Source organism: Anomaloglossus baeobatrachus, chromosome 7 (assembly GCF_048569485.1).
Source record: "Anomaloglossus baeobatrachus isolate aAnoBae1 chromosome 7, aAnoBae1.hap1, whole genome shotgun sequence".
In the NCBI taxonomy this organism is placed as follows: domain Eukaryota; kingdom Metazoa; phylum Chordata; class Amphibia; order Anura; family Aromobatidae; genus Anomaloglossus; species Anomaloglossus baeobatrachus.
The window spans coordinates 304,532,900-304,604,988 of NC_134359.1; the positions used below are offsets into that span (position 1 = coordinate 304,532,900).

Below are 72,089 nucleotides of genomic sequence, written 5' to 3' on the forward strand. Positions count from 1 at the left end.
TGGCTGGTGTTCCTATGTGTGGGATGTGTGGTGTTAATTCCCAAGGAGGAGGCGATTCCTGTACCCTTGGTGGGGGGTACAGTCATCTGTGACTACCTGCTTTTGCCAGGGCATCACAGAAGCAGAGACTTCGCATACTGCACTTCACCTATTGTACCATCCATCACCCATTCCCTGTAGACTGTGAGCCCTCGCGGGCAGGGTCCTCTCTCCTCCTATACCAGTCTGTCTTGTACTGTTATTGATTGTTGTACGTATACCCTCTTTCACTTGTAAAGCGCCATGGAATAAATGGCGCTATAATAATAAATAATAATAATAATAATACTGCGCTCCAAAAGCAACACATGTGAACGTTTCTGTAAGGGAGGGAAGCAGCGTAATACAAAAATGAGTGGCAGAACTAGAGGAGCTCAGGGATTTCTACAAGGTATTTAGCTTAATTATTTGAGTCATCTTAAGGCTAAAGTTCAGGTAATACTTAGGGTTGAGATAAGGGCTGATGGTACGGGCAGGGTTAGGTATTAGGCTTAGCATGAGGGGTCGGTTGGTGAAGCGTTCATGTGTGTTTATCTGGGAGAGAGGAGAGAGTTGATGCCAAGATTTCTCCCTTGAAAATAAAACTTGAGCAGGTGTTTGACTCAACGTGTCTCAAAGCCATTACAAGCTTCTTCTTCAGGAAAGAACCACAGTGTAAAGAAGCTGGGAATGGGATTGAAACGCGTTGAATAAACACCACTTCTCTCCACTGGTGTCCTGGATCTTCCTTGGAAAGTCTTCAGCAGCAGCGCGGAGGGAACACGTCTTCTGTCCTTTTTTCTGTTGGGTGTCAGAGGATTGGCCGATTGTATTTGTCTATTTATCATCTAACCTGTGGGCCTGCAGAGTTAAAGTAAAAGTCAGTGCAAGGACATTTCTGAGTCTACTCTCCGTTCTAGTAAAGCAGCAGTCTAATGGTTAATATGAGGATCGCTCTCAGGTTTGTCCTTATTTACACCTGCAGTGACCTAAGATCTAAAGTAAAATCGTATAATCCAGTAAATAGTAACTGATATCTGAGGTGGGGCACTTTATTACGTCCATAATACCAACACCTATAACAAATTTCACTTTCATTTTTCTGACTGCAAAAACACCAGCCAACATTCCACATCTTCACTCCACCCTTGGACATTGAAGAAGTCGAGACTCCGAGCTTCTCCCGGTGAGCACCATGAAGACCATTCCTGAAATGACCAACTTCATCAATAACTTCAATATTAAGGACTGTAACAATAAGGGCTTCTCCCGAGTCCTCCTCCAGATCTTTGGGTATTTGGGTCATGGGAAATCGTCCTTCATCAACACCTGTAAGTACGTCCTGGATGACACCGAGTTCAAGATCTACGCTGACGTGAAGAGCAATGATGGTGGTAACACCACGGAGAGGATCACCTACGAGCTCACCGACACCCTCACTCTGGTGGACAACCGGGGCTGCTCCGTCTTGAACGAGTATGAGACCGGGGAAATATTTGCGCAATTAGGTAAATATATGTATTCAAGATTCGTATCTATCGATCTTTCTATCTTTTAGATATCTGTCATTACGCCGATCTGTCTTATCTAAATTATCAGTCTAAAAACAAGTATATTTTGTTCCCCACATCTCACAGACATAAAATTATATCAGAATATTAACAACCAGATATTATTACTCAAGATAATTTTTGGAAACTTTAAAAGAATTTTCCTGTCCCCATGAATTGTCTCCGGATAAGTATAGATTGTAGGATCGGTGGGGTCTGGCCCCGGGACCTTAGATCATGATGACCTGTCTCCTACCCTCCACTGGTTATTCCTTAGCTGATAACTTAAGGAAAGAAGGAGTTTTGGCCCTGAAGATCCGATGATCGCGGGCTTTAGGGGTACTTTGCACGTTGCGACATCGCTGCTGCGATATCGTCGGGGTCAAATGGAAAGTGACGCACATCCGGCGCCGGTAACGACGTCCCAAGGTGTAAAGCCTAGATGCGCCGATAAACGATCGCAAAAGCGTCGTAAATCGGCGATCTGTGTAGCGTCAGTCATTTCCATAATGTCGGGACGACCGCTGTTACGATGTTGTTCCTCGTTCCTGTGGCAGCACACATCGCTGTGTGTGAAGCCGCAGGAGCGAGGAACATCTCCTTACCTGCCTCCACCGGCAATGCGGAAGGAAGGAGGTGGGCGGGATGTTTACGTTCCGCTCATCTCCGCCCCTCCGCTTCTATTGGCCATTTGCCGTGTGACGTCGCTATGACGCCGCACGACCCGCCCCCTTAGTAAGGAGGCGGGTCGCCGGCCAGGGCGACGTTGCAGGGCAGGTAAGTGCGTGTGAAGCTGCCGTAGCGATAATGTTCGCTACGGCAGCTATCACAACATATCGCACCTGCGACGGGGGCGGGGACTATCGCGCTCGGCATCGCTAGCATCGGCTAGCGATGTCGCAGCGTGCAAAGTACCCCTTAGTGTTACTCACAGATAATCCTCCTCAGTGTCATATATTTATAATGGAACAGGAGGGAACATGTGCGACCGTCCACTCCATCCATCTCCTCCTTGTTGTGGTCCTGACTCCAGAACCAGAAAAGAACCTTTGGATTTCTAGGGCTGGAGACGACATTGATCTAACAATTATAATTTATGCACTGGAATAACATAATCATGTTTCTAACTTGCTGCATTTCTGCAATGAGAATGATGTTCTCTATCTCCATAATGTATTGCTACATCCCAACCAGGAGGGGGATCAGACAAGTCCTCCACTGCCCTTCTGTTTTTTTTCCATTTATCTTTTATTTTCCAGGTAACCTACTACCACTCAATAAAGCAGTGGCATGGAGTAAAGGCATCGGACTGGTGGACAGAATCGTGGAGGCCGAGCGCTACATACAGTCATCAGATTTCATTTATCCTATATTTGTCTATAGGTAAGTGGATGCATTGTACATCCCTAGACTTTGAATAGAAACACATACACAAGACTGTACAGCTGTGAGAAAATAATACAGAAAAAATACAGAAAAAGCACTCCGTATTAGAGATGAGAGTAAAAGAAAGTCTGGTATGGGATCGGACTTGAACCGAAACATTGAGCATGGCTGCTGAACCCCAAACATTGGTCTGTAAAATGTAAATCAGTTTTGATACCCAGCTTCGATAAAGCCCAACAGCTGGGGGCTGGTATTCTTAGGCTAGGGAGACCCTTGCTTATTGAGCCCTCCCAGCCTAAAAATAGCAGCCTGCAGCCACCCAAGATTGTTGAAACCATTAGATGTGACAACCCTGGAACTTTACCAGGCTTTTCCCGATTGTTCTGGTGTGGTGACAATCAGGGTAATAAGGAATTAATGTCAGCTGCCACTAAAGGCCACTTTACACACTCAGATAAATCTTTTGCAGATCTGTGGTTGCAGTGAAATCATGGACATATTGTTCCATTTGTACACAGCCACAAACCTGGCACTGATTGTCCACAATTTCACTGCAACCACAGATCTGCCGTAGATTTATCTGTGTGTGTAAAGTGGCCTTAAGCCCTAGATTAGTAATGGGGAGGGTCTATGAGACCCTCCTATTACTAATCTGTAAGTGAAAGTAAATAAACACAAACACTGAATAAAATCCTTTATCTAATATATAAAGCTGAGTGTATGTATGTACAGTATGTGTGTATGCCCGCTAAAGGAATTTGCACTGTCGCATGTACAATCATGAAATTTTGCACAGACACTCCATTTGACTCAGGAAACGTCATAGATTATGTTTTGAGGGGAAATTTTAACCCCATGCTTTACAGTTATTTGCCAAAAAAAACTCCTTAGAATAAAGTCAATGAAGCTGGAAGCCACAGTGCAGCCAGAACTTCAGAAGAATGTGCAGCCATGCCCTTAAATAGAATGTTGGCGTGTCAAAATGCAGCCAGGGAAAGAGACAAACAGACAGAGACAGTGAAAGAAACAGACATAGACAGATAGACAAAGACAAAGAGACAGACAGAAAAAGAGAGACAGAGAAAAACAGGGAAAGAAATAGAGAGACAGACAGGGAAAGAGATAGAGAGACAGACAGGGAAAGAGATCGAGAGACCAACAGGGAAAGAGATAGAGAGACAGACAGGGAAAGAGATAGAGAGACAGACAGAGAGACAGACAGGGAAAGAGATAGAGAGACAGACAGGGAAAGAGAGACAGAGACAAACAAGGAAAGAAATAGAGAGTCAGACAGGGAAAGAGATAGAGAGACAGACAGGGAAAGAGATAGAGAGACAGACAGGGAAAGAGATAGAGAGACAGACAGGGAAAGAGATAGAGAGACAGACAGGGAGACAGACAGATAAAGAGATACAGAGACAGACAGAGAGACAGACAGGGAAAGAGATAGAGAGACAGACAGGGAAAGAGATAGAGAGACAGACAGGGAAATAGAGAGACAAATAGGGAAAGAGATAGAGAGACAGACAGGGAAAGAGAGACAGAGACAGACAGGGAAAAAGATAGAGAGACAGACAGAGAGACAGACAGGGGAAGAGATAGACAGACAGGGAAAGAGATAGAGAGACAGATAGGGAAAGAGATAGAGAGACAGACAGGGAAAGAGATAGAGAGACAGACAGGGAAAGAGAGACAGAGACAGACAGGGTAAGAGATAGAGAGACAGACAGGGAAAGAGATAGAGAGACAGACAGGGAAAGAGAGACAGAGACAGAAAGGGAAAGAGATAGAGAGACAGACAGGGAAAGAGATAGAGAAACAGACAGGGAAAGAGATAGACAGACAGGGAAAGAAAGACAGAGACAGACAAGGAAAGAGAGACAGAGAAAGACAGGGAAAGAGAGACAGAGACCGACAGGGAAAGAGATAGAGAGACAGAAAGACAGATGAAGAAATAGAGAGAGAGGCAGACAGACACACAGAGACTGGAAAGAGATAGAGAGACAGACAGGGAAAGAGATAGAGAGACAGACAGAGAGACAGACAGGGAAAGAGATAGAGAGACAGACAGGGAAAGAGAGACAGAGACAAACAAGGAAAGAAATAGAGAGTCAGACAGGGAAAGAGATAGAGAGACAGACAGGGAAAGAGATAGAGAGACAGACAGGGAAAGAGATAGAGAGACAGACAGGGAAAGAGATAGAGAGACAGACAGGGAGACAGACAGATAAAGAGATACAGAGACAGACAGAGAGACAGACAGGGAAAGAGATAGAGAGACAGACAGGGAAAGAGATAGAGAGACAGACAGGGAAATAGAGAGACAAATAGGGAAAGAGATAGAGAGACAGACAGGGAAAGAGAGACAGAGACAGACAGGGAAAAAGATAGAGAGACAGACAGAGAGACAGACAGGGGAAGAGATAGACAGACAGGGAAAGAGATAGAGAGACAGATAGGGAAAGAGATAGAGAGACAGACAGGGAAAGAGATAGAGAGACAGACAGGGAAAGAGAGACAGAGACAGACAGGGTAAGAGATAGAGAGACAGACAGGGAAAGAGATAGAGAGACAGACAGGGAAAGAGAGACAGAGACAGAAAGGGAAAGAGATAGAGAGACAGACAGGGAAAGAGATAGAGAAACAGACAGGGAAAGAGATAGACAGACAGGGAAAGAAAGACAGAGACAGACAGGGAAAGAGAGACAGAGAAAGACAGGGAAAGAGAGACAGAGACCGACAGGGAAAGAGATAGAGAGACAGAAAGACAGATGAAGAAATAGAGAGAGAGGCAGACAGACACACAGAGACTGGAAAGAGATAGAGAGACAGACAGGGAAAGAGAGACAGAGATAAACAGGGAAAGAAATAGAGAGACAGACAGGGAAAGAGATAGAGAGACATACAGGGAAAGAGATAGAGAGACCAACAGGGAAAGAGATAGAGAGACAGACAGGGAGGCAGACAGGGAAAGAGAGAGACAGACAGAGAAACAGACAGGGAAAGAGATAGAGAGACAGACAGGGAAAGAGATAGAGAGACAGACAGGGAAAGAGATAGAGAGACAGACAGGGAAATAGAGAGACAAACAGGGAAAGAGATAGAGAGACAGACAGGGAAAGAGAGACAGAGACAGACAGGGAAAGAGAGACAGAGACAGACAGGGAAAGAGATAGAAAGACAGACAGGAAAAGAGATAGAGAGACAGACAGAGAGACAGACAGGGAAAGAGATAGAGAGACAGACAGGGAAAGAGATAGAGAGACAGACAGGGAAAGAGATAGAGAGACATACAGGGAAAGAGGTAGAGAGACAGACAGGGAAAGAGAGACAGAGACAGACAGGGAAAGAGATAGAGAGACAGGCAGGGAAAGAGATAGAGAGACAGACAGGGAAAGAGATAGAGAGACATACAGGGAAAGAGATAGAGAGACAGACAGGGAAAGAGATAGAGAGACAGACAGGGAAAGAGAGACAGAGACAGAAAGGGAAAGAAATAGAGAGACTGACAGGGAAAGAGATAGAGAGACAGACAGGGAAAGAGAGACAGAGACAGACAGGGAAAGAGAGACAGAGACAGACAGGGAAAGAGATAGAAAGACAGACAGGGAAAGAGATAGAGAGACAGACAGAGAGACAGACAGGGAAAGAGATAGAGAGACAGACAGGGAAAGAGATAGAGAGACAGACAGGGAAAGAGATAGAGAGACAGACAGGGAAAGCGATAGAGAGACATACAGGGAAAGAGATAGAGAGACAGACAGGGAAAGAGGTAGAGAGACAGACAGGGAAAGAGAGACAGAGACAGACAGGGAAAGAGATAGAGAGACAGACAGGGAAAGAGATAGAGAGACAGACAGGGAAAGAGAGACAGAGACAGAAAGGGAAAGAGATAGAGAGACAGACAGGGAAAGAGATAGAGAGACAGACAGGGAAAGAGAGACAGAGACATACAGGGAAAGAGACAGAGACAAACAGGGAAAGAAATAGAGAGACAGACAGGGAAAGAGATAGAGAGACAGAAAGAGAGACAGACAGAGAGACAGACAGGGAAAGAGATAGAGAGACAGACAGAGAGACAGACAGGGAAAGAGATAGAGAGACAGACAGGGAAAGAGATAGAGAGACAGACAGGGAAAGAGATAGAGAGACAGACAGGGAAAGAGAGACAAAGACAGAAAGGGAAAGAGATAGAGAAACCGACAGGGAAAGAGATAGACAGACAGGGAAAGAGAGACAGAGACAGACAGGGAAAGAGACAGAGACAAACAGGGAAAGAAATAGAGAGACAGACAGGGAAAGAGATAGAGAGACAGACAGGGGAAGAGATAGAGAGACAGACAGGGAAAGAGATAGAGAGACAGAAAGAGAGACAGACAGAGAACGAGATAGAGAGACAGACAGGGAAAGAGATAGAGAGACAGACAGGGAAAGAGATAGAGAGACAGACAGGGAAAGAGATAGAGAGACAGACAGGGAAAGAGATAGAGAGACAGACAGGGAAATAGAGAGACAAACAGGGAAAGAGATAGAGAGACAGACAGGGAAAGAGAGACAGAGACAGACAGGGAAAGAGATAGAAAGACAGACAGGGAAAGAGATAGAAAGACAGACAGGGAAAGAGATAGAGAGACAGACAGAGAGACAGACAGGGAAAGAGATAGAGAGACAGACAGATAAAGAGATAGAGAGACAGACAGGGAAAGAGATAGAGAGACATACAGGGAAAGAGATAGAGAGACAGACAGGGAAAGAGAGAGAGAGACATACAGGGAAAGAGATAGAGAGACAGACAGGGAAAGAGATAGATAGACAGGGAAAGAGAGACAGACAGACAGGGAAAGAGAGACAGACAGACAGATGAAGAAATAAAGAGAGAGGCAGACAGACACACAGAGACTGGGAGAGAAACAGAGAGACAGTTACTATCTCGGGCAACACTGGGTGCTACAGCTAGTTTGAAATAAAAGACAAAACCCCACTCTCTTTCACCAATTTATTAACCCCAACAATACCCCTGAAGGTCCGAGGTAAACCACATGAGGTCCCACAACAATCCTGGCTCTGCTACATCTGAACTGAAAGCGAGCAGCCATAGAACAACTGTAACTTCAGGTAGTGAATGAGCAGCAATCAGCGGTAACATTACTCATATTATTTGCAGTCACAGCTGGAGGTTCCCATGGACCTCCACCTGTGACCGCAGGTAACATAACTTCAGGGGACCTCAATGAACTTAGTAACCTCACCTCAGGTGACACCACTGAGTTCACAGACCTACATATCCTGGCAGAAAACTGTTTTTTTGCCAAGAGATGTAGATTTGGTACTGAAATTTCTACAGCATATTCCTGCACCCAAACTACACCACCTGGCAAAAAAAAAAAAAAGCATCAAAACTCTGCATCGCTGGTATCTCCAGTATTATATGAAAAAGACAGGGTGGACAGCAGTATGAGCAGCCTCTTATTACCTCAGCCTCAGCACCCTGGTATCTCTAATATTATATCAGATAGACAGGGTGGACAGCAGTGTGAACAGCCTCTTCTTACCTCAGGACTCCTTGTATTGGGTTTTTAACCTCCTCACTCCTTCTGACTGCTTATCCTTTTAAGGTTATTTCTTTGGTCATTTGACTTAACCACCACCATTATGGTAAATATCTCTGGTTATATGCTATGTTTTTCATACACTGTTTGTGCAATATTGTACTCATTACATTACCCTGCATGGATTTTACATCCAGTCAGCTCCCTTGTGATATTGTATAGAGATTGTGGGAGAGGATCCCCTATTTATTGTAAAGGGGAATTGTGTTTTGTGTTTTAATGGTTTTATATTTGCACTGTGTTTAATAAAATATGTATCACTTTGGATATACAGGAGTAGCACATCTTTTTCATTAGAGTTCCGGTGCTTGTATCTGTACTTCTTTGTACTTTGTGGTGCCTGTCTAATTTTGTTAATCAGTCTCTTCTTACCTCAGCACTCCTGGTATCTCCTGTATTACATCAGGTAGACAGGAGGACAGCAGTGTGAGCAGTCTCGTCTTACCTCAGCACTGCAAATATCTGGAGTAAACAGGGTGGACAGCAGTGTGAGCAGCCTCTTCTTACATCAGCACTCCTGATATCTCCTGTATTACATCAGGTAGAAGGGTGGACAGCAGTGTGAGCAGCCTCTTCTTACATCAACACTCCTGATATCTCCTGTTTTACATCAGGTAGAAGGGTGGACAGCAGTGTGAGCAGCCTCTTCTTACCTCAGCACTCCTAGTATCTCCTGTATTACATCAGGTATACAGGGTGCACAGCAGTGTGAGCAGCCCCTTCTAACCTCAGCACTCCTGGTATTGCCTGTATTAGATCAGGTAGACAGGAGGACAGCAGTGTGAGCAGTCTCGTCTTACCTCAGCATTCCAAATATCTGGAGTAAACAGGGTGGAGAGCAGTGTGAGCAGCCTCTTCTTACATCAGCACTCCTGATATCTCCTGTATTACATCAGGTAGAAGGGTGGACAGCAGTGTGAGCAGCCTCTTCTTACCTCAGCACTCCTAGTATCTCCTGTATTACATCAGGTTGACAGGGTGCACAGCAGTGTGAGCAGCCCCTTCTAACCTCAGCACTCCTGGTATTGCCTGTATTAGATCAGGTAGACAGGAAAACAGCAGTGTGAGCAGCCTCTTCTTACCTCAGCACTCCTGGTATTGCCTGTATTAGATCAGATAGACAGGGTGGACAGCAGTGTGAGCAGTCTCTTCTTACTTCAGAACTCCTGGTCAAAGGCTGAGGACAGGTCTAGAAGGTGAAGTATGGAGAAGTGGCTGTTAGCTTTGGCAGTAAGTCATTTGTGATTTTAGTCAGGGCAGTTTCAGTGGAATGATGTGGATGGAAGCCGGACTGTAGGTTGTCAAAGAGAGAGTTAGAGGAGAGGTGGGAGGGAAGTTCAGCATGGACGTGCTGTTCCAGGAGTTTTGAGGCGAATGGGAGTAGCGATATGGGCCGATAGCTGGTAGTAGAGGTTGAATCGAGGGAAGGTTTCTTTAGGATAGGTGTGACTGTTGCATGTTTAAAGGCAGAGGGGAAGGTACCAGAGGTTAAGGATAGGTTGAAGAGATGGGATAAGGCTGGAATAAGGATAGTGGTGAGGTTGGGGAGGAGGTGGGATGGGGTCATGTGCGCAGGTGGTGAGGTGCGCTTTTGAGAGAAGATGTGCGAGCTCTCCTTCGGTGATGGTGGGGAGGAAGTTTATGGGGGAGGAGCAGTGGTCTGTTATATGAGGGGGTTGTGATGATTGAGCAGAGAAGACTTGTCTGGTTTGGTCGATCTTTTCTTTGAAATATGTGGCAAATTCTTCTGCAGAGATGAGGGAGGTTGGAGGGGGCAGCGGTGGGCGAAGGAGGGAGGTGAAAGTATTGAATAGCTGTTTGGGGTTGTGTGTTAAAGAGGATATGAGGTTTCTGAAGTATTCCTGTTTAGCGGAGGTGAGGGCCGAGCGAAATGTGTGAATTGCATTTTTGAATGTGGTGAAGTCTTCCTGGGAGTGCGTTTTCTACCAGCGCCGCTCTGCAGCCCTAGACACTTGCCGAACTTTTTTAGAGAGGCTGTTGTGCCAGGGTTGTCTATTGATTCATCTCACTCTGCCGTGCACAAGGGGAGCAACTGAATCAATAGCTGATGTGAGAGTGGCATTGTAGAAAATGGTGGCACTGTCTGTGTCACGGAGTGAAGATATCGAGGACAGAGGTAGGATAGAGTCAGAGAGGGTATCTCCAGTATTAGATCAGATATGATGGACAGCAGTGTGAGCAGCCTCTTCTTACCTCAGCACTCCTGGTATCTCCTCTATTACATCAGATAGTCATGGTGGACTGCAGTGTGAGCAGCCTCTTCTTACCTCAGCACTCCTGGTATTGCCTGTATTAGGTCAGATAGGCAGGAGGACAGCAGTGTGAGCAGTCTCTTCTTATCTCAGCACTCCAGGTATCTGGAGTAAACAGGGTGGACAGCAGTGTGAGCAGTCTCTTCTTACCTCAGAACTACAGGTATCTGGAGTAAACAGGGTGGACAGCAGTGTGAGCAGTCTCTTCTTACCTCAGAACTCCAGGTATCTGGAGTAAACAGGGTGGATAGCAGTGTGAGCAGTCTCTTCTTACCTCAGCACTCCAGGTATCTGGAGTAAACAGAGTGGACAGCAGTGTGAGCAGCATCTTCTTACCTCAGCACTCCAGGTATCTGGAGTAAACAGGGTGGACAGCAGTGAGAGCAGTCTCTTCTTACCTCAGTACTCCAGGTATCTGGAGTAAACAGGGTGGACAGCAGTGTGAGCAGTCTCTTCTTACCTCAGCACTCCAGGTATTGCCTGTATTAGGTCAGATAGGCAGGAGGACAGCAGTGTGAGCAGCCTTTTCTTACCTCAGCACTCCTGGCATCACCAGTATTGGATCAGGTAGACAGGAGGACAGCAGTGTGAGCAGTCTCTTCTTACCTCAGCACTCCAGGTATCTGGAGTAAACAGGGTGGACAGCAGTGTGAGCAGTCTCTTCTTACCTCAGAACTCCAGGTATCTGGAGTAAACAGGGTGGACAGCAGTGTGAGCAGTCTCTTCTTACCTCAGCACTCTAGGTATCTGGAGTAAACAGGGTGGACAGCAGTGTGAGCAGTCTCTTCTTACCTCAGAACTCCAGGTATCTGGAGTAATCAGGGTGGACAGCAGTGTGAGCAGTCTCTTCTTACCTCAGCACTCCAGGTATCTGGAGTAAACAGGGTGGACAGCAGTGTGAGCAGTCTCTTCTTACCTCAGAACTCCAGGTATCTGGAGTAAACAGGGTGGACAGCAGTGTGAGCAGTCTCTTCTTACCTCAGCACTCCAGGTATCTGGAGTAAACAGAGTGGACAGCAGTGTGAGCAGTATCTTCTTACCTCAGCACTCCAGGTATCTGGAGTAAACAGGGTGGACAGCAGTGAGAGCAGTCTCTTCTTACCTCAGTACTCCAGGTATCTGGAGTAAACAGGGTGGACAGCAGTGTGAGCAGTCTCTTCTTACCTCAGCACTCCAGGTATTGCCTGTATTAGGTCAGATAGGCAGGAGGACAGCAGTGTGAGCAGCCTTTTCTTACCTCAGCACTCCTGGTATCGCCAGTATTGCATCAGGTAGACAGGAGGACAGCAGTGTGAGCAGTCTCTTCTTACCTCAGCACTCCAGGTATCTGGAGTAAACAGGGTGGACAGCAGTGTGAGTAGTCTCTTCTTACCTCAGCACTCCAGGTATTGCCTGTATTAGGTCAGATAGGCAGGAGGACAGCAGTGTGAGCAGTCTCTTCTTACCTCAGCACTCCTGGTATTGCCTGTATTAGGTCAGATAGGCAGGGTGGACAGCAGTGTGAGCAGTCTCTTCTTACCTCAGCACTCCTGGTATTGCCTGTATTAGGTCAGATAGGCAGGGTGGACAGCAGTGTGAGCAGTCTCTTCTTACCACAGCACTCCAGGTATTGCCTGTATTAGGTCAGATAGGCAGGAGGACAGCAGTGTGAGCAGTCTCTTCTTACCTCAGCACTCCTGGTATTGCCTGTATTAGGTCAGATAGGCAGGGTGGACAGCAGTGTGAGCAGTCTCTTCTTACCTCAGCACTCCTGGTATTGCCTGTATTAGGTCAGATAGGCAGGGTGGACAGCAGTGTGAGCAGTCTCTTCTTACCACAGCACTCCTGGTATCGCCTGTATTTGATCAGATAGACAGTATTAGATGAAAATAAATACCCAGGGAACTCATCCCTTTTGATGTGAATGGTCACATGCATTGTTATTATTAACAGTGTAGGATTCCATGACAGATTTTTGTCAGATTTTGTTTATTTTTGTAAAAATAAACAATTTAATGAGTGTGATATTTTTTTTGATGCAAATTCTATTATTATTATTTTTTTATTCCCTCAGAAACCTGTTTAGGTTAATGATAATTAGTGTAAGGAAAGATTCTGTTGGATTTTTATATTTGTAATAATAACTTTAAAAAATGTCACATTTCCAGTGTGAAAAAAGGACTCACTTCTGAAGAAGTGCCCGAAATAAAGGCCCTCCTAGACACTGCCAGGAACCTCACAGGTAACCATAGATCTGGACGGCCAGCTGTTTATGGGGTTTCTTCTTTATCTGCAGAATATTCTGATTTTCCAACAATCTTATTTAGAATAAAGCGAGGCAGCCGGTCAGGGCTAAGGGGTACTTTGCACGCTGCGACATTGCTAGCCGATGCTGCGATGCCGAGCGCGATAGTCCCCGCCCCCGTCGCGCATGCGATATCTGGTGATAGCTGCCGTAGCGAACATTATCGCTACGGCAGCGTCACACGCACTTACCTGCCCTGCGACGTCGCTCTGGCCGGCGAACCGCCTCCTTATTAAGGGGGCGGGTCGTGCGGCGTCACAGCGATTTCACATGGCAGGCGTCAAATAGAAGCGGAGGGGCGGAGATGAGCGGGACGTAACATCCCGCCCACCTCCTTCCTTCCGCATAGCAGGTGGAGGCAGGTCGGAGATGTTCCTCGCTCCTGCGGCTTCACACACAGCGATGTGCGCTGCCGCAGGAACGAGGAACAACATCGTAACAGTGGTCGATCTGACATTATGGAAATGACCGACGCTACACAGATCGACGATTTAGGACGCTTTTGCGGTCATTTATCGGCGCATCTAGGCTTTACACTTTGCAACGTCGTTACCGGCGCCGGATGTGCGTCACTTTCCATTTGACCCCGACGATAGCGCAGGTGCGATGTCGCAACGTGCAAAGTACCCCTAAGTCTTGGATCTTCCTGTTTCCTTCTTGTGATACTTTCTGAAACATTTCTCTAATGTTATATATATATATTTCCGGTGTAACATTGTATAAACTCCTACATTTCCTCTTCTAGATCTTTCATTTTTGCTCCACCATGAATTCTGCAGGATGTCTTAAGGCCCGTCACACGCAACGACATATTAACGATATATCGCCGGGGTCACGGATTCCGTGACGCACATCCGGCATCGTTAGCGACGTCGTTGCGTGTGACACCAACGAGCGGCCGTTAACGATGGAAAAACTCACCAAAAATACTCACACGTCGTTCATTTTCAAAAGATCGTTGATTATTGAGGACGTAGGTTGTTGGTCGTTCCCAAGGCAGCACACATCGCTACGTGTGACACCGCGGGAACGACAAACTACATCGTACCTGCGGCTGCCGGCAATGTGGAAGGAAGGAGGTGTGCGGGATGTTACGGCCGCTCATCTCCGCCCCTCTGCTTCTATTGGGTGGCTGCTTAGTGACGCCGCTGTGATGCTGCACGATCCGCCCCCTTAGAAAGGAGGCGGTTTGCCGGCCACAGCGACGTCGCTGGTCAGGTAAGTCCATGTGACGGCTCCGAACGATATTGTGCGCCAGGGGTAGTGATTTGCCCGTGACGCACAAACGACGGGGGCCGGTACGCTTGCTAGCGAGATCACTGCGTGTAACGGGGCCTTTAGTCCTGATTTCATACTCAGGAGAACCTCCCTTCTTTTGCAGGAATATGCCCTTTGGTCCTTCTCACCCATAAGACCAACCCTAATCTGAGAGCCGTGCGGGCCAGGTTTGAGGACATGGATGTGGAGAGGATCTTCGCTCTGGAAAACTTCACCCCTGAAGATCACTTGAAGACCAGAGGAAAACATGAAGATGTTCTGAAGCTCTACATCGAAGTCATTAGAGACATTGAATTCCGAATGGAAAGAATGTCTTCTCCTGAGGATGAAAGAGAGAAGAGGAAACAATTTGTCCTTAATTTTGTGTATGAAAGAGAATTGAGAAAGAAAGGAGAGGATGTGGAGAAAAAGCTCCGAGAGGAAGCAAGGCGCAAAGAGGCGGAGAAACCGCAAAAAGAGTCAGGAAATAAATGTCTTTTCCAGTAAATAAGATGAGGACACAAGTTTCTACTGCACGTTTTTTAGTCCGCCCATTATATCATATCCTATTGTTTTGTGTTTACAGCTACCATGCAGAATTATGCATCTCTTTGGTAACAGACTACAAACAAATCTTGTGTAGTCTGAGTCTGAGACCTTAGATCAGGGATAGGGAACCTCCAGCCCACGGGCCATATATGTCCTTTTACCTGTCCCCAAGCAAATTCACAGGGACCGCAGTACTCAGGCCATCTGCCACATTTTGCCAGCTGCTGGCCCTTTAATTGATCTTTACACTGTGAGCACATACATGCAGCATTCACTACTGAATATGGTGGCACGTGCAATGAACAATTACACCCTGATTCTGGCCCGGGCGTACTTTGTGGATGAAGTCTGCCTTTCAGTCCCAGGAACAAAGACAATAGCAGCAGCCACAGCAACTACCATGATGTATAAGCCCCTGTGTCTCTTGTGATGTATATGCTACAGCCTCAGTGTCTCCTATGTGATCTATATACAGTAGCACCAGCATCTCCTATATGATGTATATACAGCAGTCTTAGTGTCTCCTATGTGATGTATATACAGTAGTCTTAGGGTCTCCTATGTGATGTATATGCAGCAGTTTTAGTGTCTCCTATGTGATACATAGACAGCAGTCTCAGTGTCTCCTATGTGATATATACAGCAGTCTCAGTGTCTCCTATGTGATCTATATACAGTAGCACCAGCATCTCCTATGTGATGTATATACAGCAGTCTTAGTGTCTCCTATGTGATGTATACAGCAGTCTTAGTGTCTCCTATGTGATGTATACAGCAGTCTCAGTGTCTCCTATGTGATGTATATACAGCAGTCTTAGGGTCTCCTATGTGATGTATACAGCAGTGTCAGTGTCTCCTATGTGATATATATACAGTAGTCTCAGTGCCTCCTATGTGTTGTATACAGCAGTCTCAGTGTCTTCTATGTAATGTATACTGCAGTCTCAGTGTCTCCTATGTGATGTATATACAGCAGTCTTAGTGTCTCCTATGTGATGTATACAGCAGTGTCAGTGTCTCCTATGTGATATATATACAGTAGTCTCAGTGCCTCCTATGTGTTGTATACAGCAGTCTTAGTGTCTTCTATGTAATGTATACTGCAGACCTCTCTTTGTTGAGTTGTTCACAACATATTGCTTTGAGTTCTTTCAAAAATTAATCTTAAAGTGTTAACTGCGCTTCACACCAATGAAAATGTGGAATAGCAGATTCGACTAGTATCATCAATATCACCTAACATCATGCGTCACCAAAGAGAACCAGATAAAATGTAGCCGGGGAAATGCCAAGTTGATCATTTTGTATGGCAACAAATTAAGTTATAAATATCCAAATGCCCCCGACAGAAAAAAAGGTCCCTCCCCCTCCCCCGCCTGCCATAGCCAAACATGGCTTATGTGTAGTGATGGAAAGTATTCTGCAAGAAAATAAGCATAAAATCTAAAAGTCTATGCAGGATGGTGCGGACTGTTACCATGGCAACGCATAAGTCTGAATAAGAGCTGTATACACAAAACAGTTGGATATTTTTTTATTGACACAGTTTACAAATCCTGCAGTGGTGTAATGTGCCTGAAGTGTGGCGCGGATATACACGCCACCATGACGCGCGCCGTCTCCGGAGGACTCTTATACAGCAATCTGCGAATAATCGAATTCTGACAATCACTCAACTTTACTAGAGAAACAGTGTTATATGCCGCGGTCTCCGCTTATTAAACATTGCCGCCGCCGTTGGCCTGTGTCTTTTATGATTATCCATTTTTATCTCATTTTACCTGCATATTTTCTGAATCCCAATAGATGTCTATGGTAGCAGTATCCCCCATCGTGCGCGGTTACGCAGCGTATTTAGTCGCACTGGCTGTGAGTTTCATGAAGCTTCTCCTCCTCTTCCTCCTCCTCCACATCACACAGGTCATTCCTCAGATGTGCCGCCCCAATTACACTTGTTTATAGCCGCGTCACAAATCTCCAACCGGCAAACCGGCTGTGGAGGACCACACATGAGCTGAGCACACATTGCATCCCATGGCCATCACAGGTCCGCTCCAAAGATTCCCAGACTGCGGAGGAGGAAAACAGAGAGGGGGGAGCCAGCACTGCCTGAGAATGCCATGCAAAAAAAAAATATATTTTTTAGTGTAAATTCACCATTATTCGAACTGTACTATAACGCAAATTGAGAGTTTTAGCAAATGGTATAATTTGAGCCACCCCTGCCAATGTCAATACAAATCTCTATAGGGGGGTCCTACTCTATATTTATATTTTCAATGTGCCATACGGCTAACTAATTAAATTAAAAGCAGAACCGTATTTGCTTTTAATTTAATTAGTTAGCCGTATGGCACATTGAAAATATAAACATAGAGTAGGACCCCCCTATAGAGATTTGCCTTGACATTGGCAGGGGTGGCTCAAATTATTGATCAATCATTTGCTAAAAGTCTCAATTTGCATTATAGTACAGTTGGAATAATTGTGAATTTACACTAAAATAATTTTTTTTGCATGCCATTCTCAGGCAGTGCTGGCTCCCCCCCTCTCTGTTGCGGAGGAGGAAAGTATCTGCACCGATGCCCCAAATCTTCATCAGTTGGATCCTAGCTCGGACGAAGTAGGGTCCCAGCAGGATCTCTATCCTCATTAAGTGACGGTAACCACTGGGGGTGGAGGTGATGATGATGAGACTCAGATACCTGAGGTGCCCACGTACTGTTTGTGATGTCAGGTTAGGAAGAGGAGGAGGGGTACAACATAGAGCCTCACGATGAAGTTGTAGATCCCACTTGGTATGAACCCAGAGGCATGCAGCTTAGTAGCTCAGCAGATGAGGAGGAGGAAGAGGAGGATATTACGGTGGTGATTCCCGCACAAACACGTGATGCAACCATGAGAAGCCCTGCATCCTCAGCCACAACTCTGGCTGTGGCCAACAATACGCATTGGTCTGTAGTTCGCAGGAAGGGTTGTGTAGCCTGGGCCTTTTTTGAGACCGCAAAGGATGACCCAACTTCCATTATCTGTCAGCGGTGTAAACAACTCAGTAGAGGCAAAAATTCAAATAATTTGACTACTACGGCACATGTGCAACCAACATGCATTACTGCTAAAATGCAAACTACTAGGCCTACCCAACCACCGGCCACCAAATCAGCATCGTCTGCTGCTTCTACAGACAGTGGTCTGGGACCGGAGGAGTCGGAGACCCGCTCGCAGGGTTTTGGAGAAAGGTGCCAGGCTTAGTTTTGGAGAACGGTCGGCACCGGACTACCTAGTAACCGAATCGGGACCAAACACGGCGGGGTACAGGACCCTAGATCAGCGAGTTGCTTCACACAATCTGATAATTAACCTGCACAGGATAGTATCTTCATGAACTTTCCCCAAGAACTCAGAGATCGAAGGCAGCAACACAACGAGGGGGATAGGGCTTTCCAGCTTATGCTGCATACCGAAATCCCAAGTGTCAGGCATCGAGAGCACAGCTCCTCTATTTAACTATAGGGAGCGGGACCCGAAAGCTTCAGGCCGAGGGGTCACTCAGAGCTTCTAAAACACAGTACATGGAGGAAGGCCCGGATTACTACAGGAACACTAAAGGGGACGGATCCCAGACGTGCTCCCCTCAACTACACCAACACAACCTGAGTGAGTACATTGTCCTCCCCTGTGTCCGGCCTGCACCACGCTCCCCAATCCGCCACCATCCAGAGTCCCGAGGCCTCCCTTACCCATGGAGGGACTGACACCTGGCTGTCCCACTCCATCTCCCCCAGGTACTCCCATCGGCAGCGGTGGTACTGCCCTTACCGCGAGCCACGGGTGGCGACACAGACTCTTATTCCCTGTAAATACCCCCTTTTACATTTGAGTGGCCGCAGGACCCCGGGTCCGGAGACCCTCGAGCCACAGCAGCAATCCCGGATCCAAGCAGTTCGGCTGCTGTAGGGGCGGCACACATAGAAGTATTATTTCTTCACTATGTAGTGGTCGTGGTGTGGCGGTATTATCTCTGCCTTGTATGGAGGTATTATTGGTGATGATGGTCTTTGTATAGTTTGTTTTGTTACATAGAAGTATTATTTCTTCACTATGTAATGGTCGTGGTGTGGCGGTATTATCTCTGCCTTGTATGGAGGTATTATTGGTGATAATGGTCTTTGTATAGTTTGTTTTGTTACATAGAAGGATTATTTCTTCACTACGTAGTGGTCGTGGTGTGGCGGTATTATCTCTGCCTTGTATGGAGGTATTATTGGTGATAATGGTCTTTGTATAGTTTGTTTTGTTACATAGAAGTATTATTTCTTCACTATGTAATGGTCGTGGTGTGGCGGTATTATCTCTGCCTTGTATGGAGGTATTATTGGTGATAATGGTCTTTGTATAGTTTGTTTTGTTACATAGAAGGATTATTTCTTCACTATGTAGGAGTCTTGGTATTGCGGCATTACTTCTGCCTTGTATGGAGGTATTATTGGTGATAATGGTCTTTGTATAGTTTGTTTTGTTACATAGAAGGATTATTTCTTCACTATGTAGGAGTCTTGGTATTGCGGCATTACTTCTGCCTTGTATGGAGGTATTATTGGTGATAATGGTCTTTGTATAGTTTGTTTTGTTACATAGAAGTATTATTTCTTCACTATGTAGTGGTCGTGGTGTGGTGGTATTATTTCTGCCTTGTATGGGGGTATTATTGGTGATAATGGTCTTTGTATAGTTTGTTTTGTTACATAGAAGGATTATTTCTTCACTATGTAGGAGTCTTGGTATTGCGGCATTATTTCTTTGCATACTTTGAGGATATTTCTAGACCTGATATTGCAGCAGTTATCCTGTACAGCGTGCATATGGTTGGATGTGTGTAGAGTTTTATTTTTGGTGGGGGGAGGACATGTTCCTTGGGGTTTGGGCTCCTGATCGTTATCACCCCAACTCTGCCCCTGTTCCTAGTAATAAGATATTCGTAGACACACACACAAAGAGGCGGTGTAATGGTTAATATGGAGGATGTTCTCCTGTCCGTCCGGCTTTATATCTGCAGTGATGTAAGATACATCAGTAATGTAATATAGACCAGGAGATGGTGAGTACAAGACCTACGCTGACGTGAAGAGCAATGATGGTGGTAACACCACGGAGAGGATCACCTACGAGCTCACCGACACCCTCACTCTGGTGGACAACCGGGGCTGCTCCGTCATGAACGAGTATGAGACCGGGGAAATATTTGCACAATTAGGTATATATATGTATTCAAGATTTCTATCTCCAGACTGCCCTTTACGCTGATCTCTTCATTCTGTCCCCAACATACTATATACAATATATATGGTATATACATCGTATGAGCCTCCATAGCTGCCCACACAGTAGGATAGTGACCATATTCTCATATGTACAGTATGATGCCCCCACAGCCCACATATACAGTATGATGCCCCCACAGCCCCCCTATACAATATGATGCCCCCAAAGCCCCATATACAGTATGATGCCCCGACAGCCCCCATACACAGTATGATGCCCCCACAGCCCCCATGTACAGTCTGATGCCCCCACAGGCCCCATATACAGTCTGATAGCCCCACAGCCTCCATACACAATATGATGCCCCCACAGCCCCCCATACACAGTATGATTCCCCCACAGACCCCATATATATAGTATGATGCGCCCATAGCCTCCCACACAGTAAGATATTGACCAAAGCCTCTTATATACAGTACGATGCCCCCAAAGCCATACATAATTTGATGCCACCATGCACAGTATAATTCCTCTGTAGCCCCCCACTCAGTAGGATAGTGACCATAGCCTCTTATAGACTGGAAAATTGGCTTGTAAGCGAGGTGTTAGTAATTGGGTTTGAGAAAACCTCCGGATATGGTATAGACAGGGCCGCCATCAGGGCATGACAACCATGACTGGTGTATTAGGCTGGGTGAAGAGGGGGCTCAATATGGCCTGGGGTAATTACTTTGCTTTATTAAGCCTTGGGATCAGCCGAACCCCCCTCTTCACCGAGCTCCAGTCACATTTGCAGCAGAGGGGGGCGGTTCTGTTGGTTCAACACTATACATAACTAATTTGCATGTGAAAGGGGGGGCACATGAAAATTAGCCATTTACTGGACTGGAGGCAGGGTCAGTGGGGCAGAGCAGGGCACCGCCGCATCATCCCGCAGCCTAGCGTGCAGCAGTGTAATGAGGTCATCACTCTGTGACCTTATCACACTGTTGTAGTAACAGAGCCACGGAGGTGTCGACAAGGACAGGTGAGTGCTCAGTGAGCTGAATACAGGAGCCAGGGCTGGGGACGGTGGGGGCCTGCCTATTCCAGCCCCTGCCTTGCTTCAGCTGGATGTCCATTGAAGGACGCACATCCAGCTGAACTGCCCCAATACATGGGAGCTGGGGAGGGTGAGTAAAATATTTTTATTTTTTTTTTGGTGGCAGACAAATATGCCAGGAGGGGACCAGGAAAGGGATATACTGTACATACCAGGAGGAGGACATATAGACCAGGAAGGGGTCAGAAACCAGGTTGGGACATATATACCAGAATGTGCCCGGGAGGGGTATATATGTATATATACCCATCCTGGTATCTTTGTCCCATCCTGGGGTCCTCTTGGCATATATATCTATATCTATATATATATATATGCATATATATATATATATATATGCCAAGAGGACCCCAGGATGGGACAAAGATATATATATATATATATATATATATATCTTTGTACCATCCTGCAGTCCTCTTGGCATATATATCTATATCTATATATATATGCATATATATATATATATATATATATATATATATATATATATATATATATATATATAGATAGATATATATGCCAAGAGGACCCCAGGATGGGACAAAGGTATATATATATATATATATATATATCTATATCTTTGTCCCATCCTGGGGTCCTCTTGGCATATATATCTATATCTATATATATATATATATATATATATATATACTAGAAGGTGGCCGGATTCTACGCATCGGGTATTCTAGAATTTACGTATTGTGTAGTTCATGTATGATTTTTGTTATATATATATATATATATATATATATATATATATATATATATATAGATGTTGTTGTGTGTAGTTACCAAGTGTTTGTGTAGGGCGCTGTACATGTTCTGAGTGTCGCGGGGGGTGAGAGCGGTGTTGTATGTGTGTTGCGTTGTTTGTGGAGCGCTGTGTGTCTGTAGCGTTGTGTGTGTGTGTGTGTTGTGCGGTTTGTGTGTGTGGTGTGTTTTGGGGGGAGGTATGTTTTGAGCAATGTGTGTGTTGTGCAGTATGTGCGTATATTTGTGTGTGCAGCGTTGTCTGTGTGTGTGGGTGTTTGTGTAGGGCGTTGTTTGTGATTCCTAGTGTGTGTGTGTTGTGCAGTGCGCGTGTGTGTGTGTGTTGGGGGGAGGTGTGCACCTCCCATCGTGCTCCATCCCCCATGCTGCGCACCCCCCATCGTGCTGCATCCCCCATGCTGCGCACTCCCAAACGTGCTCCATCCGTCATGCTGCGCACTCCCAAACGTGGTCCATCCGCCATGCTGCGCACTCCCAAACGTGCTCCATCCGCCATACTGCGCACTCCCCATCGTGCTGCATCCCCCATGCTGCGCACTCCCAAACGTGCTCCATCCGCCATGCTGCGCACTCCCCATCGTGCTCTATCCGCCATGCTGCACACTCCCAAACGTGCTCCATCCGCCATGCTGCGCACTCCCAAACGTGCTCCATCCGCCATGCTGCGCACCCCCTATTATGCTCCATCCGCCATGCTGCGCACTCCCAAACGTGCTCCACCCGCCATGCTGCGCACTCCCAAACGTGCTCCATCCGCCATGCTGCGCACTCCCAAACGTGCTCCATCCGCCATGCTGCGCACTCCCAAACGTGGTCCATCCGCCATGCTGCGCACTCCCAAACGTGCTCCATCCGCCATGCTGCGCACTCCCAAACGTGCTCCATCCGCCATACTGCGCACTCCCAAACGTGCTCCATCCGCCATGCTGCGCACTCCTAAACGTGCTCCACCCGCCATGCTGCGCACTCCCAAACGTGCTCCATCCGCCATGCTGCGCACTCCCAAACGTGCTCCATCCGCCATGCTGCGCACTCCCAAACGTGGTCCATCCGCCATGCTGCGCACTCCCAAACGTGCTCCATCCGCCATGCTGCGCACTCCCAAACGTGCTCCATCCGCCATACTGCGCACTCCCAAACGTGCTCCATCCGCCATACTGCGCACTCCCCATCGTGCACCATCCGGCATGCTGCGCACTCCCAAACGTGCTCCATCCGCCATGCTGCGCACTCCCAAACGTGCTCCATCCGCCATGCTGCACACTCCCAAACGTGCTCCATCCGCCATGCTGCGCACTCCCAAACGTGCGCCATGCTGCGCACTCCCAAACGTGCTCCATCCGCCATGCTGCGCACTCCCAAACGTGCTCCATCCGCCATGCTGCGCACTCCCAAACGTGCTCCATCCGCCATGCTGCGCACTCCCAAACGTGGTCCATCCGCCATGCTGCGCACTCCCAAACGTGGTCCATCCGCCATGCTGCGCACTCCCAAACGTGCTCCATCCGCCATGCTGCGCACTCCCAAACGTGCTCCATCCGCCATACTGCGCACTCCCCATCGTGCACCATCCGGCATGCTGCGCACTCCCAAACGTGCTCCATCCGCCATGCTGCGCACTCCCAAACGTGCTCCATCCGCCATGCTGCGCACTCCCAAACGTGCTCCATCCGCCATGCTGCGCACTCCCAAACGTGCTCCATCCGCCATGCTGCGCACTCCCAAACGTGCTCCATCCGCCATGCTGCGCACTCCCAAACGTGCTCCATCCGCCATGCTGCGCACTCCCAAACGTGCTCCATCCGCCATACTGCGCACTCCCAAACGTGCTCCATCCGCCATACTGCGCACTCCCCATCGTGCTCCATCCGCTTGGGAGTGCGCAGCATGCCGGATGGTGCACGATGGGGAGTGCGCAGTATGGCGGATGGAGCACGTTTGGGAGTGCGCAGTATGGCGGATGGAGCACGTTTGGGAGTGCGCAGCATGGCGGATGGACCACGTTTGGGAGTGCGCAGCATGGCGGATGGACCACGTTTGGGAGTGCGCAGCATGGCGGATGGACCACGTTTGGGAGTGCGCAGCATGGCGGATGGAGCACGTTTGGGAGTGCGCAGCATGGCGGATGGAGCACGTTTGGGAGTGCGCAGCATGGCGGATGGAGCATGATGGGGGGTGCGCAGCATGGCGGATGGAGCACGTTTGGGAGTGCGCAGCATGGCGGATGGAGCACTTTTGGGAGTGTGCAGCATGATGGATAGAGCACGATGGGGAGTGCGCAGCATGGCGGATGAAGCACGTTTGGGAGTGCGCAGCATGGGGGATGGAGCACGTTTGGGAGTGTGCAGCATGGCGGATAGAGCACGATGGGGAGTGCGCAGTATGGCGGATGGAGCACGTTTGGGAGTGTGCAGCATGGCGGATAGAGCACGATGGGGAGTGCGCAGCATGGCGGATAGAGCACTATGGGGAGTGCGCAGCATGGCGGATGGAGCACGTTTGGGAGTGTGCAGCATGGCGGATGGAGCACGTTTGGGAGTGTGCAGCATGGCGGATAGAGCACGATGGGGAGTGCGCAGCATGGCGGATGGAGCACGTTTGGGAGTGCGCAGCATGGGGGATGCAGCACGATGGGGAGTGCGCAGTATGGCGGATGGAGCACGTTTGCTCAGCCTCTCTCCTTCCAGCCTCCCTCAGCATCAGCCTCCCCCTCCCAGCCTTCCCCAAGATCAGCCTCTCTGCTCCCAGCCTCCTCCAGCACGCCGTGCTCCTCTGCCGACACTCACCCACACCCGATCGCATCCACTCACCCACACAACCGATCGCATCCACTCACCCACACAACCGATCGCATCCACTCACCCACACAACCGATCGCATCCACTCACACACACACCCGATCGCATCCACTCACCCACACAACCGATCGCATCCACTCACACACACAACCGATCGCATCCACTCACACACACACCCGATCGCATCCACTCACACACACCCGATCGCATCCACTCACACACACCCGATCGCATCCACTCACACACACACCCGATCGCATACACTCACACACACAGACACTGACGATATCGCACATACGCGCTTATACTCACAACATCCGGGGATATCACATGCTTCTGGCCATGTGATCCTCCGGCAGGTCCTGGAAGATCACAACAGCACAATATCGCCGCCGAGAAGCAAGCGATATCCCAGGATGTTGTGAGTATGTGGATGCGATGTGATGTGTGAGGTATGTGTGAGTGTGATCTGATTTGTGTGTGTGTGTGTGTGTGTGTGCTGTTATGTTATGTATTTTCCGCAGCTGCAGGACCTTGATGTGTGGATGCGATGTGATGTGTGTGTGAGGTGTGTGTGAGAGTGAGTGTGAGCAGGTGTACACTGGTAACTATGATACACATCGGGTAACTAAGGGACCTTAGTTACCCGATGTGTATAATGGTTACCAGCTTTCACGGCCTCCGTGAAGATCCCAGCATCGCAAGGTTATGTCTGGCGCTGCTGGGATCCTGACGGAGCCGGTGTAGAAGCAAGCGATATCCCAGCATGTTGTGATGTGTGAGGTGTGTGTGAGAGTGAGTGTGATCTGATGTGTGTGTACTCACCTGGGAATCGGAGCCCCGTGTCAGTTGGGCGGCCAGAGCGAGCGTGGATTGCGTGAGGGGGGCGGGGCCTGCAGAGAGCCGGGGCGAGAGGCCAATCCGTGTGGGGGGGCGGGGCCATGGCGAGCCCAGCGGCCAATCAGCTTTGTGTCACCGTAAGGACACAATTTCGGAGCATGACAGACAGACAGATAGACAGACAGACAGACAGACAGACAGAATAAGGCAATTATATATATAGATATAGATATAGATATAGATATATATGCCAAGAGGACCCCAGGATGGGACAAAGATACCAGGATGGGGACAAGTAAACCAGAGTGGGGACATATATACCAGGAGTGGCCCAGGTAGGGGACATATATACTAGGAAAAGGGACAAATAAACAAGGATGACGACATACATACCAGGATGGGCCCAGGAGGGGGACATATATACTAGGAAGGGCCCAGGATGGGAACATATATACCAGGAAGGGGTCAGAAACCAGGAAGGAGATATATATACCAGAATGAGCCCAGAGAGGGGGATATATATATACCAAGATGGGGACAAATAAACCAGGATGTGGACAAATAAACTCACTCTCTGGCTCATGTAAGGTCATTTGTCACCATATGAAATGGAGCCGGATATTAGTTTTAATTATGTGATAATGAACAGAAGGCAACTTGTTTGTGGATGTCAGTAAACCTGACTTAAGTTCATTGGCAGCAGATCTACGGCTGATCTCTACTGATGACCGGACCAAATCCCCACACTGATCCTCAGCAAAATTCTGACATTTCTTTGTACTTTCCACTTCTGATGTTTCTTTTTTGTTCAAATTCCTTTTCTCTTTTTTTTCCAGGTAATTTATTGCCATTAAATGAACAAGTGTCATGGAGTAAAGGCATCGGACTGGTGGACAGGATCGTGGAGGCCGAGCGCTACGTGCAGTCATCAGATTTCATTTACCCCATATTTATCTATAGGTAAGAGATGGCTGGACGCTGAATATGTGTGGGTGGCGGGGGCCGCAGTCGTGGGCAGAGGCGAGCCCCTCTTCTTGGCTGCACTCCCACCACCTCCACAATGCAACCAGGAACACCACAACCCCGCTTCTTTAGGGTTAAGGGTCGCACATCCACTGCAGGCACGAAGCTCGAACGTTACAGGCATGATACAGTTTGGTTTCATGTCAGGTTTTCCTGTACGCTGCTCCCTCCTGCACATCTCTCCAGCTACTATAGGACTGTCTTCCTCTCCTGGTAACATCACGGTGGCAGACAACGAATTTATAGAGTCCAACATGGATGTAGCCGCGTCCCCTCCCACTGGGTTGTGATTCACCACCGGACGGAGTTCCTTCACCACTGTCTCTGTGAGGACCCGTTCCCCCAGGTCTATGTCACCTCACGCCTGGACTGGTCCTATTGCAATGAGTCACTTCCCAGAAATCCCACTAGAGCCAACGACCACAAGTTCACAGATGGTCCATGCCTTTCACTGCATCCAACTACTGAAGAGCTACAGGTTCTTCTCTCACTATACCTCCCTCAGATACAGGTTCTTCTCTCACTATACCTCCCTCAGGTACAGGTTCTTCTCTCACTATACCTCCCTCAGGTACAGATTCTTCTCTCACTATAACTCCCTCAAGTACAGATTCTTCTCTCACTATAGCTCCCTCAGGTACAGGTTCTTCTCTCACTATACCTCCCTCAGATACAGGTTCTTCTCTCACTATACCTCCCTCAGATACAGGTTCTTCTCTCACTATACCTCCCTCAGGTACAGGTTCTTCTCTCACTATACCTGCCTCAGGTACAGGTTCTTCCCTCACTATACCTCCCTCAGGTACAGGTTCTTCTCTCACTATACCTCCCTCAGGTACAGCATCTTCTCTCACTATACCTCCCTTAGGTACAGGTTCTTCTCTCACTTTACCTCCCTCAGGTACAGCATCTTCTCTCACTATTCCTCCCTCAGGTACAGGTTCTTCTCTCACTATTCCTCCCTCAGGTACAGGTTCTTCTCTCACTATACCTCCCTCAGGTACAGGTTCTTCCCTCACTATACCTCCCTCAGGTACAGGTTCTTCTCTCACTATACCTCCCTCAGGTACAGGTTCTTCTCTCACTATACCTCCCTCAGGTACAGGTTCTTCTCTAGCTATACCTCCCTCAGGTGCAGGTTCTTCTCTCACTATACCTCCCTCAGGTACAGCGTCTTCTCTCACTATACCTCCCTCAGGTGCAGATTCTTCTCTCACTATAACTCCCTCAAGTACAGATTCCTCTCTCAGTATACCTCCCTCAGGTGCAGATTCTTCTCTCACTATAACTCCCTCAAGTACAGATTCTTCTCTCACTATACCTCCCTCAGTACAGATTCTTCTCTCACTATACCTCCCTCAGGTGCAGGTTCTTCTCTCACTATACCTCCCTCAGGTACAGGTTCGTCTCTCACTATACCTCCCTCAGGTGCAGATTCTTCTATCACTATACCTCCCTCAGATACAGGTTCTTCTCTCACTATACCTACCTCAGGTACAGGTTCTTCTCTCACTATACCTCCCTCAGGTGCAGATTCTTCTCTCACTATACCTTCCCTCAAGAACAGGTTCTTCTCTCACTATACCTCCCTCAAGTACAGATTCTTCTCTCACTATACCTCCCTCAGGTACAGGTTCTTCTCTCACTATACCTCCCTCAGGTGCAGGTTCTTCTCTCACTATACCTCCCTCAGGTACAGATTCTTCTCTCACTATACCTCCCTCAGGTACAGGTTCTTCTCTCACTATTCCTCCCTCAGGTACAGGTTCTTCTCTCACTATACCTCCCTCAGGTGCAGGTTCTTCTCTCACTATACCTCCCTCAGATACAGGTTCTTCTCTCACTATACCTCCCTCAGGTACAGGTTCTTCTCTCACTATAGCTCCCTCAGGTACAGGTTCTTCTCTCACTATACCTCCCTCAGGTACAGGTTCTTCTCTCACTATAGCTCCCTCAGGTACAGGTTCTTCTCTCACTATACCTCCCTCAGGTATAGGTTCTTCTCTCACTATAGCTCCCTCAGATACAGGTTCTTCTCTCACTTTACCTCCCTCAGGTACAGGTTCTTCTCTCACTATAGCTCCCTCAGGTACAGGTTCTTCTCTCACTATACCTCCCTCAGGTACAGGTTCTTCTCTCACTATACTTCCATCAGGTGCAGGTTCTTCTCTCACTATACCTCCCTCAGGTACAGGTCCTTCTCTCACTATACTTCCCTCAGGTACAGGTCCTTCTCTCACTATACCTCCCTCAGGTACAGGTTCTTCTCTAGCTATACCTCCCTCAGGTGCAGGTTCTTCTCTCACTATACCTCCCTCAGGTGCAGGTTCTTCTCTCACTATACCTCCCTCAGGTACAGGTTCTTCTCTCACTATACCTCCCTCAGGTACAGGTCCTTCTCTCACTATACCTCCCTCAGGTACAGGTCCTTCTCTCACTATACTTCCCTCAGGTACAGGTCCTTCTCTCACTATACCTCCCTCAGGTACAGCATTTTCTCTCACTATACCTCCCTCAGGTACAGGTTCTTCTCTCGCTATACCTCCCTCAGGTACAGCGTCTTCTCTCACTACACCTCCCTCAGGTACAGCGTCTTCTCTCACTACACCTCCCTCAGGTACAGGTTCTTCTCTCACTATAGCTCCCTCAGGTACAGGTTCTTCTCTCACTATTCATCCCTCAGGTGCAGATTCTTCTATCACTATACCTCCCTCAGATACAGGTTCTTCTCTCACTATACCTACCTCAGGTACAGGTTCTTCTCTCACTATACCTCCCTCAGGTGCAGATTCTTCTCTCACTATACCTTCCCTCAAGAACAGGTTCTTCTCTCACTATACCTCCCTCAAGTACAGATTCTTCTCTCACTATACCTCCCTCAGGTACAGGTTCTTCTCTCACTATACCTCCCTCAGGTGCAGGTTCTTCTCTCACTATACCTCCCTCAGGTACAGATTCTTCTCTCACTATACCTCCCTCAGGTACAGGTTCTTCTCTCACTATTCCTCCCTCAGGTACAGGTTCTTCTCTCACTATACCTCCCTCAGGTGCAGGTTCTTCTCTCACTATACCTCCCTCAGATACAGGTTCTTCTCTCACTTTACCTCCCTCAGGTACAGGTTCTTCTCTCACTATAGCTCCCTCAGGTACAGGTTCTTCTCTCACTATACCTCCCTCAGGTACAGGTTCTTCTCTCACTATAGCTCCCTCAGGTACAGGTTCTTCTCTCACTATACCTCCCTCAGGTATAGGTTCTTCTCTCACTATAGCTCCCTCAGATACAGGTTCTTCTCTCACTTTACCTCCCTCAGGTACAGGTTCTTCTCTCACTATAGCTCCCTCAGGTACAGGTTCTTCTCTCACTATACCTCCCTCAGGTACAGGTCCTTCTCTCACTATACTTCCCTCAGGTACAGGTCCTTCTCTCACTATACCTCCCTCAGGTACAGGTTCTTCTCTAGCTATACCTCCCTCAGGTGCAGGTTCTTCTCTCACTATACCTCCCTCAGGTGCAGGTTCTTCTCTCACTATACCTCCCTCAGGTACAGGTCCTTCTCTCACTATACCTCCCTCAGGTACAGGTCCTTCTCTCACTATACCTCCCTCAGGTACAGGTCCTTCTCTCACTATACTTCCCTCAGGTACAGGTCCTTCTCTCACTATACCTCCCTCAGGTACAGCATTTTCTCTCACTATACCTCCCTCAGGTACAGGTTCTTCTCTCGCTATACCTCCCTCAGGTACAGCGTCTTCTCTCACTACACCTCCCTCAGGTACAGCGTCTTCTCTCACTACACCTCCCTCAGGTACAGGTTCTTCTCTCACTATAGCTCCCTCAGGTACAGGTTCTTCTCTCACTATAGCTCCCTCAGGTACAGGTTCTTCTCTCACTATTCATCCCTCAGGTACAGGTTCTTCTCTCACTATACCTCCCTCAGGTACACGTTCTTCTCTCGCTATACCTCCCTCAGGTACAGCGTCTTCTCTCACTACACCTCCCTCAGGTACAGCGTCTTCTCTCACTACACCTCCCTCAGGTACAGGTTCTTCTCTCACTATACCTCCCTCAGGTGCAGATTCTTCTCTCACTATAACTCCCTCAAGTACAGATTCCTCTCTCACTATACCTCCCTCAGGTACAGGTTCTTCTCTCACTATACCTCCCTCAGGTGCAGATTCTTCTCTCACTATACCTCCCTCAGATACAGGTTCTTCTCTCACTATACCTCCCTCAGGTACAGGTTCTTCTCTCACTATACCTCCCTCAGGTGCAGATTCTTCTCTCACTATACCTTCCCTCAAGAACAGGTTCTTCTCTCACTATACCTCCCTCAAGTACAGATTCTTCTCTCACTATACCTCCCTCAGGTGCAGGTTCTTTTCTCACTATACCTCCCTTAGGTACAGATTCTTCTCTCACTATACCTCCCTCAGGTACAGGTTCTTCTCTCACTATTCCTCCCTCAGGTACAGGTTCTTCTCTCACTATACCTCCCTCAGGTGCAGGTTCTTCTCTCACTATACCTCCCTCAGATACAGGTTCTTCTCTCACTTTACCTCCCTCAGGTACAGGTTCTTCTCTCACTATACCTCCCTCAGGTACAGGTTCTTCTCTCACTATAGCTCCCTCAGGTACAGGTTCTTCTCTCACTATAGCTCCCTCAGGTACAGGTTCTTCTCTCACTATACCTCCCTCAGGTACAGGTTCTTCTCTCACTATACCTCCCTCAGGTACAGCGTCTTCTCTCACTACACCTCCCTCAGGTACAGCGTCTTCTCTCACTACACCTCCCTCAGGTACAGGTTCTTCTCTCACTATACCTCCCTCAGGTACAGATTCTTCTCTCACTATAACTCCCTCAAGTACAGATTCCTCTCTCAGTATACCTCCCTCAGGTGCAGATTCTTCTCTCACTATAACTCCCTCAAGTACAGATTCTTCTCTCACTATACCTCCCTCAGGTACAGGTTCTTCTCTCACTATACCTCCCTCAGGTGCAGATTCTTCTCTCACTATACCTCCCTCAGATACAGGTTCTTCTCTCACTATACCTCCCTCAGGTACAGGTTCTTCTCTCACTATACCTCCCTCAGGTGCAGATTCTTCTCTCACTATACCTTCCCTCAAGAACAGGTTCTTCTCTCACTATACCTCCCTCAAGTACAGATTCTTCTCTCACTATACCTCCCTCAGGTACAGGTTCTTCTCTCACTATACCTCCCTCAGGTGCAGGTTCTTCTCTCACTATACCTCCCTCAGGTACAGATTCTTCTCTCACTATACCTTCCTCAGGTACAGGTTCTTCTCTCACTATTCCTCCCTCAGGTACAGGTTCTTCTCTCACTATACCTCCCTCAGGTGCAGGTTCTTCTCTCACTATACCTCCCTCAGATACAGGTTCTTCTCTCACTTTACCTCCCTCAGGTACAGGTTCTTCTCTCACTATAGCTCCCTCAGGTACAGGTTCTTCTCTCACTATACCTCCCTCAGGTACAGGTTCTTCTCTCACTATAGCTCCCTCAGGTACAGGTTCTTCTCTCACTATACCTCCCTCAGGTACAGGTTCTTCTCTCACTATACCTCCCTCAAGTACAGGTTCTTCTCTCACTATACCTCCCTCAGGTACAGGTTCTTCTCTCACTATACCTCCCTCAGGTACAGGTTCTTCTCTCACTATAGCTCCCTCAGATACAGGTTCTTCTCTCACTTTACCTCCCTCAGGTACAGGTTCTTCTCTCACTATAGCTCCCTCAGGTACAGGTTCTTCTCTCACTATAGCTCCCTCAGGTACAGGTTCTTCTCTCACTATACCTCCCTCAGGTACAGGTTCTTCTCTCACTATACCTCCCTCAAGTACAGATTCTTCTCTCACTATACCTCCCTCAGGTACAGGTTCTTCTCTCACTATAGCTCCCTCAGATACAGGTTCTTCTCTCACTTTACCTCCCTCAGGTACAGGTTCTTCTCTCACTATAGCTCCCTCAGGTACAGGTTCTTCTCTCACTATACCTCCCTCAGGTACAGGTTCTTCTCTCACTATACTTCCATCAGGTACAGGTTCTTCTCTCACTATACCTCCCTCAGGTACAGGTTCTTCTCTCGCTATACCTCCCTCAGGTAGGACAGCAGTGTGAGCAGCCTCTTCTTACCTCAGCACCCTGGTATCTTCAGTATTAGATCAGATAGGCAGGGAGGACAGCAGTGTGAGCAGCCTCTTCTTATTTCAGCACCCTGGTATCTTCAGTATTCGATCAGATAGACAGGGAGGACAACAGTGTGAGCAGCCTCTTCTTACCTCAGCACCCTGGTATCTACAGTATTATATCAGATAGACAGGGAGGACAGCAGTGTGAGCAGCCTCTTCTTAACTCAGCACCCTGGTGTCTTCAGTATTAGATCAGATAGACGGGGAGGACAGCAGTATGAGCAGCCTCTTCTTACCTCAGCACCCTGGTATCTTCAGTATTAGATCAGATAGACAGGGAGGACAGCAGTGTGAGCAGCTTCTTCTTACCTCAGCACCCTGGTATCTTCAGTATTAGATCAGATAGACAGGTTGAACAGCAGTGTGAGCAGCCTCTTCTTACCTCAGCACCCTGGTATCTTCAGTATTAGATCAGATAGACAGGTTGAACAGCAGTGTGAGCAGCCTCTTCTTACCTCAGCACCCTGGTATCTTCAGTATTAGATCAGATAGACAGGGAGGACAACAGTGTGAGCAGCCTCTATTTAACTCAGCACCCAAAATCAAGCAGCCCCAAACAAGTTTAAAACTAATTCAAGCTGCAGGCTCAGGGGGCATCAATGTGCAAAAGTCTATGTAAGGAAGCCAAAATCCTTCTGGGAAAGCGTCTTGTGGACAGATGAGACAAGATAGATTTTTTTTTATAAAGAACAACATTCTATTGTTTACTGGAAACAGAATGAGGCGTACAAAGAAAAGTAGACAGCACCTACAGGCACACATGGTGGAGGCCAGAGATGTTTTAGGGTTCTTTTTGCTGCCTCTGAAACAGGGAGTTTTCCTGCAGCAAAATGACCCCAAACACTTCAAGAAGCCGCAGAAATGGATGGAAACAAAGTGCTGGAGAGTTCTGAAGAGGCCGCAATGAGTCCGGATCCAGATCCCATTGACACCCGTGGAGTGATCTAAAATTTATGGGAAGAGAAGACACCTAAAATATGAGAGACCTGGAGACGTTTATAAAGAAGGGGCCAAGACTCTAGGTGAGAGGAGGAAGAAGCTTGTGGGTGATAGAAAGCGACTGATAGAAGGTATTAATTAGAGATGAGTGAACCCCCAGCGGTTTGGTTCGCCAATCTGAACCAAACAAAAGATAAATTCACCGAACCTTTCCAAACCCTACTGGATTCAATGGGAGGAACAGAAAACACCTTTAGGGGGGTTGAGAAGCTTCCCAAACAGCAAAAATATGGTTTATAGTCCAGCACCACTGTTTTGGCATAGCCATTAGCTTCCTAGGCTATAGACAGAAGAAATATAGAGTTGGATGAGAGACAGGTATAGGGCTGGTGCTCCCATTCCCCTGCCAGTACAGACAAGACACAACTTGGAGACCTATGTAGTAGTCTGGACATTCAGAATCCTTCCAGGGACAAAGCAGTACAGTAGCATCAATTGCCCCCCTCCCCATAGAGCTTTAGAAGAGCAGGGAGGTACGGTCCATGCCACACAGGCTGTGGGCCGGCATTAGAATTAGAAAAAGGAAGACATGCTACAGTGACCGGTGTAGGCCTCTTGGTCACAGAAACCTGGCAGGACACCATCGCCTAGTCTGCACAGTCTGGGACTGGGGGCAAAGACCCTGGACATCCACGACTTGTTCATCTTAATGAATGTTAGGTGGTCTACACTTTCAAGAGATGATCATGATCTAAAACTTGAAAATGTGTTGCTGTCGTCCACTAATGAAGAATGTTGTGTAAAGATCACAAATTTTGGGCAGTCCAAAATTCTTGGTGAATCCTCATTAATTACAGCTTTGTGAGGGACACCCAACTACTTGGCTCTTGAGGTGTTGATCACAGGAGAAGGAAGAAAGAACAGACATGGTTGATTTGGCGGCCGGAGGTTGGATAGGCCTAGTAGTCCACATTTTAGCGCAGTAAGATTCCCACAGTAATGCATGTTGGTTGCACATGTGACGTAGTAGTCAAATTATTTGAGTTTTTGCATCGACTGAGTCATTGTTTACAATGTTGGCAGATACCGGAAGTTGGGTCATTCTTTGTTGTCTCAAAAAAGGCCCAAAGTAGGCAACTCTTCCTACATGTTTATGCAGGAACCGCCAATGTAACCTCCTCAACTTCCTCCTCTTCTTCATCTGCTGAGCTACACAGCTGCGTGCCTCTGGGTTCACATTTAGTGGCATCTACAACTTCAACCATCAGGCTCTATGTTGTCCCACTCTTCCTGACCTGAGATCACAGGAAAGTATGCATGTGCCTCAGGTATCTGAGTCTCATCATCATCAGCTCCACCCCGGGGGGGGGTTAACGTCAGTTGATGGGGGTTGAGATCCTGCTGGGATCCTACTTTGTCCGGGCCAGGATCCAGCTAACAAAGAGTTTGGGCATCGGTGCAGATACTTTCCTCCTCAAAAGTCTGGGTATTTTTGGAGTGGACCTATGATGCCCATGGGATAGAACAGCTCTTGAGACTCAGCCATGTGTGGTTCCCCATAGTTAGTTTGCCAGTTGGCAATTTGTGACGCAGGGAGAAACAAGTGTAATTGGGGGGGCACCCTCACAAAGAAGCCTCCAGCGAAACGTGCGTCAGGGTGATCCGTCCTCTATTTCCAGTACGGTATTCACAGCCTGACATTACGTCTCTTTTGGCTGTCTTTATGCATTCCTTGTGACTCTATGATCTTGTCATTATTCCTCAGTATCACCACATGTTGCACTTTTTGGGGCAAGTATAATATCTTTTCTGGCCTTCTAGTTATAGGGGTGGTGCAATATATTTATTTAGGCACTGATCGGTTGAATCTCTGGTGGTATTGTGTACCATACATGGCTAAGATTTCCTTTTTTTATATTTCTATCTTTTTAGGGCCAAGTGCAATACTTTTTGGATTCTCTTGGTAAAGATTCTTCTTCCTTGTGTATTCCAACACCTTTATGGGATTTGTGCAATCTTTTATGTGGACCTTGTTATAATGTATTTCCTATGGGTGGTGCAATAACCAATCGGTGATTATTACTATTTGTTTATATTATGTCACTTATTTAAAAATTATAATCTTTGTATGATCCACTAAAAATTGTATACTACTTGTGCACTTTATCCTTGCGATATCTTGTGTTACCAGCCTTCGAGGATACAATCTGTGTATGTGAATGATCTCTTATTGTGGTGCCATCTAGTGGCCTTTCCTGAGACGATTTCTGTGTATGGGTATAGAGTGGGGATTTATTCATTTGTAGTATTCTAACTTCCTCACAGTTATGTATACAGTACAGACCAAAAGTTTGGACACACCTTCTCATCTCTAGAACAACTGTTAAGAGGAGACTTTGTGCAGCAGCCTTCATGGTAAAATAGCTGCTAGGAAACCACTGCTAAGCACAGGCAACAAGCAGAAGAGAACCCAAGGAATGGCCATTAGACCAGTGGAAATCTGTGCTTGGGTCTGAGGAGTCCAAATTTGAGATCTTTGGATCCAACCACCGTGTCTTTGTAGAAAAGGTGAACGGATGGACTTTACATGTCTGGTTCCCACCGTGAAGCATGGAGGAGGAGGTGTGATGGTGTGGGGGTGCTTTGCTGGTGACACTGTTGGGGATTTATTCAGAATTGGAGGCATAGAGAACCAGCATGGCTACCACAGCATGTTGCAGCGGCGTGCTATTCCATCTGGTTTGCGTTTAGTTGGACCATGATTTATTTTTCAACAGGACAATGACCCCAAACACACCTCCAGGCTGTGTAAGGGCTATGTGACTAAGAAGGAGAGTGATGGGGTGCTGCGCCAGATGACCTGGCCTCCACAGTCACCAGACCTGAACCCAATCGAGATGGTTTGGGGTGAGCTGGACCGCAGAGTGAAGGCAAAAGGGCCAACAAGTGCTAAGCATCTCTGGGAACTCCTTCAAGACTGTTGGAAAACCATTTCCGGTGACTACCTCTTGAAGCTCATCAAGAGAATGCCAAGAGTGTGCAAAGCAGTAATCAAAGCAAAAGGCGGCGACTGTGAAGAACCTAGAATATAAGGCATATTTTCAGTTGTTTCACACTTTGTTGTTAAGTATTTCATTCCACATGTGATAATTCATAGTTTTGATGCCTTCAATGTGAATCTACAATTTTCAGAGTCTTGAAAATAAAGAAAACTCTTTGAATGAGAAGGTGTGTCCAAACTTTTGGTCTGTACTGTACATGTTAATATAATTGATTGCATGAGTTATTAGTTCACACCCAGAAATTAAGAATAAATTGAAATAAGTGTTTGAATTTCTCCTTTTATGTGAACTGTTGAGCGGTTTAGGAGTCAGGTGGAGGTGGCAGACCGGGCACGGGGGAGCAATGTTATCTAATACAAGGTGTAAGACCTCATGGTGTGACCGGGCTCAGGCTACGAGGGGCTCCCTTGAAGGATTTTGTATGGTAACGCCATTCAGGGGCGGGCATGGTGACTAGGCACAGGAGTGAGGGTCTTTAATAGGGTCATTGACGCCCTTAGAGTTCAGTGCCTCTGTCTAATGGACAAGCCAGTGTGTGCCACCCCTTTACGACCATCTTTGTCAAACAACGGGGATGTCATGATATTTGGGAATCCCTGGGGCCTAGCGCTTCACCTGATCCCTACTATGGTTGTTTTAAGTTAAGCTGTGGCCATTTTGACATCCAAACCAGTGTGTTTCGAGCTTTACTGTAGTAATGGCTGTTGTAAAGGGTGTGAGACGCCATCCCATATCCAGAAGTCATGCTATCACACTTGGTATGGGCGAACTCCAAGCTAGCAGCAAAAGGAGGGATCGAAAGGGAAACCCTGTCACTAGTGAAGGGGAAAATGGAGGCCCCAGTTGGCCCTGACATCCCTGATGTCCCTAGATAGATTCTACACCTATTCGCCAATCAGGATACCTAGGCCCTAAAATAATCCTTAATTAGTGGCCAGGTGAGATGAGCACTAGTTAACCCGTCTAAAGGGGGCTTTACACGTTGCGACATCGGTAACGATAAATCGTCGGGGTCACGTCGTTAGTGACGCACATCCGGCGTTGTTACCGCTATCGCAGCGTGTAAACCCTAGGAGCGACGATCACCTTATGCAAAAACGTCAAAAATCGTTGATCGGTGACAAGTCGCTCCTTTCCATAATGTCGTTGCTGCTGCCGGTACGATGTTGTTTGTTGTTCCTGCAGCAGCACACATCGCTGTGACACCGCAGGAACGACGGAGATCTCCTTACCTGCGTCCACCGGCAATGCGGAAGGAAGGAGGTGGGTGGGATGTTACGTCCCGCTCATCTCCGCCCCTCCGCTTCTATTGGCCGGCCGCTTAGTGACGTTGCAGTGACGTCGAACACACCTCAACCTTGAAGGAGGGATTGTTCGGCAGTCACCGCAACGTCGGTGACCAGGTATGTGCATGTGAAGCTGCCGTAGCGATAGTGTTCACTACGGCAGCAATCACCAGATATCGCATGTGCGAAGGGGGCGGGGGCTATCGCGCTCGACAACGCTAGCAATTGCTAGCGATGTCGCAGCATGTAAAACCCGCTTAAGTCCCAAATAATACAAAAGGGACCACAAACAAGGGACCACAAACAGACACATCTCCAAGACGACTTATAGAGAAAAGCAGCATCACACAATGTGTTTCCACATGAAATTTCAAGCCGACTACTTGCAATCTGGGCAGCATAGAGGTAACTCAATCACCGGCAACAAACCATGGGGGATGCAGAAATATATAGACACCGGGAGAAGAGCTAAGGACCTGCACTTGAACCACCAAGATATCTGCAGGGTCCAAAAGGGAAAGAGGTAACCCCAACAGAGAACTCCATTCACACCAAGGAAGAAATAATGGAATATCAAGGCCAGTTTGTGCAGCTAATCGCAGCGACCTCCTGCAGCCGGACACCACAGGACTGTCTGTGACACATGCGCTGCGTATGCTCCAGGAGGAACCGCAGCAGGGCAGAACCAATTGTAACCAGAGGTGTAAATAAAACCTAGAGAGAACTCCTAGGGGGCGGATTTACAAATAAATGACAAAATAAGCATGTAAGCTACTAGAAGAAGACTCTGTGATTTGGTAATAGGCCTTAAAGTGGATTATTTTACTAGTGTGAACAGTCGCTGTAGAATTTTCTATTTGTAAACATATGAGTAACATTTCTTCACATTTGCAGTGTTAAAAAAGGACTCACCGATGACGAAGCCCTGGAAGCTATGGAGCTATTGACCACAGCCAAAAAACTAACAGGTAACAATAAAGCTGGCATACAAGGGGTTAACGCTTATTTCTCCTTGTTTCTTTATTTTTGTCATCCGATGACTTTCATCATCCTACAATATATTTAGTATGAGCTGAAGCTATGGGTCAGGTCTAATCCAATAATCTGTTTGCTTCCCTTGATGTCTTCTCAGGTCCTAAAGGCAGGGGCGCTTCTCGGGGGCAGGAAGGGCATATGCCATCTGATGTGGGGGTCCGGCTGAATTTGCCACACCACTGTATTGGGTTTGGACATTCTCTGAGCCGGCTGTCAGAAATCAATTGTACTCAGGAATGAGTTGAAGCCCTAACCACTGGTACATCGGGGATGGGGCGACGTCAGCAGTGTGATTAGATCATCTGATCACGCTGCTGACAGCTCTGCCAGTGCCACAAAGTTTCAAAGGACATTGGTGGTAAGCACTCCCCTGCAGCTGAAGAAACTGAAGATTTATTGTTATGATGGTGAGGCGGGAGGCAGTATGGGAAGTATGGATTGTGTGAGGTGAGGAAAAAGTATGATTAGTGGGGGGGGGTGAGGAAGGGAATACGTGCAGGAACAGTATGGGGAGAGGAGGATGTATGAGGAGACAATATGAGGTGGGGGGTGCAGAAACAATATGGGAAAATTTGGGAGGAGACAGTATGTGAAATATGGACTGTGTGAGGGGAAGAAAGGATAAGACAAGATGAGGTGGGGGTGCAGAAACAATATGGGAGAATTTGGGAGGAGATAGTATGTGAAATATGGACTGTGTGAGGGGAAGAAAGGATATGACCAGCATGGGGGGGGGGTGAGGAAGGGAATCTGTGCAGAAACAGTATGGGGAGGGGGGATGTATGAGGAGACAAGATGGGGCGGGGGGGTGCAGAAACAATATGGGAAAATTTGGAAAGAGACAGTATAGAGAGCGAGAGGGGTAAATGTGTGTGGAGACAGTAAGAGAATGGAGGGGGTAAATGTGTAAGTCGACTATTGAGGGGAATAGTGTAAGGAGACAGTATGGTGGGAGAAAAGTGTGAGGGCGCACAGAATAGAGACTAGGCAGTATAGAGGGACACAATGTGAGAGGCCAGTGTGAAGATGGGGTCCAGTATGGAAAAGCGAGGATAGCATGGAGGCCATTTACTATAAAAGAGATCGTATGGGGGTCATGTTTTGTGCTGCAAGCACAGTGCGAGACAATTTTTCAGGTCACAGTGTACAGCAGACATTTTTTTATTCTGGAGCATTATAATCATGCTGCTATTTTTAAGGGCACTGTGGTGCATAAGAAAAGATGGAAGTCTGCAGAGACCGTAGATATGAAAAGTCACCATGGTATCAGGACAAGATGATGAAGCGTAGAAAGAGACGACTCTGATTAGATAAGTTGTCATTAGTGATGAGCGAGTACTAAAAAGCTCGGGTGCTCGAAGCTCGGGCCGAGCCTCCCAAGATACTCGTGTACTCGGCCCGAGCAACGAGCCCAATGTTATCCTATGGGAGACCCGAGTATTTTTGTGAAATGACCTCCCGGCAGCATGGAGAAACCCTAAAAATGTCACAAAAGTCTCAGAAGAGTGCTCAAATGACATGGCAACAGCATGGGGAAGACCCCTTGAAGCATTTATCACTCAAAAGTCACAGCTGTGAACAATTTTGTCTGCGTTTTACGCCATTTTTACGGACTCACCAGAAAACCTTCCAAAATGACCCCAAAATGATTTTTCATGGCGGAAATGTTAAGGGCACATACCCAATAGTGAGATAGAGCTGGTGTATGTTACTTTTTGAGATCAATACATGAAAGATTTTACGTGAAAACATTGTGTGGCACTCCGATGTCCCTGAGAAGAGACGTACATGAAGGCCTCTTGAGTCTAATGTGCCCATTTTGAGGAAGTGAGTCTTTGTAGTATTTTCCTTTGCCAGGGCAGTCCTAAATTGTGAGGTTCACCAATGCCCCTGCATAGAGACGTGCATGAGGGCCTGTAAACCTGAAGTGCCCATTGGAAGGAAGTGGGTGTATTATAGTATAGCCCTTAGGCAGGGAAGCCAAACATTGGGAGGCTCCACGTTGTCCCTGGATAGAGACGTGCATGAAGGCCTGTAAACCTGAAGTGCCCATTGGAAGGAAGTGGGTGTATTATAGTATAGCCCTTAGGCAGGGAAGCCAAACATTGGGAGGCTCCACGTTGTCCCTGGATAGAGACGTGCATGAAGGCCTGTAAACCTGAAGTGCCCATTGGAAGGAAGTGGGTGTATTATAGTATAGCCCTTAGGCAGGGAAGCCAAACATTGGGAGGCTCTACGTTGTCCCTGGATAGAGACCTGTTAGGTTCTTAGTGCCTCCGTGCTTGCATTTAAAAATTGCACGTGTGTGCCTGTTGGTGGCAGCTTTCCGCTGCATTTGTGTGAGTTTTGCACAAACTTGGATATAACACACAAGTCTAGTGAATACACATCAGCACAGCATTGCAAAATGCGCAAGGGCGTTGTCAACGAACAAGGAAGTGGACGTGATGGTGGTGCAGGCAGACACCGAGGTTGTGTGCAAGCTCTAATTTCGCCACAACAAAGGGCCACATCTAGTCGCTCGCACGTCCTGTCCCAAATTCTTGGGGACCGCAGCAGTACACCCCTCTTGAACCAAGACCAGTGTCAACAGGTTGTTAGTTGGATAGCGGATAATGCTTCCAGTCAGATTGGCACCACCACAAACACTCTGTCTTCCACACGGTCAAGTGTCAGTAGCCGTGATACTGCACCGCACATTTCAGAACCTGATCCTCCTTCCTACCACCAGGCCGAGTACACGTCCACGGACATTACTGATCCCACACTTGGACACTCGGAATAGCTGTTCGTTCACGTTTCCATTCACAAATTCTGGCCTCTCGCCAGCTCCTGTTGAAGTGGGCCATGACGAGATTGTATGTACAGATGCACAAATATTTGAGCAGCCACGTTCTCACGAAGTTGGCAACGTGTCTCAACAAGGGGTGGCCGATGATGAGACACAATTGTCAGGAAGTCAGGAGGAGGAGCAGGGTGCGGAAGAGGAAGACGACGTGGTGGATGATCCAGTAACTGACCCAACCTGGCAGGAGGATATGCAGAGCGAGGACAGCAGTGCACAGGGGGAGGGAGGCGTAGCATCACAACAGGCAGTAAGAAGCAGAGTGGTGGCCCCAGGCAGACGTCAGTCAACTGTTCCCCGGAACAACACGACACAAGGTGCCTGTACAAATGTTAGGTCTTCCCGAGTCTGGCTGTAATACTATTGTATGTATTGAGGATTTCGATTGCGTTAGGGCAATGACAACCAGAGACGAGTTCTTGGTGCAAGACATTTATAATATGCAACCAGCAAATATGTACATAAACGGAACAAAAACACAGTAGAACATAAATACAGGAAATACCTTCCAGGGACTGAGCGAAAGGGAATTCCCGGTACCGCGCACCGGACTCCCCCAGGGAGACCACCAACAGCAAACCCCTATACAGGGACTGTCTGGCAATCACCCCAGAAGCCCTAAATGCGCAGCAGCCGGGACACAAAAGGGCAATAGGTAAGTCGAAAAATGTCTGTACGTGATGTGAGTCCAGAGTGGTATTAAACGGAAGGAACCGGGCAGAAGTTCCGACCAAAGACGGCAAACGGAGTCCAGGTACAGCTAGATGATACCAGATGAAGTCCAGAGTCGGTGTCGGTTGTTTTCCAAGAGGATCCGAATAACAATCAGGAACCAAAAGCAGCAGGGCAGGAGCACACAGGAAGCAGTATACTCAGGCACTGGACTAAGCTTTAGGGGCGGCTTTTAAACAGATGGACAGGAAGTAGGGCAACATAACAGAAAACTCCATGTTAACAAAGGGCAAGCTCTTTCAAAAGAAAACTGGAAAACCAGGAACTCTGACACTGGCAGTTTTTTAAGTTGGCTCCAGATGATTCTAAAAAGGCCATTTGCAACACCTGCCATGCCAGCATCACCAGGGGTACCAAAACTAGCAGCCTGACCACCACCAGCATGATCAGGCACATGTCAGCCAAGCACCCGACTTTGTGGGAAGTACAACAGAGTCGAGGAGCAGTGCTTGCTGATGTCACTGCTACGTCTTCGCTGGTTGTGCATGCGAGCCAATCCCCTGTCCATGCTGCCTGCGAACAAGCCTCCTCCACTCCTGCACCTGCAGTTGCCTACGCAGAAAGAACACCATCATCAAGCACGTCCTTGTCCCAGCGCAACGTTCAGTTATCCATTCAGGAAACCTTTGAGCGCAGGCGCAAATACACTGCCAACACCCCACATGCCACAGTTCTAAATGCTAACATTTCGCGACTGCTTGCGCTGGAAATGTTGCCTTTTAGGCTGGTTGAGACAGAAGCATTCCGCGAACTGATGGTGGCAGCTGTCCCACGTTACTCGGTCCACAGCCGCCACTATTTCTCCCTGTGTGCCGTCCCCGCATTGCATAACTAACCACGTGTCACAAAACATCACACGTGCCCGGAACAACGCTGTTTCAGCCAAAGTCCACCTAACCACAGACACGTGGACAAGTGCATGTGGGCAAGGCCGCTACATCTCGTTGACGTCACACTGGGTTAATATTGTGCAAGCTGGGACCCAGTCTGAGCGAGGGACGGAATACGTCCTTCACACACCAAGTTTTGCAGGCCCTACCTCAGTCAGGGTTTCACACACACTCTACAGCTCCGGAATGTCATGCTCCTCAGCCTCCTCCTCCTCCTGCGCATCCTGATCCACTTTACCCTCCACACCAGTCCCAAGCTGTAAGTGTCGCTGGCGGAGGAGGGGACGGTGCGCTCTCCCACTGCTCGGGTCCGGCTGACGCAGCTCTACGGCTGCTGCTGCTCGTTGGCTCGAGCGATGGCCGGATCCCGGGGACTCGAGCGGCGCTACTCGCCCGTGAGTGAAAAGGGGTGGTTTGGGTTTTGGGGATATTGTCCGTGACGCCACCCACGGTTGTGGTGATTGTGTGGACACCACCGCTGCTCTGGACGGGGATCCCGGGAGCCTGTGACAGGGAGCAGCTTTGTTGTTATTTCTCCCCTACGTGGGTAGGGGGGTTGGTTGTCCCGGGGCCTGGTGATGGGGTAGAGATGGATGACAGGCGGGTTGCGGGGCCTGATGAAGTGCATGGTCGCAGGGGCAGCGCTGTGCCGCACGGCACGGAGGTACTCACTCAGCCCAATGATGATGACACAGTTCAGGGTAAAACAAGTGGCTGGATGGACAGGTCACTCGGACGGCTGCGGTTGTTCCTCCCTGCAGGTTAGTGATGACTGTCTCTCCCTGCACCGAAGTTAAGTGTTGGTAGTGATGGTTTCCCAACGGTAACCCGCTCCCTGACCTGGATATGGGCCGGAGGAGCCCCTTTTGCCCACAGGCGCTGGCCCTGGGAGACGGTTGCCCTTGCCGGTGGCTGTGTCTCCCCTTCACGGTTGTACGGTTGCCTTCTATCTGGACTTGGCTGTTTGGAAACCCTGAGGTCCCCTTCAATAACGGATTTGGCAAATTCACGGCGACACCAAGCCTTGCCGGGATCCGAAAGTCCTCTGCCAATGGTGCTGGCTTCGCTTTGTATACCGGTCCGGTACGGCCGGGTCACCACCCGTCCACGGTCCTTACGGCAGACTCCAATCGGCCTCCACTGCAGACGGTCAGCACATCCTGCCAACCTTGCTGTCCTGTCCAGGCCACACACCCGGACCAACTTCAGGCTCTTTGCTGTCACTTTTCTCCTCTCTACTACTTTCCTCCTTCCACTTCCTTAGCTTAACTCTCACTGCCTGTGTTTTCCCTCCTCCTCGGTGGGTGGAGACCAACCGCCTGGCTCCACACCCTGGTGTGGACAACAGCCCCTGGGGAAGGCAACAAGGATTTTGTGTTTTGACTATGATATGCCTGCAGGGAGTGTGGGGTGTTTAAGTGTTGTGCTCTGTGGCCCCTGGCTTGTCCAGGGCGACACAGAAGCACTGCAGCACTGCCTCGGCGAAGCGGCAACAGGCAGTGCTGAAGCTAATCTGCATAGGTGACAAACCCCACAATGCAGAAGAGGTGTGGACAGCTCTGAAACAGCAGGCAGATCACTGGCTCACAACTCTGAACCTAAAGCCAGGAAAGGTGGTGTGTGACAATGGCCGGAACCTGGTGGCGGCTTTGAGGCGAGGCCAGCTGACACATGTTCCATGCTTGGCCCATGTGCTCAACCTCGAGGTTCAGCGGTTTCTAAAGTCATAGTCAGAGCTGTCTGATCTGCTGGTAAAAGTTCGCCGCCTGTCTGCACATTTTCGAAAGTCACCTACTGCTTCAGCCGGCCTTGCCGCCTTAAGACGCCGTTTGCATCTTCCGGCACACAGACTGGTGTGTGATGTCCCCACGCGTTGGAATTCAACTCTGCACATGTTGGTCAGGATATGTGAGCAGAAGAGGGCAGTTGTTGAGTACCTGCATCACCTAAGCCGTCGGGAAATGGGTCAAACTCCACACATAACACCTGAGGAGTGGAGATGGATGTCCGACCTATGCACCATCCGCCAAAACTTTGAGGACTACAACAAGATGGTGAGCGGCGATGACGACATTATTAGCGTCACCATACCGCTTCTCTGCCTTCTAAAATGGTCTCTGCTCAGAAAACAAACATGATGCATTGCAGGCGGAGCGCGATGAGTTTCAGCAAGAAACAGTAGTGGGTGTGGGTGATGATAACACACAGCCCAGCCTCGTCTCATCACAACGTGCAGTGGAGGACTATGACGAGGAGGAGGATGAAGACATGGAGCAACTCTCTGGCCAAATTGAGGATATGACATGCAGTCATATCCTCGGTTCAGCGTGGCTGGCCAGAGGACAGGGTAGATGATGAGGAGGAGGAGGACAGCATGTTCAGTCATCGTGTCGGTCAGGATACTGAAGTGATGGCTGTTAAGAGTCTGGCACACATGGCTGACTTTATGGTAAGCTGCCTGTCTCGTGACCCTCGCGTTAAGAACATCTTGGCCGACAATCATTACTGGTTGGTAACACTGTTAGACCCACGCTAAAAGGAGAACTTTATGTCTCTTATTCCCGAGGCGGAGAGGTCAGGCAAAATGCAGCAGTTCCAGAAGGCCATAGTCACGGAAGTAGGCAAAGCATTCCCCTCACAAAACGCTAGCGGCATAGGTCATGAATCAGTGGACAACCGAGGCGTACAGCCGAGAGAGGCACAAGTCCAATCCGCCAGAGGTAGGGGAACAGTCTTTAAGATGTGTGACAGTTTTCTCAGCCCCTCACGTACCACAGCCCCTGAGGTGCGGGGTAGTGCCACAAGAAATCCTAAGTTTGCCCAGATGCTGAAGGAGTACCTTGCAGATCGAACAACTGTACTCCGACATTCCTCTGTGCCTTACAATTATTGGGTATCCAAGCTGGACACGTGGCATGAATTGGCTCTCTACGCCTTGGAAGGCCTGGCCTGCCCTGCTGCTAGCGTTTTGTCAGAGCGTGTTTTTAGTGCCGCAGGTGGAATCATTACAGATAAACGCACCCGCCTGTCAACTGAAAATGCTGACAAGCTGACTCTGATCAAGATGAACAAGGGTTGGATTGGGCCAGACTTCACCACACCACCAGCAAATGAGAGCGGAATTTAAAGTTTGCCATGTACCTCCACTCACCCATGGGTACACACTTCTGGAGTTTGGCTAATCGCTGGACTGCTCCTCCTTCTCCTCATGCGCCACCATGATGATGACCGTTACAAATTGCAATACTTAGGCCTTTGTTTCAGGTATACCCCCAGTGGTAAATTTTTTCGCCCATTCTTTGCAGAATGGACATTACAACGACAGGAGACCCACTCCTTTGCAATGGGAACAATGTTTTGAGGCCCTCATGCACGTCTCTATCCAGGGACAACGTGGAGCCTGACGCTGCCACCGACTGCCACACACGTGCTGTTTTTAAATGCAAGCACGGACGCAATAAGAACCTAACTGGTTTTTAGGAGCGACAATTACTGAGAAGTCTGACACTATCAGACACTGCTGACTGACGTGTATTATACACTAGACTTGTGCGTTATATAATAGTTTGTGCAAAACGCGCACCTGTACCCTGCCACCGACTGCCACACACGTGCTGTTTTTAAATGCAAGCACGGACGCAATAAGAACCTAACTGGTTTTTAGGAGCGACAATTACTGAGAAGTCTGACACTATCAGACACTGCTGACTGACGTGTATTATACACTAGACTTGTGCGTTATATAATAGTTTGTGCAAAACGCGCACCTGTACCCTGCCACCGACTGCCACACACGTGCTGTTTTTAAATGCAAGCACGGACGCAATAAGAACATAACTGGTTTTTAGGAGCGACAATTACTGAGAAGTCTGACACTATCAGACACTGCTGACTGACGTGTATTATACACTAGACTTGTGCGTTATATAATAGTTTGTGCAAAACGCGCACCTGTACCCTGCCACCGACTGCCACACACGTGCTGTTTTTAAATGCAAGCACGGACGCAATAAGAACATAACTGGTTTTTAGGAGCGACAATTACTGAGAAGTCTGACACTATCAGACACTGCTGACTGACGTGTATTATACACTAGACTTGTGCGTTATATAATAGTTTGTGCAAAACGCGCACCTGTACCCTGCCACCGACTGCCACACACGTGCTGTTTTTAAATGCAAGCACGGACGCAATAAGAACATAACTGGTTTTTAGGAGCGACAATTACTGAGAAGTCTGACACTATCAGACACTGCTGACTGACGTGTATTATACACTAGACTTGTGCGTTATATAATAGTTTGTGCAAAACGCGCACCTGTACCCTGCCACCGACTGCCACACACGTGCTGTTTTTAAATGCAAGCACGGACGCAATAAGAACATAACTGGTTTTTAGGAGCGACAATTACTGAGAAGTCTGACACTATCAGACACTGCTGACTGACGTGTATTATACACTAGACTTGTGCGTTATATAATAGTTTGTGCAAAACGCGCACCTGTACCCTGCCACCGACTGCCACACACGTGCTGTTTTTAAATGCAAGCACGGACGCAATAAGAACATAACTGGTTTTTAGGAGCGACAATTACTGAGAAGTCTGACACTATCAGACACTGCTGACTGACGTGTATTATACACTAGACTTGTGCGTTATATAATAGTTTGTGCAAAACGCGCACCTGTACCCTGCCACCGACTGCCACACACGTGCTGTTTTTAAATGCAAGCACGGACGCAATAAGAACATAACTGGTTTTTAGGAGCGACAATTACTGAGAAGTCTGACACTATCAGACACTGCTGACTGACGTGTATTATACACTAGACTTGTGCGTTATATAATAGTTTGTGCAAAACGCGCACCTGTACCCTGCCACCGACTGCCACACACGTGCTGTTTTTAAATGCAAGCACGGACGCAATAAGAACATAACTGGTTTTTAGGAGCGACAATTACTGAGAAGTCTGACACTATCAGACACTGCTGACTGACGTGTATTATACACTAGACTTGTGCGTTATATAATAGTTTGTGCAAAACGCGCACCTGTACCCTGCCACCGACTGCCACACACGTGCTGTTTTTAAATGCAAGCACGGACGCAATAAGAACCTAACTGGTTTTTAGGAGCGACAATTACTGAGAAGTCTGACACTATCAGACACTGCTGACTGACGTGTATTATACACTAGACTTGTGCGTTATATAATAGTTTGTGCAAAACGCGCACCTGTACCCTGCCACCGACTGCCACACACGTGCTGTTTTTAAATGCAAGCACGGACGCAATAAGAACCTAACTGGTTTTTAGGAGCGACAATTACTGAGAAGTCTGACACTATCAGACACTGCTGACTGACGTGTATTATACACTAGACTTGTGCGTTATATAATAGTTTGTGCAAAACGCGCACCTGTACCCTGCCACCGACTGCCACACACGTGCTGTTTTTAAATGCAAGCACGGACGCAATAAGAACATAACTGGTTTTTAGGAGCGACAATTACTGAGAAGTCTGACACTATCAGACACTGCTGACTGACGTGTATTATACACTAGACTTGTGCGTTATATAATAGTTTGTGCAAAACGCGCACCTGTACCCTGCCACCGACTGCCACACACGTGCTGTTTTTAAATGCAAGCACGGACGCAATAAGAACATAACTGGTTTTTAGGAGCGACAATTACTGAGAAGTCTGACACTATCTGGACTGTTTTACACTGTGTACACCAGCCCCAGATATGATGAAGGCTGGTATACGGTCACCACTAGGAATGGCTATATACCCTGCCTGCCTGCCTGTATACTGCTACAATAGTCCTGACAAGGACTCTTCTGGTCACTAGCCTGTATTCCGACCTGGCTATACCCTGCCTGTATATAGCAACAATAGTCCTGAGAAGGACTCTGCTACTGTACTCCGACCTGGCTATACCCTGCCTGCCTGTATACAACTAGAATAGTCCTGAGAAGGACTTCTGGTCACACTGTTTGCAGCCCTGCAACTGAAAAAGCTATAAAGGGCCGCAAAGCTTTCCCTGAATCAGCGACACTCTCCCTACACTCACTGTCAGAATAGCTGTGAGCAGAGCACAGCGCGCCGGCCGATATAAAGGCTCGGTGACGCTGTGCAGGCCGGCCAATCACTGCAATTCCACAACTAACAGGGCTGTGGCATTGCAGTGGTCTGCCAGCCAATCCCTGCATGAGGGCTGGCTCTCAAAAGAGCGCCAACATGCAGAAATGAAGACCACGAGTAAAGCACGAGTATCGCGAGATTACTCGGTCCCCGCCGAGCAGCCCGAGTACAGTGATACTCGTGCGAGTACCGAGTAGTGACAAGCATGCTCGCTCATCACTAGTTGTCATCTAGAAGGTTCCTGGATGTACATTGTTATGTGAGGTGGGTTCATGCTGTGGTGGTGGATCCACTAAGGCCACTGGTCCAGGCGGACACGAGGGCACCAGTACAGCAGCCATGTGGATCATGTGGAGTACAGACGAAAATTACAAAAAAATAATGGTTTAATAAAGTCACGGGAATAAGAGAAAGATAACGGACATGGGCAGAGTTACAGGAAAAAAATGCAACAGCAGAAGAAAACAGACGAGTATTAGGCTGCTTTCACACATCCGGTGTTTGCAGAGCGGCCCAATCCGGCTCTAAAACCTAGCAACGGATGCGCCAAAAAAACCCACATCCTTTGCCTAAGTTTTTACATGCAGCCCGTCCAGTTTTTGCCGGTTGCGGCTGGCTACTGAGCATGCGCAGTGCAAAAAACCGCATGCGGCGGCCGGATGCGGTTTTTGCTGCAGGACGCTGGATGCGACGTCCATAGTCATGCATTGGAAATCGCGCCGCATCGGCAGGATGCGGCGCGATGCGGTGTTTTTCGCCGCACAAAAAAACGTGCCAAGCAACATTCTATCCGGCCGCCGCATGGGCTAAATATGCCGCATACGCCAAAAACCGGACGGAACGCAAGGCCATGCGGCTCAATACGGCGCTAATGCAAGTCTATGAAGGAAAAAACGCAACCGGCGGCGAAAAAAGCCGTTTGCGTTTTTTGAGCAAAGCGCCGTATTGTGCCGCTCAGCAAAAAACGGATGTGTGAAAGCAGCCTAAGCTGGGTACTATGATCAGGAAGACTGGAGACCACTGGCAGACAGGTAACAGAGCTACTGACGAGCAGGTACAGGTAATGGGATGACTGGAGACCACTGGCAGACAGGCAGCAGAGCTACTGACGAGCAGATACAGGTAATGGGATGACTGGAGACCACTGGCAGACAGGCAGCAGAGCTACTGACGAGCAGATACAGGTAATGGGATGACTGGAGACCTCTGGCAGACAGGTAACAGAGCTACTGACGAGCAGATACAGGTAATGGGATGACTGGAGACCACTGGCAGACAGGCAGCAGAGCTACTGACGAGCAGATACAGGTAATGGGATGACTGGAGACCTCTGGTAGACAGGTAACAGAGTTACTGACGAGCAGGTACAGGTAATGGGATGGCTGGAGACCTCTGGTAGACAGGTAACAGAGCTACTGACGAGCAGATACAGGTAATGGGATGACTGGAGACCTCTGGTAGACAGGTAACAGAGTTACTGACGAGCAGGTACAGGTAATGGGATGACTGGAGACCTCTGGTAGACAGGTAACAGAGCTACTGACGAGCAGATACAGGTAATGGGATGACTGGAGACCTCTGGTAGACAGGCAGCAGAGCTACTGACGAGCAGGTACAGGTAATGGGATGGCTGGAGACCTCTGGTAGACAGGTAACAGAGCTACTGACGAGCAGGTACAGGTAATGGGATGACTGGAGACCTCTGGTAGACAGGTAACAGAGTTACTGACGAGCAGATACAGGTAATGGGATGACTGGAGACCTCTGGTAGACAGGTAACAGAGCTACTGACGAGCAGATACAGGTAATGGGATGACTGGAGACCTCTGGTAGACAGGTAACAGAGCTACTGACGAGCAGATACAGGTAATGGGATGACTGGAGACCTCTGGTAGACAGGGAACAGAGTTACTGACGAGCAGATACAGGTAATGGGATGACTGGAGACCTCTGGTAGACAGGTAACAGAGTTACTGACGAGCAGGTACAGGTAATGGGATGGCTGGAGACCTCTGGTAGACAGGGAGCAGAGCTACTGACGAGCAGGTACAGGTAATGGGATGACTGGAGACCTCTGGTAGACAGGTAACAGAGTTACTGACGAGCAGATACAGGTAATGGGATGACTGGAGACCTCTGGTAGACAGGTAACAGAGCTACTGACGAGCAGATACAGGTAATGGGATGACTGGAGACCTCTGGTAGACAGGTAACAGAGTTACTGACGAGCAGGTACAGGTAATGGGATGACTGGAGACCTCTGGTAGACAGGGAACAGAGTTACTGACGAGCAGGTACAGGTAATGGGATGACTGGAGACCTCTGGTAGACAGGTAACAGAGCTACTGACGAGCAGATACAGGTAATGGGATGACTGGAGACCTCTGGTAGACAGGTAACAGAGTTACTGACGAGCTGATACAGGTAATGGGATGACTGGAGACCTCTGGTAGACAGGTAACAGAGCTACTGACGAGCAGGTACAGGTAATGGGATGACTGGAGACCTCTGGTAGACAGGTAACAGAGTTACTGACGAGCAGGTACAGGTAATGGGATGGCTGGAGACCTCTGGTAGACAGGTAACAGAGCTACTGACGAGCAGGTACAGGTAATGGGATGACTGGAGACCTCTGGTAGACAGGTAACAGAGTTACTGACGAGCAGGTACAGGTAATGGGAAGACTGGAGACCTCTGGTAGACAGGTAACAGAGTTACTGACGAGCAGGTACAGGTAATGGGAAGACTGGAGACCTCTGGTAGACAGGTAACAGAGTTACTGACGAGCAGATACAGGTAATGGGAAGACTGGAGACCTCTGGTAGACAGGTAACAGAGTTACTGACGAGCAGGTACAGGTAATGGGATGACTGGAGACCTCTGGTAGACAGGTAACAGAGCTACTGACGAGCAGATACAGGTAATGGGATGGCTGGAGACCTCTGGTAGACAGGTAACAGAGCTACTGACGAGCAGGTACAGGTAATGGGAAGACTGGAGACCTCTGGTAGACAGGTAACAGAGTTACTGACGAGCAGGTACAGGTAATGGGATGACTGGAGACCTCTGGTAGACAGGTAACAGAGCTACTGACGAGCAGATACAGGTAATGGGATGACTGGAGACCTCTGGTAGACAGGCAGCAGAGCTACTGACGAGCAGGTACAGGTAATGGGATGGCTGGAGACCTCTGGTAGACAGGTAACAGAGCTACTGACGAGCAGGTACAGGTAATGGGATGACTGGAGACCTCTGGTAGACAGGTAGCAGAGTTACTGACGAGCAGATACAGGTAATGGGATGACTGGAGACCTCTGGTAGACAGGTAACAGAGCTACTGACGAGCAGGTACAGGTAATGGGATGACTGGAGACCTCTGGTAGACAGGTAACAGAGCTACTGACGAGCAGATACAGGTAATGGGATGACTGGAGACCTCTGGTAGACAGGTAACAGAGCTACTGACGAGCAGATACAGGTAATGGGATGACTGGAGACCTCTGGTAGACAGGGAACAGAGTTACTGACGAGCAGATACAGGTAATGGGATGACTGGAGACCTCTGGTAGACAGGTAACAGAGTTACTGACGAGCAGGTACAGGTAATGGGATGGCTGGAGACCTCTGGTAGACAGGGAGCAGAGCTACTGACGAGCAGGTACAGGTAATGGGATGACTGGAGACCTCTGGTAGACAGGTAACAGAGTTACTGACGAGCAGATACAGGTAATGGGATGACTGGAGACCTCTGGTAGACAGGTAACAGAGCTACTGACGAGCAGATACAGGTAATGGGATGACTGGAGACCTCTGGTAGACAGGTAACAGAGTTACTGACGAGCAGGTACAGGTAATGGGATGACTGGAGACCTCTGGTAGACAGGGAACAGAGTTACTGACGAGCAGGTACAGGTAATGGGATGACTGGAGACCTCTGGTAGACAGGTAACAGAGCTACTGACGAGCAGATACAGGTAATGGGATGACTGGAGACCTCTGGTAGACAGGTAGCAGAGTTACTGACGAGCAGGTACAGGTAATGGGATGGCTGGAGACCTCTGGTAGACAGGTAACAGAGTTACTGACGAGCAGGTACAGGTAATGGGATGACTGGAGACCTCTGGTAGACAGGTAACAGAGCTACTGACGAGCAGGTACAGGTAATGGGATGACTGGAGACCTCTGGTAGACAGGTAACAGAGTTACTGACGAGCTGATACAGGTAATGGGATGACTGGAGACCTCTGGTAGACAGGTAACAGAGCTACTGACGAGCAGGTACAGGTAATGGGATGACTGGAGACCTCTGGTAGACAGGTAACAGAGCTACTGACGAGCAGGTACAGGTAATGGGATGACTGGAGACCTCTGGTAGACAGGTAACAGAGTTACTGACGAGCAGGTACAGGTAATGGGATGGCTGGAGACCTCTGGTAGACAGGTAACAGAGCTACTGACGAGCAGGTACAGGTAATGGGATGACTGGAGACCTCTGGTAGACAGGTAACAGAGTTACTGACGAGCAGGTACAGGTAATGGGATGGCTGGAGACCTCTGGTAGACAGGTAACAGAGCTACTGACGAGCAGGTACAGGTAATGGGATGGCTGGAGACCTCTGGTAGACAGGTAGCAGAGCTACTGACGAGCAGGTACAGGTAATGGGATGACTGGAGACCTCTGGTAGACAGGTAGCAGAGCTACTGACGAGCAGGTACAGGTAATGGGATGACTGGAGACCTCTGGTAGACAGGGAACAGAGTTACTGACGAGCAGGTACAGGTAATGGGATGACTGGAGACCTCTGGTAGACAGGTAACAGAGCTACTGACGAGCAGGTACAGGTAATGGGATGGCTGGAGACCTCTGGTAGACAGGTAACAGAGTTACTGACGAGCAGGTACAGGTAATGGGATGGCTGGAGACCTCTGGTAGACAGGTAACAGAGCTACTGACGAGCAGGTACAGGTAAGGGGATGACTGGAGACCTCTGGTAGACAGGTAACAGAGCTACTGACGAGCAGGTACAGGTAATGGGATGGCTGGAGACCTCTGGTAGACAGGTAACAGAGCTACTGACGAGCAGGTACAGGTAATGGGATGACTGGAGACCTCTGGTAGACAGGGAACAGAGTTACTGACGAGCAGGTACAGGTAATGGGATGACTGGAGACCTCTGGTAGACAGGTAACAGAGCTACTGACGAGCAGGTACAGGTAATGGGATGACTGGAGACCTCTGGTAGACAGGTAACAGAGTTACTGACGAGAAGATACAGGTAATGGGATGACTGGAGACCTCTGGTAGACAGGTAACAGAGCTACTGACGAGCAGATACAGGTAATGGGATGACTGGAGACCTCTGGTAGACAGGTAACAGAGTTACTGACGAGCAGGTACAGGTAATGGGATGACTGGAGACCTCTGGTAGACAGGTAACAGAGCTACTGACGAGCAGGTACAGGTAATGGGATGGCTGGAGACCTCTGGTAGACAGGTAACAGAGTTACTGACGAGCAGGTACAGGTAATGGGATGGCTGGAGACCTCTGGTAGACAGGTAACAGAGCTACTGACGAGCAGATACAGGTAATGGGATGGCTGGAGACCTCTGGTAGACAGGTAACAGAGCTACTGACGAGCAGGTACAGGTAATGGGATGACTGGAGACCTCTGGTAGACAGGTAACAGAGCTACTGACGAGCAGGTACAGGTAATGGGATGACTGGAGACCTCTGGTAGACAGGTAACAGAGCTACTGACGAGCAGATACAGGTAATGGGATGACTGGAGACCTCTGGTAGACAGGTAACAGAGTTACTGACGAGCAGATACAGGTAATGGGATGACTGGAGACCTCTGGTAGACAGGTAACAGAGTTACTGACGAGCAGGTACAGGTAATGGGATGACTGGAGACCTCTGGTAGACAGGTAGCAGAGTTACTGACGAGCAGGTACAGGTAATGGGATGACTGGAGACCTCTGGTAGACAGGTAACAGAGCTACTGACGAGCAGGTACAGGTAATGGGATGACTGGAGACCTCTGGTAGACAGGTAACAGAGCTACTGACGAGCAGGTGCAGGTAATGGGATGACTGGAGACCTCTGGTAGACAGGTAACAGAGTTACTGACGAGCAGGTACAGGTAATGGGATGACTGGAGACCTCTGGTAGACAGGTAGCAGAGCTACTGACGAGCAGATACAGGTAATGGGATGACTGGAGACCTCTGGTAGACAGGTAACAGAGCTACTGACGAGCAGATACAGGTAATGGGATGACTGGAGACCTCTGGTAGACAGGTAACAGAGCTACTGACGAGCAGGTACAGGTAATGGGATGACTGGAGACCTCTGGTAGACAGGTAACAGAGCTACTGACGAGCAGATACAGGTAATGGGATGACTGGAGACCTCTGGTAGACAGGGAACAGAGTTACTGACGAGCAGGTACAGGTAATGGGATGACTGGAGACCTCTGGTAGACAGGTAACAGAGTTACTGACGAGCAGGTACAGGTAATGGGATGACTGGAGACCTCTGGTAGACAGGGAACAGAGTTACTGACGAGCAGGTACAGGTAATGGGATGACTGGAGACCTCTGGTAGACAGGTAACAGAGTTACTGACGAGCAGGTACAGGTAATGGGATGACTGGAGACCTCTGGTAGACAGGTAGCAGAGCTACTGACGAGCAGATACAGGTAATGGGATGACTGGAGACCTCTGGTAGACAGGTAACAGAGCTACTGACGAGCAGATACAGGTAATGGGATGACTGGAGACCTCTGGTAGACAGGGAACAGAGTTACTGACGAGCAGGTACAGGTAATGGGATGACTGGAGACCTCTGGTAGACAGGTAACAGAGTTACTGACGAGCAGGTACAGGTAATGGGATGGCTGGAGACCTCTGGTAGACAGGTAACAGAGCTACTGACGAGCAGGTACAGGTAATGGGATGGCTGGAGACCTCTGGTAGACAGGTAACAGAGTTACTGACGAGCAGGTACAGGTAATGGGATGGCTGGAGACCTCTGGTAGACAGGTAACAGAGTTACTGACGAGCAGATACAGGTAATGGGATGACTGGAGACCTCTGGCAGACAGGTAACAGAGCTACTGACGAGCAGGTACAGGTAATGGGATGGCTGGAGACCTCTGGTAGACAGGTAACAGAGCTACTGACGAGCAGGTACAGGTAATGGGATGACTGGAGACCTCTGGTAGACAGGGAACAGAGTTACTGACGAGCAGGTACAGGTAATGGGATGACTGGAGACCTCTGGTAGACAGGTAACAGAGCTACTGACGAGCAGGTACAGGTAATGGGATGACTGGAGACCTCTGGTAGACAGGTAGCAGAGCTACTGACGAGCAGATACAGGTAATGGGATGACTGGAGACCTCTGGTAGACAGGCAGCAGAGCTACTGACGAGCAGGTACAGGTAATGGGATGGCTGGAGACCTCTGGTAGACAGGTAACAGAGTTACTGACGAGCAGGTACAGGTAATGGGATGACTGGAGACCTCTGGTAGACAGGTAACAGAGCTACTGACGAGCAGGTACAGGTAATGGGATGACTGGAGACCTCTGGTAGACAGGGAACAGAGTTACTGACGAGCAGGTACAGGTAATGGGATGGCTGGAGACCTCTGGTAGACAGGGAGCAGAGCTACTGACGAGCAGGTACAGGTAATGGGATGACTGGAGACCTCTGGTAGACAGGTAACAGAGCTACTGACGAGCAGGTACAGGTAATGGGATGGCTGGAGACCTCTGGTAGACAGGTAACAGAGCTACTGACGAGCAGGTACAGGTAATGGGATGACTGGAGACCTCTGGTAGACAGGTAACAGAGCTACTGACGAGCAGGTACAGGTAATGAGATGGCTGGAGACCTCTGGTAGACAGGTAACAGAGCTACTGACGAGCAGGTACAGGTAATGGGATGACTGGAGACCTCTGGTAGACAGGTAGCAGAGCTACTGACGAGCAGGTACAGGTAATGGGATGACTGGAGACCTCTGGTAGACAGGGAACAGAGTTACTGACGAGCAGGTACAGGTAATGGGATGACTGGAGACCTCTGGTAGACAGGTAACAGAGCTACTGACGAGCAGGTACAGGTAATGGGATGGCTGGAGACCTCTGGTAGACAGGTAGCAGAGCTACTGACGAGCAGGTACAGGTAATGGGATGACTGGAGACCTCTCGTAGACAGGTAGCAGAGTTACTGACGAGCAGGTACAGGTAATGGGATGACTGGAGACCTCTCGTAGACAGGTAGCAGAGTTACTGACGAGCAGGTACAGGTAATGGGATGACTGGAGACCTCTGGTAGACAGGTAACAGAGTCACTGACTGCAGGCAGAAGACAGTTGATTCTCACGAATAGCACAGACGTCTGACAACTTCAGAAGCCACACAACACTGAAGGCAGACACAAGCCAGAAGGCCCAAGGATCAAGGATAGGTTGTAGACAAGACTCTGTAGTTTAGTGAGCACAACAAACAGACTCAGCTCAGTTTCTCAGAGCACACTCAGATTACATCTCTGTTAATCCCAGGGCCCAGGAGGGAGTCCAAAAAGCTCTTAACTTTCATCAGGATGCATAATAGATGCAAAAATATCTCGACCCCTTATCTCGGAAGGGGGTGGAGATATTTTATTGAAATTTGGCCAAAATATTCTGGACCAAAACGGCAGAGATGTCCCGAAATTTCAGCCCTCTACGGCTTTTCTAAAAAAAAAGTTATTGCAATTTTAAAACGGAATAGTTACAATTGTACCTATTCAGCCGGACAAAGGTTAAATAAGCCAAGGCTGTTCATCATATTAAAACACCCCAGGCTACTTGCAAACCCTGACATGCAGTGGAGCCCAAGCTGTTGTGAATATGTTTTCCAGTTTGGGGCTCCCTCTTGTGGTCAGTGCTGGCGGTGTAGTTGATTTGTGGAATGAAAGCCACACACCTGTAGAGGACTGGCAATCAGGCATTTCAGATTGGACTATATAGCTGAGCAATGTTCTCTTGTTACTTGCCGATGCTCAATGAATATCCTGTGTGTGTTAAGGACATTCTGTAACCAGCTCTGCTCTCTACCAGAACATCTCTCAGATAAGTGGTCTTGTGCCTCTGCTTATTGTTTCCACTTTCTTGTTGTTTTTTCTGCTTTGATACTATGCTTGATTCCTATTTTTGTCTGTGTGGAGTTCTGGGTGGAGTTAGATCATTCCCTGCTGGGAGTGTCTGTGTACCTAGCTCCATGCTCTGCTATGTATTGTGTTTTGTCATCGTATTAAATTCAGTCCCTCACTATATTAGTGTTTTTTGGATCCCAGTAACACAGAGTCCTGATTTAGTGGGGGAGAGCCTTAGTGGGCTCAGGGTATTTTTCTATATCAGGCGTGGTGAGATTTATTAGGGTTTTTACGGCTGCATACAGTGGTCTTTCCTATTCTTTTCTATGTAGATAGTTTGGGCCACATCTTTGCTGAATCTGTTCTCTAGCTTTGTAATGTGTTTTCCTATATCACCGTAGTCTTTACTTGTGGGGGGCTATCTATATCTTTGGGAACTGCTCCGAGGCAGATTAGCTTTTCTAATATTTCTCTCTATAAGATTATTTAGTTCTCCGGCTTTGTTGAGGTGTCCAGGTCATCGTGGGCTCGCCCCACAGCTGCTTCTAGTTGTGTGTCAGTGTTAGGTCCGTTAAGGTTCCAGCCACTGTTACCTTTTTGGGTTTCCGCATTTTTTGATCCTCCTCGGTCCCTAAATCAGAACACCAAGCCAAGGACAGGAGCATAATATAAAGATTTATTTGTAAAACTGCCTGCATCTCATCATTACTGTGACTCCTGTATGGACCGCAGTCTGATGATAACAGATAACAACAACTCCCAGTATCCTCTTACCATTGTTAAGGACATACTTGGAGTTTTAGGTTCATGCAGTACAAATGTATATGGAGTTGACCTGACATTACAATTGATCTCTGTACTCAGCTTGATGTAATCATGTACTGATCCTAGTTTTGGTGCTGTATTCATTTACTGATTGTGGTTCTAAAGATGTATTTATGTACTGATGGTTATTCAGGTGATGTATTCATGTACTGATGGTGCTTATAGTGATGCATTTCTGAAGTTGGGTCTGGTGATATATTTCTGTATTGATGTGCTCTTGGCGATGTGTTCAAGTATTGATAGTGGTTCTGGTAATGTATTCATGTACTGATAGAGATTTTGGTGATGTATGTATGTACTGAGGATGGTTCTGGTGATTTATTAATGCACTGATTGTGCTTCTAGTGATGTATTCAAGTACTTGTTGGTGGTTCTTGTGAAGTCTTCCTGTAAAGATGATAGTTCTGGTCGTCCACTACAGCTTTGACTCTACGTTCATTTTATATGCAATCATCTTGGCTTCTCATACATAAAAGTGACTTTAAGCTATTTAGCATATGATTAGTTATGCAGATTCTTGTCATGTCACTGCTGTTTTGCTCAAAAAAATGATAAATTAAAATTTTATTTTGTTAGTATTTTGTAAATCTCCTTTTGCTGTAAACATTGCCTGAATTCTTCTTGGCATGCTCTATCAGATTCAAGCAAGTCTCAACCAAAGTCTTTTCCCAGGTCTCTTCTACACATTCCCAATGTTGGTGCTTACTGGTGTATACTGGTTGACCCACTTGGGGATGTATACAGCTTTTTCTCTAACTCTAGCCACAAGTGTTCAATTGGGTTGAGGTCTGGGGCCTGTGGGGCCCAATCCAGCACATCTACTTCATTGGAACATAAATGGTTCAATGACAATCGCAAAGTATGCATCCGGTCGTTGTCCTGCTGGAATACTATGTCATCCTTTTCATACCCATAGTCCTCTAGTGTATGACCTAACTGATCTTGTAGGCTACTCACTTATAGCTCAGCATTGAGACTACTAATGGCCCTAGTATAGTATCCAACTATTTTGGCTGTGAAATTCCCCCATATCATCAGGCTTCCTCCACTGAACTTGACAGTTCCTTCAAGTTCTCGATCCGTTTGCCCCTTTTTACTTTGTTTCTTCCAGACCCATTTAGCCCATCAGAGCCATTTATTGACTTCTGCCTTTGTTCCAAATCACCCGCTTCCAATCTTCTACTGTCCACTTTTCAGACTTCTTTACAACTTGATGATGATGATATTGATGATATCTGGGCCACCATTCCAGACTTGTGTAACATGGGTCGCTCGGTGCTTCATGGCCTTCTGTGATGTCACTATTATGGAGCAGATGAGCCGTCTCCACTGCCGGGTGTCTCCAGAACTGATAGACCTTGTGATGAGCGACTTGATGACTCAGATATTTTGCCTGGACGTCACCTCTTGGCTTTTGAATGGATGAACGGACTTCATTTCTTATTCTTCCACCTGTCATGGCCTCACATGATGCAGTTTGGTAATTTTCTTGATAGAGAGACCGCTATCGATGAGCTGGATGATGATGTGTCTCTTTTCTTGGGAAATCTTCATGGCGGCTCCTCAATTCAAACCAGTGACCATTCACTTGGGAATCCATCTAATAACACACTGAGCTATTAGGGAATGTGAGAACAGGTTGTAATTTGTAGTTTACAGAAAGAAAAAGATTTTTCCATCACGAGGAGCAAAACAGTAACAATGCAGAGACATGACAAGAATCTGCATAACTAATCATATGCTAAATAGCTGCAAGTGACATGTATGTATGAGAAGCCAAGATGATTGTCTATAAAATGAAGGTCGTCTCATGTTCAAAGCTGTAGAGCAGATTTGGAGCCTGGAAGGCACAAGGTCAGAACATTGTTACCCTTTTGCTCGCCAGTGTATGCAAATTGCATACTTGCGGGGACATGAGTGTCCACTCTTGTCATCGGCACTAGAGAATTTTGAAAACATGCAATATGTGACCTGTAATAATTCAGAAGTCTGGAGCCACCTAAAGTGATTGAAGACTTTCATCACCAACCTGGACAACCTTTTTAGTTATAAAATTAAACATTGTAGCCAGCATGTAATACACTCACTGTCAGGATTCAGCTCTGTTCTAGCAATCATCAAATGACCATTCATATGGGATTATCCCACTTATAGTCATGTGATGACTAGCTTCTGTTTAATTCTCTCATTGACGCATGGGATTTAGTTTTTCACTGAATATTGAGAGAACTAGGAAGAGCATCTTGTCGGCACGTGACTACTAGTGTGTAAATCACCTATCAGCGGTCACAAGAAGACTAGTCAAACTGCTTGGCCTGTGTATAGGAGGGGCTGCTAAATTGAATTTTTGGCTCGGTTGCCAGAAGGTCTAGATCTGCTTCTGGTAAAGGTAAAGTGTAAAGGTTTCATTTCTTTCCTGTCCTACTTTGATTTTTTATTTATGGTTTTGTGTCCAAAAGGAGCCAGAGAAATGACTATGGCTAGAAGATATGATGGTCTCGTTGATATAGACGTCTGTCTTACCATGTCAAAGTGACAGGGCGGATACGCCCTTACCTATGTAGCGCTCACTAATATACAAATTAGGCACACTGTATACCACACAGTGCTTCAAGGTTTACTAGGAAAACATCTCAAAGTTCACTGGTATTTTGTTTTCACCAAGTTAACTCCTCATGTTCAGGCATAACGCTCTAAGATTGTAGCACATGGACATCATGACCTCCATAATCACCTATTCTGAAGACTGGATACCTATTTTAATCCAATCACACACTCATATTTGTCTCATTTGTATCACAACGTCTTACCTAGATCTTCTGTTCTTACCTCCACTATCTGTGAATTCTGCGGGATGTAGAGCTCCTCATGACATAATTATTCAGGAGAACATTTTTTTCTTTTGCAGGAATATGTCCTGTGGTCATTCTCACCCATAAGACCCACTCTGGTCTGAGACACGTGCGGGCCAAGTTTGAGGACATGGATGTGGAGAGGATCTTCGCTCTGGAAAACTTCACCCCTGAAGATCACTTGATGACCAGAGGAAAACATGAAGACGTTCTGAAGCTCTACATTGAAGTCATTAAAGACATTGAATTCCGAATGGAAAGAATGTCTTCTCCTGAGGATGAAAGAGAGACGAGGAAACAATTTGTCCTTAATTTCGTATATCAAAGAGAACTGAGAAAAAAAGAAGCGGAAGTGAAGCTAAAGCTCCGGGAGGAAGCGAGGGTCCAAGAGATGAAGAAGGAGAAGCAAGGTCCATGCAAAACCCAGTAAATACGGAGGGAGATTTATCTTTAAGTTGACTTTCTACTCAGTCCATTTTGGCTTCTGCTCCTTTTTTGTGTTCACAGCTCCTATATAGACCAATGTGTCTCCATGGTAACAGACTACAAACAAACTTCATGTAGTCGGAGAAAAGGAAATAATTCGGAAAGTGGCATCAGAATCCACAGGACTTGTGTAGACTGTAGCTAAGGGGCCACTATGTCTGTATAGGAACTGTAGACACAAAAAAACCTGTGTAGACTATGTACAAAATACATTATACATGATAAAAATGGCTGCAGTGGTACAGTATGCTTTACATTCACTGCTAGTACACGAGCCGGCATTATGTCCTGCAGACATGGAGGCAGCCGCTCTATCTGCAGTGTTACGTGGTATTTCCATATACTCATCCCAATTCTGGAGTAGTTCCTTACACTCCACCTTCTCACTATACATGAAAGACCATAAGGTGGAGGTACTGAAGCATCTGCTCATCTATGGGCCACTAGTAATAGACTCCAGGTCCTATGAGTTCTGTATACCTACAATGACCAATTTATGGCCTAATTACCACAAGAAACCACCAGATTGGGTTTTGACTTCATATCCTTATAGCACCCTATAGGAGAGAAATGTCTGATGAAGCCATCATAATGTAGAATGCATGCCGGATGTTTGTGCTACTGTTTTGAGTTCACAGCTCCTATATAGACCTATGTGTCTCTATGGTAACAGACTACAAACAACCTTCATGTGGTCGGATCCTTTGATTACACTCTTTTCCATCTAAGCACTTCTTTTACTGAAAATTCTTGTAGAAATCATTATCAGAAGCTAAAAAAAAGAAATAAACAGGAATGTGCCAACAGATTCCACTTGATTGTAGCCTGTAGCTATGGGGACAATAGGTCTGTATAGGAGCCATAGATACATAACTAGGGAGGTTGTTACCAACACTATATAGACGAGCCTTCATTATGTCCTGCAGATGTAGACGCAGCCCCTGTATCTGTAGTGTTACATGGTATTTCCATATACTCATCCCAATTATGGAATAGATCCTTACACTCCACCTTCTCACTATACATGAAAGGCTATAAGGTGGAGGTACTGAAGCATCTGCTCATCTATGGGCCATTAGTAATAGACTCCAGGTCCTATGTGTTCTGTATACCTACAATGACCAATTTATGGCCTAATTACCACAAGAAACCACCAGAATGGGTTGTGACATCACATCCTTATAGCACCCTATAGGAGAGAAATGTCTGATGAAGCCATCAGTATATACAATGCATGTAATGATAATGACAATTACAGAATAAAACTCTTTATGTTTTACACCAAAAGATGACTTTGGACTTTCCTTGTTTTCCACCATTAGAAGCACTAGTCAGTGTCGAGAGCCTTCACCCTGTAAATCCTCTCCAGAGCGTCTCGCCCAGAGGATTCGGATGCCGGTGACTTCTATATACTGAGCAGAAGGTGCCGACTCGATTCTCAGAATTACCTGCTGTGATAAACCGCAGAAAAACAGTAGAAAAGACACAGGAAACATGCGGGATTTGTCTTCCTCCAACAACAGACGCTCACGCTTTTTTTTTTACGCAACAATAAATGAAACAACAACTAGAGATGTAAGAAATCTCCCATTTTAAGAATCTAGAGTTTCCTTCCTGTAGAATCCTGTGTCATGTTCCATAAAAATATCCACTATGTGTGTATACAGGTCTGTTACGAGAGGTCGGAGGTGGAAACATGTCGGCAATCGCCCAACGGACATGTACAATGCTGCTCATCATCGGGTGGGTGGTTATGGAGGAACAGAAATCCTTGTTCCCGGCAGCACATGGCCCGGGTCCAGGCTGCAGACGAGCTGCCGATAGCAGGATACTGCGGGGACAGACCGATCTATCACTGACCGCCCGGGGCCATCATTCTTCATGATCCGTGGTTCAGCGTTGGTGATTGCACTCATTGTATAAATGCGTCACTCATGTTTCTGTGTGATGGGACAATGTGATAGTGCTTTACCCCGGTCTCCACTTCCTCCAAAACCAACACTTCTATCATTATGTTTTGTGCTATTTTTATTATTTAAGTTCAGTAATAGTTTCATTATTTCTGCCTTGTATGGAGGTATTATTGGTGATAATGGCGTTTGCATATGTGAAGGACATGTCTAGACCTGATATTGCATAGTTATCCTGCACAGTGTGTATATGGCTGGATGTGTGCAGAGTTTTATTTCTGGTGGCAGGGAGGGCATGCTCCTTGGGGTTTCTGCTATTGATCTTTCCGACGCTTGCACTGCCCCTGTTCCTGTGGTTCAAAAGGACCAACCACCGGGATTTTCCTATGTAAGCTAAATCCAGTTCTATACAGGCTCTATCATACTGATTCTTTACATACCTTTAGTTGTGAGATCGGATGTATAGTTTCTGACATACAGGCAAGTAAAGTTTGTGAAATTCACTGTTATTTGATTGATAGGTGCAATGGAATATCTACTAGGTGGGTTGCGTTTTGCTAGATATTACCACCCCTGTCTGTCTGCCTGTCCTTCCTCCCCTGTTCATTCTCCCTCCTTCCTCCCCTGGTCCTTTCTCCCTCCTTCCTCCCCCTGTCCTTCCTCCTTCCTTCCTCCCCCCCTATCATTCCTCCCTCCTTCCTTGCACCTGTCCTTCCTCCTTACTGTCCTTCATCCCTCCTTCCTCCCCCTGTCCTTTCTCCCTCCTTCCTCCCCCTGTCCTTCCTCCCTCTTTCCTCCCTCCTTCCTCTCTCTGTCCTTCTTTCCTCCCTACTGTCCTTTCTCCCTCCCTACTGTCCTTCCTCCCTCCTTCTTCCCCCTTCCTTCCTCCCTCCTTCCTCCCCTGTCTTTCCTCCCTCCTTCCTTCCCCCCTGTCCTTCTTCCCCCCTTGTCCTTCCTCCCTCCTTCCTCCCCCCTGTCCTTCTTCCCTCCTTCCTCCCCCTGTCATTTCTCCTGCCTTCCTCCTCCTGTCCTTTCTCCCGCCTTCCTCCCCCCTGTCGTTCCTCCTGCCTTCTTCCTCCCTGTCCTTTCTCCCTCCTTCCTCCCCCTGTGCCTTCTCCCTCCTTCCCTGTCCTTCCTCCCTCCTGTATTTTCTTCCTCCTTCCTCCCTCCTGTATTTTCTTCCTCCTTCCTCCCCCTGTGCCTTCTCCCTCCTTCCCTGTCCTTCTTCCCTCCTGTATTTTCTCCCTCCTTCCTCATCCCGTCCTTCCTCCGCCTGTCTCTGTTATTACAGGGGGAGGAAGGAGAGAGGAAAGACAGGCCGCAGATAAGGGCGGGAATAAGTAGCAAAACCTGACCCACCTATTTGATATTCTGTTGCACCTGTCAATCAAATAACAGTGCATTTCACAGACTTTACTTACAAATATTTCAGAAACTATACATCTGATCTCATAACTAAAGGTCTGTGTAGAATCAGTCTGATAGCGGCTGTATAGCACTGGCTTTATTGTATATAGGACAATCCTTGTAGGTGGTTCTCTTTATTATGGTTAATGTTCTCCTGTCCTTCTGGCTTTATATATGATGTTATATAGACCAGGAGATGGTGACTGTTGGTATAAGGTGCGGCTCCTCATGTGTGAAATCTGCAGATTCTTGTAAATCTGATACCTGATTTCACTTTCACTTTCTGGGCTATGAAAAACCACATCCAACACTAGTTTCTTCACTTCTCCGTTGTGTGTCGAGGAGGTAGAGACTCGGAGCTTCTCCCGGTGAGCACCATGCAGACCATTCCTGAAATGACCAACTTCATCAAGAACTTCAGCCTTGCGGACTGTAACAATAAGGGGTTCTCTCGAGTCCTCCTCCAGCTCTTTGGGTATTTGGGTCATGGGAAATCGTCCTTCATCAACACCTGTAAATACGTCCTGGATGACACCGAGTACAAGACCTACGCTGACGTGAAGAGCAATGATGGTGGTAACACCACGGAGAGGATCACCTACGAGCTCACCGACACCCTCACTCTGGTGGACAACCGGGGCTGCTCCGTCATGAACGAGTATGAGACCGGGGAAATATTTGCACAATTAGGTAAATATATGTATTCAAGATTTCTATCTCCAGACTGCCTCTCACGCTGTCTATCTTCATCTTTAGTGTGCCCCATAGTTCCCTATAGACAGTATCATCCCCCACAGCCCCTATACAAGCTATAATGTCCCCATAGCCCCCCATGTAGCATGATGGTGACCATAGTCCCCTTTACACAGTACGGTGGACTCACAATGCCCTCCACCATACAAGCGCCCCCTGACTCTTGGGCCACGTGATAAACAAGTATGCCCACTTTCTCCTGGCTCCTCATCTACCACAGCCTTGGTGTCTTCCTCAGGCTCGTCTACAAGTGCTTGTAGGATGGAAGGAGGCGACACTGCCAGAGTAAGGGTCAGAGTAGGGCGCTGATAGCTGTTAACATCACTGTTTTGAGGAAACCAATACTGGTAAACGTTTTGCAGGCTGGACCAGCCCATCTGGTGGTGTTTGCCCGAGAGAAAGAAACAATGACACCCCCTAAGAGTCACCACAGACCCCCGCCTGAGGCGAGATGCTCATCTCACCTAACAGCAGAAGAGGGCCTATAGCTTCAGTAGATAGATCAGCTCCCCCATATACGTCACTGGAGTCTTTGAATTTACTGTATACTTACATACTGAGTCTTTCTCTCCTATTTTCACTTCATCACTGCAGTGGTACGTCACTATCAGATTAGGCTTTTGTCTGTCCCTATGTGCCATCATCTGTGCGCTCTGAGCTCCTATCCCTGCACTGTACAAACATAAAATGCCGCTGCATTCCCTGCCCTCAACTTTTATACTGACTGTGATAATCCCACCTGATTGGCTGTGCGAGATCATGTGATGAGATGGCTACAAATCCTCGCCTTGCATCCTGAGCCCAGTCTGTTGTTGGCTGTTGTCATTTTCGGTAAAGGATAAAATGGAGTCAGGAATAACTATCAGTACAGATATCGACCTCAGCGGAAAATTGTACCAAAGCCCAAAGCTGATCCTCCACCGGTTTATGAAATGTTGTTTTCTTTCCTCCTCTTAACCTTTTATTCTTTTCCATTCATATAGTTGGTCTTTTTTTAAGGTAATTTGTTGCCACTAAATCAACAAGTGTCATGGAGTAAAGGCATCGGACTGGTGGACAGGATCGTGGAGGCCGAGCGCTACGTGCAGTCATCGGATTTCATTTACCCCATATTTGTCTATAGGTAAGTGACGGAGCCGACGGCTGCACGCTAAATCCTAACACACTGGAGAACCACCGGATAATATACAGAGATCTGCCCCATATGGCACCTAGAACCAGACCATAATATCCAGAGATCTGCCCCATACTGTACCTCGAACCAGACCATAATATCCAGAGATCTGCCCCATACTGTACCTAGAACCAGACCATAATATACACAGAACTGCCCATACTGTACCTAGAACCAGACCATAATATACACAGAACTGCCCATACTGTACCTAGAACCAGACCATAATATACACAGAACTGCCCTATGCTGTACCTAGAACCAGACCATAATATACACAGAACTGCCCATACTGTACCTAGAACCAGACCATAATATCCAGAGATCTGCCCCATACTGTACCTAGAACTAGACCATAATATACAGAGATCTGCCCCATACTGTACCTAGAACCAGACCATAATATCCAGAGATCTGCCCCATACTGTACCTCGAACCAGACCATAATATACACAGAACTGCCCCATGCTGTAACTAGAACCAGACCATAATATCAGAGATCTGCCCCATACTGTACCTCGAACCAGACCATAATATACACAGAACTGCCCCATGCTGTACCTAGAACCAGACCATAATATACACAGAACTGCCCCATGCTGTACCTAGAACCAGACCATAATATACACAGAACTGCCCCATGCTGTACCTAGAACCAGACCATAATATACACAGAACTGCCCCATGCTGTACCTAGAACCAGACCATAATATCCAGAGATCTGCCCCATACTGTACCTCGAACCAGACCATAATATACACAGAACTGCCCCATGCTGTAACTAGAACCAGACCATAATATCCAGAGATCTGCCCCATACTGTACCTCGAACCAGACCATAATATACACAGAACTGCCCCATGCTGTACCTAGAACCAGACCATAATATACACAGAACTGCCCCATGCTGTACCTAGAACCAGACCATAATATACACAGAACTGCCCCATGCTGTACCTAGAACCAGACCATAATATACACAGAACTGCCCCATGCTGTACCTAGAACCAGACCATAATAAACACAGAACTGCCCCATACTGTACCTAGAACCAGACCATAATATACACAGAACTGCCCCATGCTGTACCTAGAACCAGACCATAATATACACAGAACTGCCCCATGCTGTACCTAGAACCAGACCATAATATACACAGAACTGCCCCATGCTGTACCTAGAACCAGACCATAATATACACAGAACTGCCCATACTGTACCTAGAACCAGACCATAATATACACAGAACTGCCCATACTGTACCTAGAACCAGACCATAATATACACAGAACTGCCCCATACTGTACCTAGAACCAGACCATAATATACACAGAACTGCCCCATGCTGTACCTAGAACCAGACCATAATATACACAGAACTGCCCCATGCTGTACCTAGAACCAGACCATAATATACACAGAACTGCCCCATGCTGTACCTAGAACCAGACCATAATATACACAGAACTGCCCATACTGTACCTAGAACCAGACCATAATATACACAGAACTGCCCATACTGTACCTAGAACCAGACCATAATATACACAGAACTGTCCCATGCTGTACCTAGAACCAGACCATAATATACACAGAACTGCCCATACTGTACCTAGAACCAGACCATAATATACACAGAACTGCCCCATGCTGTACCTAGAACCAGACCATAATATAGACAGAACTGCCCCATGCTGTACCTAGAACCAGACCATAATATACACAGAACTGTCCCATGCTGTACCTAGAACCAGACCATAATATACACAGAACTGCCCCATGCTGTACCTAGAACCAGACCATAATATACACAGAACTGCCCCATACTGTACCTAGAACCAGACCATAATATACACAGAACTGCCCCATGCTGTACCTAGAACCAGACCATAATATACACAGAACTGCCCATACTGTACCTAGAACCAGACCATAATATACACAGAACTGCCCATACTGTACCTAGAACCAGACCATAATATACACAGAACTGCCCCATGCTGTACCTAGAACCAGACCATAATATACACAGAACTGCCCATACTGTACCTAGAACCAGACCATAATATACACAGAACTGCCCCATGCTGTACCTAGAACCAGAGCATAATATACACAGAACTGCCCCATACTGTACCTAGAACCAGACCATAATATACACAGAAGTGCCCCATGCTGTACCTAGAACCAGACCATAATATACACAGAACTGCCCATACTGTACCTAGAACCAGACCATAATATACACAGAACTGCCCATACTGTACCTAGAACCAGACCATAATATAGACAGAACTGCCCCATGCTGTACCTAGAACCAGACCATAATATACACAGAACTGCCCATACTGTACCTAGAACCAGACCATAATATACACAGAACTGCCCATACTGTACCTAGAACCAGACCATAATATAGACAGAACTGCCCCATGCTGTACCTAGAACCAGACCATAATATACACAGAACTGTCCCATGCTGTACCTAGAACCAGACCATAATATACACAGAACTGCCCCATGCTGTACCTAGAACCAGACCATAATATACACAGAACTGCCCCATACTGTACCTAGAACCAGACCATAATATACACAGAACTGCCCCATGCTGTACCTAGAACCAGACCATAATATACACAGAACTGCCCATACTGTACCTAGAACCAGACCATAATATACACAGAACTGCCCATACTGTACCTAGAACCAGACCATAATATACACAGAACTGCCCCATGCTGTACCTAGAACCAGACCATAATATACACAGAACTGCCCATACTGTACCTAGAACCAGACCATAATATACACAGAACTGCCCCATGCTGTACCTAGAACCAGAGCATAATATACACAGAACTGCCCCATACTGTACCTAGAACCAGACCATAATATACACAGAAGTGCCCATACTGTACCTAGAACCAGACCATAATATACACAGAACTGCCCCATGCTGTACCTAGAACCAGACCATAATATACACAGAACTGCCCATACTGTACCTAGAACCAGACCATAATATACACAGAACTGCCCCATGCTGTACCTAGAACCAGACCATAATATACACAGAACTGCCCATACTGTACCTAGAACCAGACCATAATATACACAGAACTGCCCCATGCTGTACCTAGAACCAGAGCATAATATACACAGAACTGCCCCATACTGTACCTAGAACCAGACCATAATATACACAGAAGTGCCCCATGCTGTACCTAGAACCAGACCATAATATACACAGAACTGCCCATACTGTACCTAGAACCAGACCATAATATACACAGAACTGCCCATACTGTACCTAGAACCAGACCATAATATAGACAGAACTGCCCCATGCTGTACCTAGAACCAGACCATAATATACACAGAACTGCCCATACTGTACCTAGAACCAGACCATAATATACACAGAACTGCCCATACTGTACCTAGAACCAGACCATAATATACACAGAACTGCCCCATGCTGTACCTAGAACCAGACCATAATATACACAGAACTGTCCCATGCTGTACCTAGAACCAGACCATAATATACACAGAACTGCCCCATGCTGTACCTAGAACCAGACCATAATATACACAGAACTGCCCCATACTGTACCTAGAACCAGACCATAATATACACAGAACTGCCCCATGCTGTACCTAGA

The 72,089-nt window shown here is 47.6% G+C and overlaps 2 protein-coding genes and 1 long non-coding RNA gene across 3 annotated transcripts in view; all 3 read left to right on the forward strand.

Annotated features, from left to right (window-relative positions):
* Nucleotides 1-1,177: 1,177 nt before the first annotated feature.
* LOC142246568 (uncharacterized) lies at nt 1,178-16,655 on the forward strand. Its single transcript, XM_075319635.1, has 4 exons — nt 1,178-1,526; nt 2,828-2,951; nt 12,984-13,057; nt 14,502-16,655. Exons 1-4 carry the CDS (start codon nt 1,214-1,216, stop codon nt 14,882-14,884), a joined length of 894 nt encoding a protein of 297 aa, XP_075175750.1. The 5' UTR covers nt 1,178-1,213; the 3' UTR covers nt 14,885-16,655.
* Nucleotides 16,656-26,570: 9,915 nt separating this feature from the next.
* On the forward strand, nt 26,571-39,406 carry LOC142246570 (uncharacterized). The gene is made up of 3 exons (XR_012724903.1): nt 26,571-26,659; nt 39,110-39,183; nt 39,348-39,406. It is a non-coding gene; the product is annotated as an uncharacterized LOC142246570 (long non-coding RNA).
* Nucleotides 39,407-66,831: 27,425 nt separating this feature from the next.
* LOC142246571 (uncharacterized) overlaps nt 66,832-72,089 on the forward strand; it is a 12,383-nt gene continuing 7,125 nt past the window's right edge. Inside the window, exons 1-2 of the mRNA XM_075319636.1 lie at nt 66,832-67,184; nt 68,247-68,370. Of these exons, the coding sequence (XP_075175751.1) occupies nt 66,872-67,184; nt 68,247-68,370 (437 nt within the window). The 5' untranslated portion in view covers nt 66,832-66,871. The remainder of the gene's footprint in view (nt 67,185-68,246; nt 68,371-72,089) is intronic.

Excerpts from the sequence above, each read along its gene's own strand:
- LOC142246568 (XM_075319635.1), top strand. The coding sequence starts at position 1,214 with ATGAAGACCATTCCTGAAATGACCAACTTCATCAATAACTTCAATATT. Across the intron at positions 1,527-2,827 it reads GGAAATATTTGCGCAATTAG|GTAACCTACTACCACTCAAT; the intron begins GTAAATATATGT and ends TTTATTTTCCAG. Across the intron at positions 2,952-12,983 it reads TATCCTATATTTGTCTATAG|TGTGAAAAAAGGACTCACTT; the intron begins GTAAGTGGATGC and ends TCACATTTCCAG.